At 40.0% G+C, this 72089-nt stretch overlaps 1 protein-coding gene across 3 annotated transcripts; it reads left to right on the forward strand.

Moving 5' to 3' along the window:
• The first annotated feature begins 211 nt into the window (after positions 1-211).
• On the forward strand, positions 212-39983 carry SS18 (SS18 subunit of BAF chromatin remodeling complex). 3 transcript variants are annotated; one of them, XM_065752619.1, is made up of 11 exons: positions 212-380; positions 3217-3293; positions 4447-4531; positions 16048-16201; positions 20075-20296; positions 28610-28777; positions 29475-29579; positions 31681-31773; positions 32491-32613; positions 35246-35379; positions 37517-39983. In XM_065752619.1, exons 1-11 carry the CDS (start codon positions 312-314, stop codon positions 37541-37543), a joined length of 1257 nt encoding a protein of 418 aa, XP_065608691.1. In that variant the 5' UTR covers positions 212-311; the 3' UTR covers positions 37544-39983. The 3 variants fall into 3 exon arrangements, with proteins under 3 accessions (XP_065608691.1, XP_065608692.1, XP_065608694.1); XM_065752620.1 differs by lacking the exon at positions 31681-31773; XM_065752622.1 differs by lacking the exons at positions 29475-29579; positions 31681-31773.
• The last annotated feature ends 32106 nt before the right edge of the window (positions 39984-72089 follow it).

Raw genomic sequence — 72089 nt, forward strand, 5'->3', positions numbered from 1 at the left:
TCAGCGTTGCGCAGAGCGGCTGCGTTCGAACGGTGCAGCCGACTCGGCCCCACTCTTTCGGCCACGCTCCACGAAGCGCCCGATCTCCCCTCGTGGCTCCCTTCTCGCTGCCGGAAAGCGGGGCGGAGTTCCCGGCCCACCGTCGCCCTTCCCCGGCGGGAGCGGAATGGGCCGTCCCACTGCACGGCCACCCCGCCCCCCCGCACAGCCCTGTTCCCGGATCGCGGCCGCCTCCCGCCGCCGCGGGGTGCGCGTGAGCGGGCGGGGGCGGGTTGGGCCGTGTTGGGCTGTGCTGGCGGCAGCCGCGCGACATGTCGGTGGCGTTCGCGGCACCCCGGCAGCGGGGGAAGGGCGAGATCACGCCGGCCGCCATCCAGAAGGTGAGGGAGGGCCCGAGACTTCGAGCCGTGAGGGGGCGGCGGGGCTGAGGCCTCGGGGCGGCGGGCCAGGCCGCGCTGTGAGGCCGGCAGGGGAAGGGAGCCCGGCACTGCGGGGCGAGCGTTGGGGCCGCCGCGAAGTAAGGCCCTGTCCCGCTCCGCCCCTCCCCTCCTCTGCGGCTTAAAGGGAAGCGCTTATGGCCGGCGGCCGTGACAGGGCTGCTGCGGGAGGCGGCAGCGAGAGGGAAATTGCCTGTGGTAACCCCCGGCATTCTGTGTTGGCGGAGGTGAGGAGGGGTAGTTGAGTTCAGTTTGGAACTTAAGCGTAGGCCCTCGTTGTCAGGCAAGCTCCTCGCGTGGGAGCTCGTCAGATAACGATCAGCTTCTGACTTAGTAAAGGACGTGGGTGTCGGCAGGGAGGGCGTCATGGAGGACCCGCGGCTGCACTGCGGCCTTACATAGTGCTACAGCACTCTGTGCTTCAGAAGTGAAGGTGGGAAATGCGGACCCACTGGTGGAAAGCTGCCTGAAGGCTGCAGGTCTCCAGTGTGCAGCTTGGACTCGGGAGCTTGGGCAGGCGCTTGGACTAGATGATTTCTAGAGATCCCTTTGGACGTTTACGTGATTCTCTAATGTGCATGTGGAGAATGTAGACAGTTAGGTTTTTCTTGTGCTGTAGTCAAGCCACTTATTTGTTGTTAGTGTACTGGCAGAACCCTGGTATAGCTAAAGTTGGAGAATCTTCGTAGTTGATGTAGGTAAGTTGTCAGAAGTCTTGGTGGGTTCATCCAGCTGGAAGCTAGGTTATCTTGTGAAGGCGGGCATCTGTAACTTTTTCAAGGAACTATCTTGATTTTCCATCAGGAACAGCTTGATAAAAATCGGATAAAGCAGCTCCTGTAGTCCTATCAAGCATACAGTTGTATTCTTTCTTGTTTGCTTTCCTCCTAGCCTTATTCTGTTTTTTTCTTTTTTTCTTTTTTTTTCCCCAAAGATGTCCAGCCTGTATAGCATCAGTGGAGGAAAAAAACATCTCGCTGGCAGTTCCAAAGTTTACCTATATTGTAGAATGGCTTAGGCTGGAAGAGACCTTAAAGCCCACCCCGTCCCACCCCATGCTGTAGGCAGGGCTGCCCCCCAGCAGCTCAGCTGCACAGGGCCCCATCCAACCTGGCCTTGAGCCCTCCAGTGATGGGGCAGCGTGGCTTCTCTGGGCAGCTGTGCCAGCACCTCACCACTCTGTATCCTAACATGCCTTTAGTATCTGTTGCCTTTCTCTAGAGGGTTGTAGACTTTTTGATGAGGGCCTTCATTCAAGGCTTCCCTGGCAAGTACTCTATATGCTATATAAATGGGACTAATTGCTTTTTCCCCAGCTCTTCTATTGAATTTGGCCACTGTGTTTCTTTAACACTTGATGTTAGTACATATGAAGTGTGCTGGTGTGCAGGTGTGTCCAGGATCCTCTTAAGAGTATGCAGATGTAGTTCTGCTCAGTGTCATTAGTTGAGAAACTTGGGATATTGCGGTTCTGTCTGTGGATCCTGCTTAAGGGCAGTGTTTCCAGGTCCAGCAATTTCGGGTGAGAATAATTTCTGATTGTTCTAGTGTGTTTTGGTGAATTACTGGTTTGAATTTAGGAAGACTCAGCTGTTCGTTTTATTCTTACCCGGATGCAATCCAGAGTGGACAGCCTAAGGTTATGAGGTTTATGTCTGTCTTTGTAATAGGAGGTGGCTTTGTCAAAAGGAATAAAAAAAGTTTTCTGTTTGTTTTCTTGTAGAATTTGCTAAAGTTGGATTTCTAGGGAAATGGAAATGATGTAATTACAGTGTTTGTGCTTCCCTTGTAGAATCATAAGCCTTCTTGCTAATCTCAACCATATTCTAACTTGGAATGTTTTGATTTGGTGTTTGGAAGAAGGGAAGAGCTTTGAGGATGATCAAGATCGTATTAGCTTTGTGAAATTCAGTAGCTGGGTGCCATGTCCCATGCATAATAGGAGAGAAGGGGTGACCAGGTTTGCAGATTTAGGGTGTGACACTGAATAGGCTGATAACGCTTAGTCCTGTCTGATCAGAGTGCAGATGACTGGATAAGACAAGAAACAAGCGTGAGGATGTGCAACTCTTAAGAAACCAGGCTACATTTTTTTCCTTGTTTGTTAGCATAGAACATCTTTACTTCATGAACTTCCTGCAGAAGACCATGAGACCTGCTGTTTCTCATGATTTTAGAACTTTATTTTCCCCAAAAAAGTAATTAGCCTGTGTTCATATTCCCAGACACTTCTGAAATACTGTCTGTTGTGCCAGTTAAGCTGCACTTTAAGAGCATGTAATTATACAGAACATATTGAAAAGTTGAGCCATATGTCCATTATATGTGTTTTCTTGAAACAGTCCTGTCTGTTAAGCTCAGTTTCTATCAGTTAACCGTTACAGTGCATTTTATTATTGAACTATGGGCTTTGGAGGGAGAAGAAAAATTTATGCCCCAAATTTTCAAGTTTGTTCTTTGGTTGAGATGACATGAAGAAACTGAAAACTCCGAAAACTTCCTATGAACTTCTTGTAGATCAAACATAGGTAGATAGGAAACTTGATTTGCGTAGCTATAATAGTGATTTATAGCCCTTACACTGAAAGCTACAAAAGTAAGGTGGAAGAGCAAAAGAATGTAAGTAATTGGTAAAAGTAGGGCTTTCTGGAATATTGATTTTTGTTTGTTAAAAAAAAAAACAACTCACAAACTTTGAAGAGTAAGACTCGTAGTTGACTTCAGTTATTTTTTCCCATAAAAAATGTTAAACTTATATCAGACTTCTTTATTGTTTCAGATGCTGGATGAAAATAACCATCTTATTCAGTGTATAATGGACTACCAGAACAAAGGGAAGACATCTGAATGCTCTCAGTAAGGCATTAATTCAAATCTGCTGTGGACTGGGTGAATTTCCATCTAGATCAGTTGCTGGTTTATTTAGCTTACCTTGAAGGAGAGCCACACTGAGAAGAATAGAAGAGTATTGCTGCAAATAATGTTAATTTTTTTCTTTGCTGTATGACTATCACTTCCATTGAACCATTGCAACTTGAATACTGCAAGTTAATAGCATGACACAAAAAGGGGGACTGTGTAATTGAGAGATCTATCTCTGTATTGTAATTACAGTTTAGGAAGGAGGTAGTTTTCTTCTCAGACCTTTCAAAATGATGTAGTATTTCTGCTAACTGTTTACCACTTGCCTGAGAACAAACTCTACCTTAAGTTTGGCTTGCCAGAATATATATCATATAAATCCGTTGTCTAGTGAGATTTCTGGAGGGCGAGGCAGCTGTGGACCTGGACAAATATTCCACCATGTGGTGACAGATGGGGTATCACAGTGTGGCTCTTGAGGCCTTTATTAAGACACTGGTAACCTGGGGAGAAAGCTGGGGTGACAAGTGGTAGGTATTTTTGTTTCAAGGGATTACTTCTATTGATATGAGCAGAGGGTAGCACGCAGTTACTATATTAAGCTGTATGCCAGCCAGTTACATACTTGTATTCCATTCCTGCTTGCAAGGTTGTTCTTTTGACTCTGGGCTGGATGTCGATACTCTGGAATCTGGCTCTGCAGCAGAAAAGCAATTTAACAGTGAACATCCAAAGCTCAGGGTCCTGATGACATTTACACTCTTCTTGGTCATGATTCATGTTAACATGATACCGTGCATGTAGGGACATAATAAAAAGGGCTCTCTTTCCCTAGTATTTCTGTTGGAAATTACATCAAACAGACAGACTTACACTTTAAAATGCCTCCTAGTGACTTCATTTACCTTGGGAAGTGAAACGGTTGAGAACAGTCACCATGCTATGGACTTTGTTAGCAAGACAGAAATTGTAGAGAACAGGTCAGATTTGACAGAGAAACTGGGAAAGGTTGATCTGTTGGGTAATGTGAAGAAAATATGTAGGATCCTAAATAAGTACTCTTGTAAGTCCTTCAAAGTTGTTCACATGTGTAGAGCTAAATTCCAAGATTGTAACTTCAGGCCTCTTCCTTTGTTCATTTTGGTAGGTACCAGCAGATGCTACACACAAACCTGGTTTATCTAGCTACTATAGCTGACTCCAACCAGAACATGCAGTCTCTGCTACCAGCAGTAAGTACAAAGCAGTGCAAAACTGAGGGAATAGATGTAATCTGAATTCATGGGAAGGGGGAGATGTTTGGACGAACTGTCCAAGTGGTTAGTCTGCTGTTTACTGTGCAGTGAGTACAAGGTGGAATGTGTCTCGCGCCATATTGATGTATCATTATCTCACTGCTTCTGTTATGCTCACAGTCTGACTTTTTAAGTGGAGGCTGATATTCTGGGATTAAACATGCTGTGCCTGCATGTTGTCTGGCTTGGCTTATAGATGACTTTGCTTTTTCTCAGCTAAGTTGCCTGGTATGGCTGTTGATCAGCTCCTGTGACAGGTACTCTCTTTTTTTCCCCCTACGTTAGGGGAAAGTGAGGAGTTCAGTTTTATTTTACTTCTTATTTTCTGATGGAATATCATCTGTTCTTTAGCCTTCATGGAATGGGTTTGGGTAGATATCAGCTTTGAGGTACTTTAGGTGAGTCTCTTAAATCCTCTACTTCTTTTAACCTCGATGGGTGATGGATAGCACTAATATATGAAAAATAATATGTGGGCTTATCTTGAAACACTGTATAGCTTTAGAAATGAAAGTGTTATCCAAATTTGTTGGATAACATTTGCTTCTTTTAAAAAATCTGTATTTTCTCTGAATCTGTATTGCTGAGCTTTTAATTTTGTAAGATACTGCCAGTTTTTCCCTTCTTTTCATTGTTTATGGAGCGGTGAGGAAAGATACAATAAGCATTAAAATAACTTGCTATCTGGTTGTGGGTTTGTGTTAATCGGAAAGCTCTGGGAGTTCATTGCGAGTAACTCAAGGAAGTTCTTTTGTTTTTTAGTAATAAGACTTTTCTTGAATTAATATAGTCTTGATTCATTTCTGTAATATGAAGCTAAAAAGAATGTCTATAAAACAGCCATTCCTAGATACTAGTTCTAACCAACTGAAATTGAATTACTTTTTCTTTGGTCTCTGGAGAAGTGTTCTCCAATCATTGCTACTAGCGAAGCATCTTTTCAAGTTGGTACCTAGAGGACTATAGAAACAGTGCTTCATTTTGTCCAACCTGTTGTGCTTGTAGATGCTTCTCTTTATAAATCCAAGCTTGTAGCTGTGGGGGAAGGGAAGGAAACCTTTAAGAGGGCTGTGTGTGTTACTCAACTAATATGTTCTTGGAGGCTTAATTCATATCCTGGTTCTGATGACAACTGGAAATGAATTTGACCTTATTCTAGTCCCTAGTGCATAGCCCTGTTCTTACGGTTGAATGTGGTGACATTCTCTTCTTAAGGAAAAAGTGAGGATAGGGCCATGAAAGGTTTCGCAGACCAGGGCTGAAGTGCATTTCTGCTCCACGGTGTAAGGGATATTTTTCAGCAATGACAAAATAGTATAGCGTTTTTTCTCCTTTGAATAACTGGACAGGGAATACAGAGGTAATACAAAATTAATTTTAGATGTTCGGTCTTAGTGGAGCGTAGACACTCTCACCTACCAAGAAAATCTTTGAAGATTTGCTTGAAATGGGGTAATGTAATCAGATAAGAGCAACTTTTTGTTCAGGTTTTCGGAAAAAATCATTCTTTAAACAGTCGCTATCTTCCCAGTGAATTTTAGCCAGGAGAATTTGGGAACACGTGAGTTACTGCTTGTTTAACGTAAGATACACTTAAAGCTTGCTCCATTTATTTTTTCACTCAAGACCTAAGGAAGCTTATGAAGTGTTACGTTTCAGTTCACCACATTTCTGTGGCAGCATTTGAACAATCTTACCAAATTCTTGTTTTGTGGCTGACACCAGAGAAATATTCCTTTTTTTTTTTTTTTCTTCCAGTAGTAGAATGTAAAAACTTCATGGTATTGCTGTTGCAGTAGCTTCCCATGTAATTGAAGAGGGCTAGCCTCTGGACAGCTTGTGAAGTTAGGTTATATCTGGTCTGTTCCTATCTGGAGGATTGTTCTCCTGGTAAACTACATTTATTTTGTTGTTTGAATTTTATCTTATTCTCATTTTAATCAAATAAGTGCTCAGAAAATTTCAGAACTTAATGTTTACTTTCTGTAACACATTTTGTGTGTCAGAATTGAATTGAAATTAGCTTGCTGCTTTTAAAATGAGTAAAAGATCTAAATGACCAGATTCATGAGAACTTAATACTGGGTCCAAGTGGTTTTGCCTTGTAACTTCATTTTATCTTCTCATAGTAGTCTGTAGGTCTAACACTTCAGTATTACTTGGGAAAAATGTTTTTGTACTGTATTCTTCTTCACCCTTTGCCTGGATTATTAAAGGTAGTTGCTGCCTTCTTCCTATCTTTTGTATTAGACAGGTTGGATTTTGTATAAAAATGAAAAAAAGAAAAGCTACTTTGCTCATTGACTGTATCTTTCAGAATGCGCTATTGCAATCAAGTGTTCATACATCTTTTCTGAATAGAGCTTGGTATTTCATGCAAGGAACAAGTCTTATGTTAAGCAGAATTACAACAAATCAGCCATGTTGCACAGAGAAATGCTTTGAGGGGCGTGGAAGTAAGGAGAAGTTGAAACAGATGAAGTAAGCATTGCAAGCTGTGAGTGAAGAGAGCTGGAAAGACTTTGAAGGCTCGATGTCATAATGAAGTTCTTGTTTTATGTGAAACTGTGACTCTGGAATAGGAAGCAAATCTGAGGTTAATCTCCTTGAGTTGACCAGCCACAGCAGTGGTAATAGCAGCATTGCTAAGGGAAGTTTTTCACTCAGGGGGTGGTAATGCACTGGAACAGGTTGCCCAGGGAGGTTGTGGATGCCCCATCCCTGGAAGCATTCAAGGCAAGGCTGATGTGGCTCTAGGCAGCCTGCTCTAGTGGTTGGCGACCCTGCCCATGGCAGGGGTGTTGAAACTTGATGATCTTTGAGGTCCTTTTTCAACCTAGGCCATTCTGTGATTCTATAATATCTAAAACTACATCTTGTCCTCTCCAACCTTTGTTTTAGTTCTTAGGATTTCTTGAGAGAATGGCATTAAAAGGTCATTGCTGACTGTTGAATGACAGTAGACTTACCTGCTTAGGCCTTTTTCCTCTCCTGTCCTGTTGCTTTTTATCAAGAATTTATGAGAGCACCCTGTAATGATAACTTTCCTGAAAGGAATAGAGGGGGAGTTTTGTTCTACATTTGCGTGTGCGTTGGTTTTTATAACAGGCAGATGTAGAGGTCTGCAGGAATTACTAGGGAACTTTTTTGGTCTTTTTAAACATAGAAGTTTCTCTGAGTTTCTCTTAAGCAATGCAACTTCCCTTCAGCCAGTACGTGGAGCTCTTGATTTCACGGTGTACTTCATGAATGTCATGAAAATGAAGGTTAATGATTATTACTAATTTTCCTATGGAAGTGAGTTTACACCCTTAGCAAACGAAATTCTTTGTGAAGTGACCTGCGAGATAGCTCAGTGCTTGAGTTACAGGAAAATGTATGCATCTCGTTAATTTTTTTTTCTTGACATCAGAATATCAAAACATTCATTAATAAAATTAATAATTATTTTCTTACTTGAGAAATTTGTCCAAAATCTTGTAGAACTTGTGATTCTTCATCTATGTTCTTCATGCTGTAGTTCCCATCTTGTCACAGTCCAGATCATTATTGTTACTAAATAGTTCTAATATAAAATGGTGATATTTTTTTATAAACACCCGCTGTCAATAAAAACTGAAGTGCTGCTTACTTCCAAAGGACATCATCAAGAGCTAAAGATCATTAGGGAACACTACCAGCACCTGAGTAAATCACTTCCTCAAGCTTCATGGAGTTGCAGAGTGACATAAGTGGGAAGGATCCCCAAACTTTCTTACTGGAATACAGGGTTTTTTTGCTATTTTTGGTAGGGAGGGCATTTTTTTTTTTTAATAATTAAAAGAGTTGAGCTGGCTGAATGGGAGTCTATGCTACGGTACTTTTCAAGTGGGTGCTATTCAATATGTGTATCTAATGTACTTTGAATGTTAGTAGCTTATAGAAACAGTTTGGAAACATAGGGACTACTAGGGCTCCAAAGTTGCACAGTATGCACTCTGTTGTTTCTTTTGTTTTGTTTTTAAGTAAATTTTGGACATAAAATTGATCTTAAATGTACGCTAATGGGGGGGGGAAAGGCACCATCCAGAACAGTTTTAATAACTTAAAATTTGCAAGTACGATTGAAGTTGTAAATGTGATTGGATTACTAAGTTAATGAGATTTGTATGCAGTTATATACTAAATGTTTGAGACAGTCTAGTCTTTACTGTATGATAGAGGAAAATCTGTTAGAGAGTGAAAGCAGTAGGGTGTGTTATTCTGGATGAGCCTTTCATAATGTAAGTCCACGCAGGACTCATGTTCAACTGTAAAGTGAATTAATGGGCAGTGGAGTGTAAAAGCAAGATTCAGTGTTTCCTGTTATGAGTCAAGTGAGCTATTAGGTGGAAGTGGAACATGAATTTTGAAGAAAAATCAGTCCAATTAAACATGTAAAAATCAGTTTTCAAAAAATATAATAATTTCTAGAATACTTTTGGAAAGACAGATATGAGATAGGAGGTGATGAAAGGAATGCTAAGCAAGTAAAATCTCTGAAAAAAGGAGGAATGGTATGGCATTCATGTTCTCCATATTGAGCAAACCCCTCCAAGGAGGGTTTCTTTCACTGTCAGTGTTTGTGCTCTTTAAAAGAGGAAATGTAGATGCTTCTGTTTTGTGTGAAGTTAAACAGGGGAACAATTTCCCAGCTGCTCTTTGAATGAGAGGCAGCCAGAGCTTGGCATAGGTAAATTAAGCTTTGTTCTGTATTGTTACTAGAAATTATCAAGCTAGTGCAAATCTTGAATTGGTAATAGCTAACTTATTTGTGCCTCCAGCTTCCTTAAAGAATGTTTCTTACGTTGTTTCTTCCTCTAATTCTTTTTGTAACTCTCAAAAAAAAAATTTGCTCTGTTTTGTGAGCCAAAGGTGCAAGTGGTAAAAGCACTCTAGTGATGTCTGTAGCTTGCTGTTTGCCCAAAGAGCCAAATTTCCTATAGCATAGGTTCAGCGAGTTGTTCCTCACCAGGTTGCTTTGTTGGCTCTCTGTAACATCAGCAGTCTGTAAGTTGTGCTGTATCTTTTGGGGCCAGTAGAGTCATCCTTCTTAAGCAAAAGCCAAAAATATGAACTCTGAAGTTGTGGATCCCCATTTTACCCACTTTTCCAGGTTGTTTTACTCCTGGAGAGGTTCCCCTGTTAAGCTGATGTAACCTGTGCTGTACTCTCACCTGATGTGGTTCTGCTGTATAACATTTCACTGTTTTTGTATGATGAACCTATCTAGAGAAATCAATGCAATAGTTAGGGACAAAGGGGGATATTCTCATTCTGAGTTAGTTCAGATTGACTGTGGGACTGTGTAAATGAGTATGTGAGCATATTGGGAAGTGGAGAACAGCTGCAAGAAGTACAACTGGCACTTAAGTGAAGAAACTCTTATTAGAACATGGGGTTTTAAGATGTTATCAAGTTATAGGTGGATTCATAGACTGCTTGAAATAAGAGGCTCACTAACTTTTGTAAATTACTCTGCATGTATTGCTAATCGAGTGTGTCCACATGGGGTGCTAGTGCACTGTGCACAGAAAAACTGCTGACACTGCCTACAACTTCTGTGTCTGATGTAGAAATCACTAAACCACAACAACCAGTTTAAGGTTACGCTCTAAAATGTAATTCTTGTGCTTCAAGATGTGATTTGTCTTTCTTAGTACAATATTTGTAGAATACGTTTCTGTCTTAGCCCTGGACAGTTTGCTGAGAGTAGTACAAGGCACTCAGGTAATATCCATGTTATTTGTACAATGCAAGTCCTTCTGCCTGTACAGCTTTGCAGTTTTCTTAATTAAACTTACATCGGGTTCAGCAGGATTCTTTGTGCTTCAATTGAGCTAAGAATTACACTTTCTGAGAAATAATATAGGTTCCTTTTATTTATTTATTTAAGATGTTCTCAGTACAAGAATACTCTGCACCATGTAGAAGAGTCATAATCCAATTAAATGAATCCCAGTGTTTTCAAATCTTGGAAATATATTCCGTTATGGTCTTATTTCCCACTCTAACCCCTCAGTAAGTTTTCTGCAGTGTCATCACCACCTATGAACAGGGTACTGTTCTGTGAGGCTGGGGCAGGTGCTGTGATGCTAGCAATGTGGTATTAGCAGGCCAGAGTACCTCCAGGAATAGAATATTTTGCTTTGCAGAAAATGCTATTTGAGAGCTGAAAACAAAGATGATTGATTAAATCACAAGTTACAGTTCCTCTTAGAAAGATTAGAGGATTTTTATGTTCGTGCTGCATGTACCTTGCAATTGTTATTCTGAGAGAATTCCAGGAAAATTGAATTAGTGGTAGTGTCCTTTAAATTTCTGTTGCTATATTGATTAGCGATACTTTGTTTTAGTATATGCTGAACGGTATTTCCTGACTTGTATATTTTTACTGCTTTAAGTTTTTTGACTGCTGAGTTAATGTTTCATCGTTATGATGCATAATCAAAACTTTCAGCCTACTATTCATGGTAAGAAAAATCTGGTATTTTGGCATGGGGCAGGAAAGAGATGATAGATAAAAGTTCCAGATGTAGAATTCCACCATTTTTGTTTGATGTCTTGAATTTGATTTATTTTATTGCTTAAGAAAATCGTCAGTAAAATGCAGTTTAACTGTTGTTACGAGTTTATGCCTTCAAATAACTTTTAAGATTTGTTTGCTGAAAACTCTCAGCTAGAATCTAATGTTTATTTTTTCTTGTCTCTTTTTAACTTACAAGTGAAGGCCAATTTCAGTCTTTTCTCTAGTTTAGCTTTCCAGAAATAGGCAACATAGTTTAAAGTTTTTTTTGTCATGCTCTGATAAATTATAAATGCTTATAGTGGCTATAAATTGCAACCGTGTTTGAGAATGTGACCCAAAAAATAGTGTATAGCAAATGAAGCTAAGTCTGACGCTTATCTTACTTAGTTTTCTAATTTAATTCTTACTGCTAGTAAAATGTTTTAACAGTTTCTACTTTGTAATGGGAATAAAATTAACATAGATTTTAATTTTCATTCCTTTCTATCACTTATTCAGCAAAGTGAAGGTAGCCTTTCCTCTGGTTCTTTCAACCTAACTACTTTTGGATGTAATCTCATCCAAATGACTGAATGTATAGGGTTCAAGTTGAGTCACTTTGCCTTCTCAATTTTTTTTTCTTATTTTCATATTTTATTCAAGTATTTGTCTTTTGAATATTGTGATTATTTTGTAGTTTGAAGGTCTTTGTCATGCTTACTGCATATTACCAGGGATAGTCAATTTCAAAACAAAGGCTAACTGGCCCAGGTTTACTTTCTTTTAATTAAAAATGATTTAAAAGAAGTTTTACTACTTCTCAAAGCATGGAATAACTTTGATAGAGATAGGAAAATTGCCATTTTAAAACAATTTTTTCTTCCTTTCTTTTTTCTGTCTGCAGTAAGTAGAAAGATGCTGTGGAGGAATTTCACAGGGGAATAATTATATCTGCTAGAGACACTTCTTTTTAATTGCTATCAGATCGTGATTGGTTTATGACCCTGACATGAAAGCTTACAACACCCTTTAAAATATTATATATAATGTAACTCTGTTTCTATTGCATATATGTATGTGTAATTATCTTCAAATCCTATTTAAACCTTGTTCTGGTGTCTTGTGTTGATGAATTCCTCAGGTTTATGTGATTTATATGGTGTCTCACATGTTTAATGTTATTCCTCAATTTATTGACTGTTCTCCTGGGGTTTTCTTTGTTGTTAAGGCATAAATTGGATGATCTACTTTTTCTGTAGATCATACATTAAATTGTATTTCTGACATATCCTCTTACGTTGATTTCCTTTCTCTGTAAAAATAAAGATCTGTCATTTTTGACTTGTTTCAGGTAAAAGAAATTCAGAGTCTTTCATCACTGGTTCCCTGTCTTTGGTATCCTCTTGCTTTTATAGTATCTTTTTGTTATACCTTTCCCCAAACCAAATGTGTATCATTATCACAAATGCCATGGCATTTTATTTCTTGTGTTTTATACCTGACTTCTGTTCAGTCAAACACTGAAAATGATCAGAAAGCAGATGTATGTATTTTGAGTGGTTTTAATGGAATTTTTCTAATTTTGTCCCACAGAGCTCTCTAGGTAGTAGTCAGGTTTTTGGTTGTTTTTTTTTTTTTTTTTTTGTTTGTTTGTTTGTTTTTCAGATCAGTTGCAGTGTTTGTTCTTTCAGAAGAAAGAATGGCTCAAAACTCAGTGTTATGGTCATACTTTTTTCCATTTGAATTTACCTGGCACAGTTCTACTTATTCTTTCCTTCATAATATTTAGCAATTAGTATTGCAACATCTTCAAGTATTGGCACTTACAGACATCTCTTGAAAATATTTAATATTATGTTGCTTTATTCTTTGGACTTTATGCACTTTCTTTTTTCTTCTCATTGGGTAGTTTCTGATCAATGAAAGCATATATCTACATACTGTACTTAGCCTAAAGGCTTTGCAAAAAAAAAAACTTGTATTAAGAGGTTTTTGTTATGTATACAATGTATGTATATGTGTTTTATTTATATTTTTGAATAAAGTAAAAAACCATAGCTTCCTTGTATTGACAGTTTACTAATTCATCTCTTTCATTCTTGGATTTTTATCATTCTCCATTTGGTTTCATCAATGTACTTGTGGCTTGGAGAGAAAGGTTCACAAATCTGAGGGATTTGTGGTTCCTAGAATCAGTCTTACTACTTATTATGAAAAGAGTATAATGTTCATTACTTTCTAGCTGTCCCGTGGTGTAATTTTATATTAATGAAAGATTACGTTGGACCTTCTTAAATTATTTTCAAGAATCTAAAATGGATTCCCACATGTCTTTGGGCTATTGGCATACACAGAAGCTCCTCCAGATAAATTATGAGGGCTGAGCTGAAAGTAACGCCTCCTATTATGTTGGCTCATGGCATCAGAGGCAGATGTTGGTGCTGTGGTAGGAGAAGCTGAACCTTCCCACCAGTATTCCATTACACTTCGTTACTGTGTCATAGATGGCAGCAAAGGAGTGATCTGACAGAATGTATGTGCGAACTGTATGTGGAGCTGAATATCAACTTCAGTTTGTTGGAAACAACAGTGGCAACATTGGAATATCAGGAAGTTTTTGCCAGGTGAGTCCCAGGAGTGCTCACACAGGAGCAGAAAGAACACCATATGCAAGTTTGTCAGGACCTACTCAACCAATACGAGGCTGAAGGTGACTTATCTCGATCACGTCATTGCTTACCAGTGATGAGATGTGTTGTCACCACTATGAGCTGGAGTCAAAACAATAGTCGATGGAGTGGCAAGATGAGAATTCCCCATTGAAGAAGAAATTTGAAGTCGCAGCCCTCAGTCTGTAAAGTGATGTTCTCTGCCTTCTGGGATAGTAGAGGAGCAATCATACTGGATTTCCAGGAACCTGAGCAAGCCATCAACTCTGACCACTCCATTGCAACACTGGCTAAGCTGTAGGCTCAAACCTTTGGGGTCAGGCCTGAGAAGGAGACAACCTTTCTTTTGCAACATGGTAACACCAGGCCACAGGGGCTACTTGTTCCTAGCAGTAACACCTTCATAGCAGCTATGAAACATTGAGTCACCTCCACTGGTACAGGTTTTTATGAGAGAGGCATGCATGGTCTGATTGATCACTGGCAAAAATGCAGAATAGTGGTGACTGTTGAAAATACTGTTTTGTAGCTGAGAATTTGCTCTTATCAAGTCCTGTTATTGTGCTCTATCTGTTGTAGTTCCCACAGAAGTAAATAGGAGGCATTACTTTCAGAGCAACCTACATGCTTATTTGCATTTTTTCTTCGTCTTCCTCCTCAGAAAAGCCTTTCTCTGATTTTTTGAGGTATTTTTAAAAATATTGTAGGGAAAATAATACTTGCTTGAGGTATTTGAAAAAATGTTGAGAGAATCAGTCAATACTATTCCATCCCTTCCTGTCTCCAGGAAGTGAATATGTGTCTATATTATCCATGAGCATTAGAGCCATACAGTATCCCATGCTGGAAGGGACCCATGTCATTGAGCCAATCCCTGGCTCTACAGGGCACCATCCAAAATTCAAATCATGTTTCTGAGAGCACTGCCCAAGTGCTCCTTGAACTCCAGCAGCTTATGGCCGTACCCACCACCCTCCTGAGGCAGAACCTTTTCCTAACTCCCAACCTGACCCTCCCCTGATGCAGCTCCATTCTATTCCCTCTGTCCTATTGCTGTCACCAGAGGTCTGACTCTTGCTTAATGCTCCTACTGCAAGTTTTCCCATTTCCAAGGCAAAAAAAGGGGTCCTGCTTTACACTCAGGTGTAAAGAGTTGCTTTTTTCCTGTTATGCTTTGTCATTATGAACATCCTTACGAGCAGGTCTAGTGATAAGGGGGGCTGTACTAGGTAAGGACTTATTTTTCTCTCTAGGTTCTTCTGTAAAGAGAACTGTGGAAAAATATACCCATCATTGTCTTCCAGGAAGGGGTTGTGCAGGAACTTTGTAGACAGGGTCCTCAAAAGCCAGAGGCCAGTGTTTTCACTGACTCATAATTTTTATTCCCCTGGAAGCATTTGGTTAAGGTGCACAGGGAGAATATTGTGGTCTCACAGGAGACTTTAACAGGAAAGCAAAGCTGTCTGCTAGCAGTTTCTGTGCCTTCTTACATTGCTGAGTGTAGAACCTAATAGTAAATTCCCCCTTGTATTTGTTGTTTTTCTTGCTCTCCCTCTTTGAACTCTCAAGGTTATTCAGTTATTTTCCTCACAATTTCATTAGGAAATTTGCCAAAAACATCCTTTCTAGGCAGCTGTCTCTGGACCTTTGGAGGCCAGCACTAATGTGCTTTCAGTCTGTAGGGGGTGTTTGGCACAAAATTATGAACTAGGCCTTCGGTGCTTCGGGGGAGAGAGGAAATCTCAAACATTTTACCACACCCAGGTGCAAATTTTTGCTTGTCTATGAGCATTTAGAGACTTTCATCTCTGGTTGTACCTGCTTTGTCCTGGTGCAAGGTCTGTTAACAGCAACAAAGCAGTTGATAGGAGAGAATTATAACGGGAGAGTTATTTTCCTGTTGAGCAAACGCTGCTTTGAGGGAAAGCTTTGTGTGGGAGGGAGTAATTCTAGCAGTCTTAGACTGTTGCGATATAATTTTTTAATGAGGCATTGATTTGGTTTTTATTTATTTTAAAGCAATGCTCGAAGGTACCGTGGTGCTGTCTGCTTGCAATACTTCATGTAAAATTGATGGAAATACTAAATGTTTTGCCCAAATTAATACTGAGTTAATCATACCAGAAAAAGCAAGAAACGCTTTTCAGTGCTTTCTCATACGCCGCTTAGCGATATAGGCAACTGCCGTACCATATGTACATATAATATATTTGTCAGCCTAACTGCTTCTCTTGTTTGACTAAACTGTCTCCTTCCAGCCACCCACACAGAATATGCCTATGGGTCCAGGAGGGATGAGTCAGAGCGGCCCCCCTCCGCCCCCACGCTCGCACAACATGTCTTCAGATGGACTGGTAGGTGGGGGCCCTCCTGCGCCACACATGCAGAACCAGATGAACGGCCAGATGCCTGGTAAGTTTTTCTCCTCTAAGACATTAACACCAGCGTTGCTTAGCAACTGGAACGACATGGGGGCTCAGGGGATACTAGATTGTTGATGACAAAACTGCTTTGAATGCCCCCGAGTACGAGCTCTCTTAGAGTTTGTTAGCTACAGAGCTACGTGACCTGTATTCAGTGTTTATCAGGCTGCCCTTGGGCTTTGATGTAGCTGACACACAGCATTCCTCTGATGAACAGAACTGGCTAAATTTAGTCTGTTTGAAACCATGCAGTACAGCTGGCTTTAGAAGGCTTATTGGGGAAAGGTATTGGCCTGTGGCTGAGTGAATGCAAATCCTTCCATAAAAAGATAATGTGAGATCATCACAACCAGATAATTAGATAAAATAGATACATTTTACCCACATTCAAAACTCACACTGTAAGTATAAGGGAAAAAAATAATTAGATCACTTCTGTACAGAAAGTCACCAGTTGCCACTAATCCTGTGTTCTTTATTATTGAAGACATGTTGAACGGTAAGGGATTTGTAAAGAAACAGCCTCCAGATTATTGTTCTAGGTATAAATTTTAAGTCTTTTTTTATGCCATCCTGTTTTGTAATAAAAAGAAAAGTGCTTGAGATGTCAAAAACAAAGCAGTGAAACAAGATGATAAAATTCTACATTATTCCTACCAGTACTGGCTTTGGGCTAACTATTCCCTTCAGCAGTCAGATCAGAAAGGAGGGAGCCCTGGAAAAAGCATGCTTCTTTATAGAGAGGCTGTTTTCCAGAATTTCCACTCGTAAAGTCATACTGCCTTTTCCGTGAGAGTTGGCTTTCAACTTAAAATGACATTCCCAGGATTGCCTTTGTTCAGGACCCCTTCATATTTTTGTATGAAGGAACTTTTCATACAAAAGCTCTTCAGGGTATTGATTCTTCCAGGAAAGGAAACTGCTATCAAAGGATCTTTGTGTATTCAGCTCTGTGGTCACAAGGATAAGCTCTATGGCATATAACTATGCAAAACTTTAGCTACAAATATAACAATAGCTATGGTGTGTGATTTGTGTTCAAATCTTGATAAAATTGACCTGGTAGTAGCAGCTTTTCTGAAAAGTGTCGCTTAATAGCACCCAGAAGTCTTGTGACAGCAGTAAACAATAGAAGATCTAGAGAGGAAGTGAGTTTCATTGTACACGTTGGTCATTGTTTGCGCTTGGAAACAAAAAGTACAATATATGCTAGCTCCTTAAGTAGGGCAGAGAGATTCTGGTTGAGGAGTCTTCTATCCATCTAAGATCCATCAGCTCCCATGGAGCATAACATTGCTTTTCACAAATCAGTCTCTTTGACCCTCTAGTGTAATCATATTATTGTTATTATAATGATCTTTTCCAAGGAGAAGGATTACTAAGTCACAATGTGAGCATAATGACTTCACTGCAGAGCCACAGGGGAGAAAAGTCACTCCTTAAACACACATATTTTGTAATTAGATAGAATAAGAAAAGAGTGCTTATGAAGATATGTGAAAGGTAAATAGATTTGTTTGGATATTCACCTAGACAAATGCTTAAAAACAGTTTCAAACTAAGCTTTAATTTAGCCTTTCTTCCCAATATATACCTTTTTTGAATGTCTGTTCCTTCCCCTTCTGTGTTTAAGGTTGTCTCTGAGGATGTGAAGATAAACAGCTTAGGATGAGGGCATCTCTAATATTGGGAAGGCATGCTAAAATTACTTCATAGTTACACTCTAGAGAAGGGAAAAGAGAATCATCTCATTAAGTGGATATCTGAATGTTGTTTTGCCTTTAGTGTTTGCTAGTTTGCCTTTCTGTATTTTGTAGACGCATATTTGCAATTATTTATTCAGTGTATGCATTTGCTTTCTCTTTATAGGGCACTTAGCATAAAATTACATAATATGCTTTATGATAGAGGTCAGATAACAAAACTTTACGTAACTGAAGAGGTGATCTGTCCTAAAGGAGTTCAGTGCAAGACATGAGAACCCAGGGTCAAAAAATCACAAGTTGACTGGAAGAAATAAAATTTAGGCTTTTAAAATTACCAGCTAAGGATTTCTGGTAGGCCTCATCCAAGTAGGGGCTTCCAGAGAACTAAGTATGGGTGGGAGGGCTGATGGGATGATTAAAAGAGCTCTCCAGTAACAGTCAGTGCATAAGCTGCTGAAAAGTTCTGCCACAGACCTCTCCCATTACCTAGAGGCCAAAGGGTGATTTTTCTCACATTTGTGTTCTGGCTAATAAACAGCCTGAAGTACTGCTGAGACCCTTAATTGCTTCCCCTGACAGATAAGTGTCTGTATCCTCTTACTGGTGAAGACAGTTAAGACAAGCCTTTTTCAGCCTGTAGTGGAATTTAATGCATCTGTACCTGTGACAGATGATAGATTTTACCTGAAAAAAAGAACCTTGTGTGAAGAATTGCCTTCATTGAATATATGATGCAGATTAAGGGTAGTGCATGGATTTGGAAGGAGATGATAAAAAGGTTTTTGATGATGTCAGATTATCTCCCTGATTTCTTCAGCTGTTTGATAAATAGAAAGTTGAAAGATAACACCAGCTGTAGGGTTGTGACCTTTACCTTGGCAGTAGAAGATGTCCTCCCTGAACAAAAGGTGCTCGTATGTCTCCAGCAAGTTATCCCAAATTCCTTCCTTCTTACAAATGTAGCCTCAAATGCACTTACAGCTTAGTCTCAGGACTAAGATGCTGTCTTTTAGCAGTTGAGTTAACTTCACTTTTATTTAGGTAAGATACTTATTCCACTAACTTTAGTTTAACACAGGATATAATAAGTAAAGTATTTAAAGTTGCTTTAATGGCAGATAGGTACTTCTTGTCCCACTCATTCATATTCCTCATTTCATGTTCTTCATATTTCATTCATGTAAGAATAACTGTTGTGTCCTTACATGCAAGAGAACCTCCTGGAGTATATGGGCAAACTGTATTAAAATGCTATTTCTCAAATGTGTTCTTATTTTTCATTTGCAAGGTTTTTTTCCATACTATTATCTTAGCTTTACCTCCGTCCTTTTCCTCTAGCTCTACACTAACAAACTTCTGTTTTTGATCCCAGAACATGCACATGTCTGATATTTCCTCTGCCCACTGTTTCTTGAGTGCTTTCTTCTGTTTTGATGCTACCCTAGACATTAAGTGTAAAATAATTTCCCTAAGGGGCTGGTTTATATGTTCAACAACTTCTCTCTTTCTGTCTTCCCTGTTCCACTTCTTATATTGCTGGTTTTCAGAAACGTATTCCACTGTGTACTTGGTGAGCTCTCTAGTATCTGTTATAGACAATTTTCTTCCTTAAAAACAAAACACTTCCATGCCCTTACTTTCTGGCACTAATCCTGCATCTTCCTTTTCTTAGGAAATTATAAGTATGGGAAGTAGCCTTCTCACAGTCCTGTAATAGTTGCTTGTTACCACAGGCTGGAGCTTTTTTTAACCTTAATTTTACTTCAACAAGATGATGACATGGGTAGTGATGATCTCCTGCCTCCCTGTTGTCTCTGTAACACAGTTAGACAGTATTGAATTGAATGGACAGTACTGCTGACTGTAGCTTTCTGTCATGGTAGTCATCCTATTTACTGACTTGCCTGCATTTGTGGTGGATCTGTCTTTGTACTGTTCAGCAATCTCTGCATATCTTGTTTTGCAGGAGCAGTGAACCTTTATTATTCCCTTTATTATTCCAGCAAGGTGTCTTGAAAAGGGCAGGAGGAGAAACGTTCCTAAATGTGTTGTATTTAAAAGCTTTTATTGAGTTTTGTAATTCGGTGTGAATGTACTTGCCTGTTGTATGGTGCTTAATACAGAAATCTTTTTCTCCCCCGCTTTTCTTTTTGAAGGACCTAACCATATGCCTATGCAAGGACCTGGACCTAACCAACTCAATATGACAAACAGTTCCATGAACATGCCTTCAAGTAGCCATGGGTCAATGGGCGGCTATAATCACTCAGTGCCATCCTCACAGAGTATGCCAGTGCAGAATCAGATGACCATGAGCCAGGGACAGCCAATGGGCAACTATGGTCCCAGACCAAACATGAACATGCAACCAAACCAAGGTAAACGAGGTGCTTGTTTGCTTCTGCAAAAAGGAAGCATCTCACTCAAGACTTTTCTTAAAGAACTTTTCTTGTAGATTTCCTTCCCTAAATGCACATATCCCGTGTTTTCAGGACTCTACATCTCTATTCTTCAATGTGCTGATGAATTTTTATATCTGCAGACAGCGTTGTCTGCTGTTTTGTGAGAAGGTGGGATTAAGTCTGCTTTTATAGCTTGTGAATATGAACTGCAGTTTAACTTTCCCAGACTTTACACTTCTGTTGTAACTGTTTGAGTTGATAAAAATGTATATGTACTCTTCAGTCTCTTGGGTGAGTTGAAAAACTGAAGTCCTAACATTTCTGTACGTAATTAATCTTTGTTCTTTCCTGCATGCTGTTTTAGCTCAATCTGTTAATTACAAGAAAGGAAATTCAGAACCAATCTTCAACTCTTTTCATAAATTGTCCTTGTGTATATGGTAAATTTCAAAACTAACTTTGTAACTAGGATATTTGGATAGCACAAACTGTTCAGTTTGGTTGTTGTTGAAGTGAAAGGACATAATTGAATTAAAATATTGTATTAGAGTCACAGAAGACCAAATTACTTTTTTTTTTTTTGTCTCTGGATGCCTTTTTCCTATTTTTAGGGTTCTTCTTCATGTGGAGGAAAAAAGAAATCTTCCAGTGATATTGGTTCTTATCACAATGTGGTCTAATTGGAGATTTAGGCTCCACTTTGTTACATAGATGCCATTTGTTTCTGAGGTACAGAAACAGAGCAATTTGTACTGATCTGTTTGATCACTACATCACTGAGAGGTTCAAAGCAGAGGAAAGATGAAGTTGAAATGAAACCAAAAAATGAGTCAAGATCAACCAGCTATTTCTGCAGCTTTCTTACCAGTAGTGAAAGTGGGAAGTCTGATAAAGTCTTCTGTTACCCACATTCTTACTGGCATTTTTCCTTAAATTTTAGTATCAAATTAAAAAAACAGTAGGTACATAGCAGAGGAAATCATTACAAGTGTGAATACTTTTGACTGTCAGAACTCTCAAGTTACCTGTGTATTCTGCGCAATACTCAGTGGAGTAATTTTGTAAGCATTATAGGATGCTTTATAAAAGCCCTGCATATTTGTTGAAATTTCTTAGTTGCAGAGAGTTAGCAATAAATATGCAGCTGTTTTAGTGAAGGGAATCATCAGCTAAGTTGCTCCACAGAAAAAAACTTTGTATGTATCTTACAGTTTAGGACTTGTGATTGGTCCATCTCGAAACAGTGTTTAAACTCTTCCTTGTAATATTCCCCTGTTGTATTTTTCAGTACTCTGTCAAACTTGTAAGTTGCTCATTAGAAGGAAAGCAGAAGAAAATACCTAAAAGGTTTTTGTTCTGAACAAATAATAATATTGAAGTTGCTTTGGGGAATAAAGCAGTGTCTAACCAAATTATAGGTTCAAGAAGAAGAGCAGAATAGTTTGTTGGAACATGAGCTGATAGTATTGCCTGCACATAATGTCATTGGAAATCCTTCTGTCTGGTTAGGCTCAGGTTTTTACATCTATTTTAAGACTGCAATTTTTGTGGAAGCTCCACAGAAATGGAGAGTCATTTAGACAGAGGGGTGAAAAGCTGCATTCTTTACAATGTTAGTGTTGCACGAAAACATCAGTAAGTAGAGCATTTCTTGTGTAAACTGTGACATGGTTTGTGTTGGAAGAGACCATTAACAATCAGCTAGTCCAGCATTGCTTTCGAGCAGGGCTTTGAAACTGGTTCAGTAGCAATGGAGCATAATGTCATTGAGTCCAAATTTGTGCATGCTCGCATTATACTGGTAGCTAAGTTTTTTGATGTAGGAATATTCCCAGACAAGTTTACTTAACACCTTTACTCTGTCTTCTACTCTTAGTTGTTGAATTTGTTTTGAGATTTTGTGACAAGTTAGCGGAAGCATTTTTGTATCTTCTCTCATGGCTCCTGGACAGAAGGCAAAGAGTAGCAGGCAAGTCTGCTGGATGTGGTGAGATGGTGATAGATAAAAGTAGGTGGCCAAGATCCAGTCTGACTAAGTACAGGGACTCAGCTGAATGCAGTTACCGCAGGATTCTGATTTAAGTGAACGAGCAGATAGAAAATGCATTGGGGGCAATAAAAGGAAAAAGTACATTCTGCTCACAAGGAAGCCAAATTGCTTCTAATAGGTTCTTAGTGATACCAGATACAGCATTTGCAGGTAGGCTCACAGTCATATATTGTCATATGGATATCATATGCATGCCAATATGGAGAAAGAAGAGTTGAACTCACCCAGGTGGTGTAGGGTCTCTCTAGCCATGCCACATCCTTCCTTGGGAAGTAGTCCAGATACAAGAGCTGCTCTGTCCTTAGTGGCTGGCTCTTAAATGAGCCCAGCGTAGTTCCACCCCTTCTGGTCATGTGGGGGCACAGGTGCAGGCAGTTTGCCTGTGTTCCCTGGGCCAGACACACTTCTTCACCTGGGTGCTCAGTCATCAACTCAAGGTGTGATCTAACAGTTCCCCTGCAAGGTAATAAATGGATTGTGACTTTTTGATTTCTTGATCAGGACTGCATGCAACCATCAAAAGCAGAAATAAAGCAAAATTTTCTGAAATTTGGTATTGCTTCTAGGAAACATTTGTGAACCCATGATCAAACTTTGCTTCTTTTCTGTTGAAAATAAGGGATCCTACTAGTTCTGTCAGTTAGTAACAGCCCTAACTCATTATAATGCTAAATATTGCAAAAGTCTTAACATCTCAAATTGGCTATGACAAATTAGTAGACATTTTTGACCTTAGTCTTGCACTGTATGGATTCCTGATCTGTAAAGGACTGAGTTTGATGGTGAGATTATAGTAGTACCTAATCTCACAGTAGCATTGTGAAAGTATTTTCATTATGAAGATTTAGGTATTTTAGTTATGAATGAATGCTGTAAGGAAGCCCATGAGTAAATTAATAATTCTGTCTTCACAGTTGCATTTGAATAGTCATGGCATCTCACACTCAACAATTAGGAGGAAACAAAATACTGAATGGCTTTTCAGTGAATAAAATCTACTGTTACTGAATTAGGCCAGGACTTGTAGAAAAGAAAAGCCTGCTATCATATAATAGAAGGTGACACTATAACATATAAAAAGGTTTGATCTAACTTCTGAGTGGCTTTAACATAATGTTTTATGTGCAGCTTGTTTTATAGCAAACCAACTTACTGTATCTACACATTTTGAGACGTGTGGTTGGTACAAAAAAAAAAGTGCTATAAGGAATCGAATACATAATACAGAATCCATTGTGGGATTTTCTTTTTGGTGTACTCTTCACTGGTTTACACTAGCTTTATGATTTATTAGCAGTAGGAACGTGTTAAATGAGAAACAGGTTTCACATAGGTAGTCAGTCTAGTTAATGAAAGAAAGCGGTTTAGTCATGTAGGACTTGAGAAGCAAAAAATTTTAAGGGAATATTCTGCAGGTGACTTGATTAAAAAGCTGCTGTAGCATCCTGGGACATCTGCATGGAATATTGACTACCTTTTCAGAACAGACAGGAGGCAACAGGATCTGATTGTCTGAGGAGGAAGCTTCTTTTTTGTAGATGCTTTTCTGATTCTGTATGGGAAGCTACTTATGTTGAATGTAGTTCTTTAACTCTTGCCAATTTTTGATGTTCCAGAAGGGAAGTGTAAGAGCAGTTTTCTGGAACCTGAAACTAATATGAAAATTCGTCCTATTTATATTGAAAAGATCTTTCATGGTCATAGTTTGATGGCTCAAATACTTTTAAGAGTAAAGACCAAGAAATTATTAGACAGTCTTAGAAAAATGTTGTTTCTCAGATCCTTGCTAGAGTTCATTCCCATGCAAGAAGTGCTTGAAGCAAGTGCTGAACTCCATCAGTTATTATTCAATGAGCATTATACATTGCTTGGGCTGAGGGAGCAGGACTGGCTTCCTTTCAACAGCTGAATGCTACATGAGAATGTTGTGTTGACTCAGTCACTTGCAGAAGACCAGCTGTGTAGTCTGATGCTGAGATTTTTTTAAGGGACAGTTTCATTTATATGAATTTATAAAAGTTCCATAAAGTTTTAGAGCTCTTTGAATTACAAGCAAACATGAACAGATCACAGGGACAGTTGACTAGGCTGGTGTGTAATGCCATATCTCCTTTCATTGTCCATAGAGTCAAAGGAACAGGAACATGGGAACATCCAGTGTTATCTGAAATAGAAACATGTTCAGGATATGACAGATCAGAATAAGATCTCTTCTGAGGTTGAGGATCTTTTATGAATTTCTTGCTGTCTGTTCATTCCCATGTAAGCAAAGTCTATTCCTTTCAATACCTGAATTGCTTTACAATAGTAGCTTTACAGGTGCCATGAAGTAAGCAGGACAGTCTCAATATTTTGGAAATACATCCTACTCAAGGAAAAGAAAGAATGCTGAAGTGCTGTCTTTGTAGCACGTCTAGCTGTGGATGTCTAGATGTGGACACTGCAGTTCACCTATCCTGAAAAATAAAAAGATGTAAATGGTTGTCACATTTGTTCCTTAACAGACATTAAAGTCAACAGTGATAACTAATGATTTTTTTTTAATGAGATGTTTTTATATTCTTAATTTTCCTTAAATGACACCTTAAATAATGGTTCACTTTAAGAAAAACTGTGTAGAAAAAGCAAGTGTGGAGAAATTTCTACAGCCTTTAATTACAGCCTAACATTAGGAGTAGCAAAAACTATATATCCTGAAAGTCTTTCGAGAAACTAGACTTGGTCAAGAAAAATGAAAATTAAATTTACCCTTTGCTAGAGTTCTTGAGCTAGATTTGCAAGAATTGTTAACATGTATGTTTCAAAGCAAGTATTTACTGTAATTTTTTTTTAATCCTAAAGGAAAAGAATGACAGCAGAAAAATTTCTGCTGAGGGCTGCTGCATTGCTAGGTTTACTTTTTGTTTGTCCAGCGGTGGATGCCATGGTGAGATTTAGCACCTGGCATGGTGTGTTTTGCTAATACTCTGAATGAGAGTATCCAATAGCTTTATTCATGTCTGTGCACACAGTGATATGCCATAAGAAGAAACTTTTTTTTTTTTTAGCAATAATAGGTGTATAGTTTTTAAGACTAGAGAAGCAGCAGCTTGTTTTACCTTTTTAGTATAGCCTTTCCCTTAGCTGTTTGATTGGAACAGCAGAGCCATTTATGAATGTGGTTGCTCATTGCTCTGCTTCTCCTCCAGAAGTTTCAACTGTGCTAGCAGTTATGCTAACAGTTATACTCCTCTTGTAGCATTTGCCACCAGTTGTCTGAACTTTAGCAGAAGATGAGGCTAAGGAGACACTTTAAACTGCTGAACTTTTGAGCAGCTCATTCATCTTCTGTGCATTATTCGGAATTTATTAGGTTTATGTAGGGCTCACTTCTGGTTTGCTTTTTTCTCTCCATTTGCTGTGTGTGTCTGACAGCTAGGTTGTTGGATTCCTTAGGTGGTTTCTTGTTAGGTAATTGCCCCAAGATTTGCTGGATTTTTAAAAAGATATGTAACCAACCTATTTATGTAAATGTTCATATGTTTTCTTTCTTGTGTATCAGCCCTCCTTATGAAATGCTGGCTGGAACAGGAAAAGGCTTTCTATTGGTAGGTGCAGAAAGCTACTTGAACTGAGCAGTTGAGCAGCATTATAATGTAGACTCTTTTAAATTAGATTTTACGGGGAATAGTTCACTTTCCACCCATTGTCTGACTTGTTTGTACATTCACTTACTCTGTAATCATGATATGGGTCTACATTTGGCATTTTTCAAATTAGCCATGTTCTTCACAGACCCTACAGTATTCTTATTTCCTTGTATGTTCTTATTCAGGCTTTTTTTCTCAAGGGACTTTCTGGCGTATGAGCATGTGAAGACTATTGCCTTAATGTACAGAAACATTTGTGGTGTATATCTGGATTTGTACTGGTGAAGTTAGTTTCTTGGAAAGCCCATAGTCAGCCTATGTACATGCATATTCACAGCAAAAGCTCTGCAGAGTGTTTTCTTGCACTCTCTTTGGGCTCTGTGCAGGTAAGATATTTTGGGCCCTCTGAAACTAACAGCCATGTGTAGATCATGAACTAATGATCTTAGGTTTTTGACTTAAGCTTTGCCAAGGGGTTCTCTTGGTTACACTTGTCATATAAACATCATATAATGAATAAATATAGCTTCATTTTAGGCTTTTTCAAAAGAAAAAGCAAATTCAAAGTTCCCCCACCCCTCAAAACTTCTGCATAAATTGGTTCTGGTGCGTGAGATTACGGAGAGCATGGTTGTTCTCCTAGATATCTTTGTAGTAAGAGGGAGTTGTGAACCGAACTGGAAGGAAGCCAGGCACTCAGTTATTAACACAATACACAGTCTGATGCAGGGCAGTGAATTCTCATTGTGGCTCTACAAAGTGTTAATGAAGTTCTAATTTAAAAAGCAAACAGAAAACCTCTACATTGCACCGTGGGGACCCAACACATTTTATCACATTGTATTGTGACTAATATTAATATTGTTAATTAACAAGCTTTCTGGAGATCTAGGAATATTATGGCAAGAAGTTTTTAATTTTTTAAAGGCTGCCTAATCTTTCTCAGTTCCTCTAAACAGAAAAGCAGTGAAACAGAATGATCTAAATTACTTCCTTGTTCAGAAGATCAAAATGAAGTGTATTTTTAAGTGAAAAATAATTACAGTATCAAAATATAAACTTTTTTTTATCCTTTAATGTCAGAACATGGAAACTGTCATGCTGAAGGGTAGAAACAGAACTAGATCATTTTAAGAGTGGCCAGTATTTATCTTCAGAGGAAAATTAAGGTTAACGGAACAAAGGCTACTTCACTTCTCACTAAGAGATTCCACACAGGAGTTTAATGGGCTTAACTTAACACACTTTGAATTCATACCTTTAATTAATTTGGCTTAACATTCTCTTGTAACCCCACACAGAGACAGGGCCTAAGTGCCTCTGTATTCCGTTCCGTCTGTAAATCCATTGTTGGTACTGACTGTACCTAGCTAGTTTTGTAGCACTGCTGTTCCTACGTAGGACTTACTGCTAGTGCTCTAACATCTTGTTATTAAAAAAAAAAAAAAAAAAGGGAAAGAAATGCAAAGGCAGAAACCAGCATACAGAACAAATAGATGCCAACTTTTTTCTCTTGGTGTGAAGACAAGGTGTGGCTGTTCCAGTCTGGTGTTTTGATTTTTTTTGTTGTTTTGTTTTTTAATGGGACTAATCACCTTCTCTGTTGTAAAATTACCTTTACAAAATGCGCAGTGTGCCTAATTTTTTTCAGTTGGCATATTGTGAAAAGAGATTGTTAGAAAATTTGAGCTCCTTGTCGCAACTCTTCTCATGTTTTAATACTGAAATAACTTTTCTGAGAAAGTGAAGAGGCTGTTCTTAAAGTCTAGGGAGCTGCTTTGGCAGGGGGTTTGGACTTGATGATCTCTAGAGGTCCCTTCCAACCCCTACAATTCTGTGACTCTGTGAAAAGTTTTTTCAGCATAACCTACATTCACATAAAATGACTCAGTCATCGTTGTCATTGCTGTATTGTGTCAGTGGATCATTCTTGAGCTGTCTGTTTTCATGGTTAACATGTTTCCAAGTTCAGCCTTAACCAGATTTTCTTGGTTGATAAAACATGGGCAGTCTCTTTCTGTGGTTCATAGAAATTCTCAGCAGCTCAGTATGGAAGATTTTTGTACTAGGTTGTGTGGAACTATTGTGTGGTGGGCAGAGCGTATATTCCTGTTGGTCTTCTGCATAATATCTGTTGCATGATTGTCTGACTCAGTTGTGTAAGTGGTTTGCCTTTACAGGCTAAATAAAATTGTTTATTTTGTGATAACAGCTGGATGGTTTGTTAGTGGACTATAACAGCATCTAAACTTGCATTAAAACTATGCCCCGAGGAGTTCAAAGTGTTAATTAATGTTTCTACCACTTCTTAAGGTTTCACCATCAGGTATTCATCTACCTTTTCTTTGCAGGTTTTTAAAACAAACATACCAAAATGAAGAAGATTTCAGTTATTTATGTATGAGTAATTCGTGTCTGTAGGTAAAAGAAAAACCCATCCAGAAAGCAGTCCTACTTAGTATGAGTTCTCTTTTGTGACTTGGTTACCGAATTCAGTGTATACAGTTGCACAGGAGCAGAGATAACCAATCTGCATGAAAGAACTAAAAATAGAGACTTTTATCTGCTTTTTGAGTTACAGAAGACGTATTTGTGACTTTTCTTTCATAGGTCCAATGATGCACCAGCAGCCTCCTTCCCAGCAATACAATATGCCACAAGCTGGTGGCCAGCATTACCAGGGACAGCAGCCACCTATGGGAATGATGGGCCAAGTTAACCAAGGCAATCACATGATGGGTCAGAGACAGATTCCTCCTTACAGACCGCCACAGCAAGGTAGGACTTCACTTCAGTGTTCTTCTATTGATTTTAAATACCCATCTTTAAAATTATTTTAAATCACTTTATTGCTGACACCAAATTTCAGTGAAATCATTGGATGTTCCAGTTACAGACTTTGTCTGCAGACTGTTTTTTCAGTTGTTGTAGCAACAGGTTGACTGGTATCGCAATTAAACTTGAATGCAAGTGTTCCTTTTGTTTTGTGTTCTTTCTAACAGAAAGTATCTAAAAGTATGCATCTCATGCTGATGCAGATTCTATTTCAATATTAAAATGATAGGTATAGAAAAGGAGTGAAGTACCTGCTTGGTTCTGAATTTGCTGTTACAAAAAAGGAACAGTGTTCTGCAGCCTCGCTTTTTTTCTTTTTTTCCCCTTAGTCCTATTAGAAAAAAAGTAACTTTATTTTTAATACTTGGTGCTGTTATACACGTGTTCCTAAAATGATCTCAGAAATGTAGTTTGATATATATGTGCTCAGTCTGATGCAGCCAAACTGTATGCTTGTGTGTATAAAATACGTAGAGATGTTTGGGTTTTTTTAAGTCAAAGAGATTACATATATTGTAAATGCAACAGTATGGGTGGGGAATACATATGAGAAATATTTCTCACAGTAAAATCAGAAAATAGCAGGCTTTATAATAGAGAAAACAAGTTATTTACGTATTGACTGGTTGTGGTTTTTCAGGCCCACCACAGCAGTACTCAGGCCAGGAAGACTATTATGGGGACCAATACAGTCATGGTGGACAAGGTCCTCCAGAAGGCATGAACCAGCAATATTACCCTGATGGTAATCTCTCATAAATGTTGACTTTCCCATTTTCTATACCTGCCCAATATTAATGCAGACGTATGCCCAAAATTAGGGAATGGGGCAAGAGTAGCAATGGAATATCATATTTCACATTTACAAAAGCTTCCAAATTCGGAATTGTTAATAAAGTTTAAGTTACTATGAGTAATTAATTTTAGAGTATGTAATTTGTAATACTCCCATTTGAAACTATTACAACAGTTTTAGTATTTCAAAGTGAAAAATCTGTAATTGGTGTATCTAAAAGGAGGGCTCTTTATTATGTCTTGTATAATTGAGATGAATTAAGTCGTAACTTCATTATAAATAAGATAAGGGGTGATAAAGATTCTACTGAAATGGAAGAACTTGCTTAAGAAATGTGTTTTTTCTGTAAATATTTTATTTTTTTAACTTAGTGCTTAGTTTTCTTGTCATACAAATGTGTTCTTGCTGCTATTGATATGGGCATTCAGCATAATTTTCACAAAAGAATAAAGCAGTCCCTGCCATGAGGAGCTTGTAATTATAAATTGTCTTCAAGAAGTTCCCCTGAGGCTTTGGAGACGAGACCGTAACTTTGAATTGCATAGACCTGTCCTCCTACCTTGTGGAATTTACAGTGCTAAAGGCTATTGCATTGTGTTATAAGTTAGAAAAGTTGCAATTGACCTGGTTTTAGTCTGTGCAGAGACTGGGAGAACAAAAATGTTGAGTCATGACTACTGTGAGAACCGTGTGTGCAACATAATGCTTTTTTAAAAAGTTCAAGGAATGTGGTAGATGTTATTGTTTTTAAAACAAACATACACAAAGCTAAGTGTGTAATTGTCAAAGCCATTACTCATTGCAAATAAAAGGGCACAGGTTAGTTATCCGAATTCTCATTTCTGTGAAATTAAGATTGATTTAAGATAAGATATAAGCCATGCTTATAAGTTTACGTGTATTATTTTTTAAGATGTGCGTGCAGACTTTTACAATGTGCATAGCTCAGAACTGTAAAGCTTTCATTTTTGAATTTTTATGTTATAAACATGAACTGGAAATGGTTACAATATATTTACTATAGTGAAGACAATTGAACGTTACCACTGACAGATCTGTGGCAGCACAGAGGAATTCATCAAGAATTATTCATTCTTTATCACTACCTCATTATCTCACTTCTGTAGAACTAGAAATTGTGTTATAAGACCTTGTGTTAATGATTGTGTATCTTTATTTATTCCATGAAGTATTGTATGATTCTGGAACTGATTGCCAGGACTACTTATTTTTAAACTGTTTTCTCCTATGCTAGCTACCAGATCTAATGTTATTGAAAATCTGAACAAAATTCAGCGTCATTTCTTGACCTTTATAGCAATGAGATATTATTTTTTTTTTCATCTGTAAGACGTACTTTTAAAGCAGCAAGCAGGTGGGATGCTTACTGTATGTATTGGTTTCATAATCAGAGATGCCTATAGTCTCTGAATAGAAAAGCTCATTTGTAATGATTCTACTCAGGACTGGAGGAAAAGTTCACTAAGCCTTGTAGGAATTCTGTTTGTAGGGAAAAATCGACCTTGAGAATGTTAAGTTTCTGTCACTTCAAAGCAGAATTTAATGTGGACTGTAATTCATAACTTCATTGAGCTTTATTTGTTCTATTTCACACTGCTTTTAGCATATGCTTTCGAATTGGAGATCAGCAGAACAGGTGTTAGACAAAGTATGATAATTGCTTTCTTTGTTCATTCTGATTTAATTCAGGTTATTTACATGTGAAAGGCCTAGATGCTTTCTTTTTTTTTTTGAGTGAAAGATAAAGTACTTTTTTTTTTCCCCCAACAAGGATTATCAGAAGGTTACGATCATCCTTTGCTGTGATGTTGCTGAAACTACTGCTTTAAGCTTTTTTTTTCCTGTCACATGTTAATTCAATATGAAAGGAAACCATAATAATAAATCTTTGGCTAATACAATTGAAAAATATTTTTCATGTATATCCAGTTGAAATTTTTTTTTCATTTTTCTGAGAAATGAAATATTCTTAGGGTTTTCACTCAGAGGCCATTAACGTTTCTTCCTGTCTCTTGTCGAATTGATGTAGGTCATAATGATTACGGTTATCAGCAACCGTCGTATCCTGAACAAGGCTACGATAGGCCTTATGAGGATTCCTCACAACATTACTACGAAGGAGGTATCTATATACCTTCACACACATACGCACATACATTCCCTTTCCTCCCCCACCCGCAACGGGAACAGAAGTTCTTGCACAACACAACTTATACCCATGCAAAGCTCTTGTAGAATACTAGTTGCTGGCTGTCTTGAAAATCGCAGGGAACTCGAAGCGTTCAGAATAATTTCTTGCAGACACCTAAAATATATAACCATAATTTGCCATTTCTAACAACAGTAAAATGACTAAAACACTTCAGAGATTTTTTTTTTTAATCTCAATGGAAATTTTTATTTAAACATAAATCTGTTGGTTCCGTTCTAAATCTTTTTGTGTGTGTATATATTTTGTATAATTATAGTGCCGTTAGGAAACAGCTTGCCGATATCGTGTAGCTAGTCTGTGCTCTTGTAGCTGTCCTTAATTTTGTCTTTTTTTTTTTTATTTTATTTAGTATAGTCATGATCTTATGACTGTGATGTTCCAGTAAATGCAATGCTCCTTTGGCAGAGATGCTGAAAATGCTGCAGTTCAACTTTGCAAAATTGGCTTTAACTGCAGTTTGTTTGGCCGAATTCCTTCTGTTTGGTTTGAGTTTTCTTTGTTTCGTTCAGTTTTTGAAATCAATATTGCATTTTCATTTTGTGTTGTTGGCTGTGCATCTTAAAAGGAAAAATGTTCAATAAAGTAAGTACCTTCAGTTGTTTTTTCTTTCTCGCAATCATCTTACAGGAAACTCACAGTATGGTCAGCAGCAAGATGCATATCAAGGACCACCCCAACAGCAGGGTTACCCACCACAACAGCAGCAATATCCAGGCCAACAAGGCTATCCTGGACAACAGCAGGGTTATGGTAAGAACCTGTTGGTGCAGGCAGTAATCAGAGAAAACACTAAGAGTTCTTCATGTGTTATTGCATCCTAGTTTTCGTGGGTTGAAAGGCAGGGCTTGTGCAAGATAGCTGTATGCTCAATTTCAGTGGACCAAAACAATCAAGTGTAGAGAACGGCATCTGTTTGGAAGTAGATCTGTTGTCAGGCTTGGACAGTATGGTTGCACAGAATGCTGAGCAATGTCTAGATAATATTTTCAGAAGTGACTGTAATTTAGAAAAGCTCTGCTCTATTCTATCCCCTTGGTGAACACAGTGTAGAGGGCACAAAGTTGGCAAAGAGCCACTTACACCACTTCATCTCCAGGCTTGGCATTTAGAACAACATCTTTAAAAACAACAAAAAAATAAAGCCTCTATTTAGAATGTCATCCAACATAAATGAATCATCCTATTAAAATTCTTGTACTGATAAGTAAAGAAATGAACAGCAGCATTACCTGTGATGTTTTCTAATGATTTGTCTTGGAAATGCTTGCACTGATGGCGCAAACCATGTAACATATGGCAAGAATGAGAAGTCTGCCACAAGTTAAATGATGTATTCTTTGGATTCAAGGAGAACTCCCAGACAGGAAACTTGCAGTACTAGTATGTAATTTTTGTGTGCTGTTTGTGAAAACTGTAAGTCAGCAGATCATACTAAAAATACTGCTTTGGTTTTGCTTATCATTCCATATTATAAAGCTGTACATATTTATCTTAAAAGATGCAACATCTAGGAAAGAATATCTGAAATCTAATTACATATATTTTAACTTCTAGCTTCGTCTAGGCTTATGTGCTAAGACTTCCAGCATTCTGGGAATGTGTGGAAATCCATAGGTGACTTCTTTGCTATGAAGGCAGATGCCACATTTGCCCCAAATCCAGTTATGTTGAGACAGTTTTACGGAGGATCTGCTGACATTTAGAAAATGTTCTCCTTTTTGATGTTATGGAAAAATTTATAGTTCTGAAAAATTTATAGTTCTATAGACCTCTGCTTTGTATACTTACATTCTGCAAAGCTTAACATGGGGTTAAAGTGAAGATCAGAATGAAGATTTGCCTAGTTTTCAGTTCTGATTATGAAAAGAAGTAAAATCTAGTGTTCTGAAAATTTAGGTTAAGAAATAAAGGGATGATGAAGTCTGTGGGAGCTGCTTTTTCTGTAAACACAGTGAGCATACTTTTAGTTTCTTTTTCTAAAGCAAAAATAGATACGGAAGCACCAAATTAACAGATTCCATTTCATTTTATAGATTTTACTACTGAATATTTAGAATTCAACAATAAAGTATTACAATGAATAAATAAAAGCCAGGCTTCATTTGTCAGGTGAACACAGCACTTCTTAGGATATAGTACCCTTGCTCAATTTAATATTTAATTGCTTTCTAATTTGCAAAAATAAATCAGCATCTCAGTCATTATTATCAATCTTTAAGGTTTTGTTCCACTGTTCGAAGCAAGAGCTGTATAGTTCAAGGAGATTTGAGGCCTGAGGAGAATGGTAATATGCAAAGGAGCTTGTCTTTGCTAGGTCATCTTTCTGACTGTCTCATAGATGCAGAATTACCAAGAGTTACACGCTGATGTGGTTTTAATGTCCAGTGCCTGTAGAAGTAGCCCTCTCTATTACTGAGTCATCTTATTGATAAAATGCAACTTGTTTTTTGTGATTTAAAAAAATCCTGTTTTTTTTCTAAAATACTTCTCCAGAGTTACAGCTCTTCCTGAGTCTGCCAGTTTTTAGCAGGTGGTGTTGAAATAGCTAGTGTCTCTGAAATACACGGGACATCATATCTCCCAAGGTAGGAGGGGATGAGTTTAATTTTCTTTGAAAGATGTCTTCAGTGCCTGATGGTAGTAACATGCAGCTTCCGTAGACTGACAGACTTAGTCCCTGTGAAGAGTGACTGAAAGTTTGTCTTGACAAAAGAGCTGCTTCCTTTTACAGCCAAAAGAGGCTGCAGCCAAAGTTCTTTTCTATCCTGTTTCTGTAAAGTTAAGATGACAAGGGGAGAGGATGTAGGAGGTGCCTTTTTTCTTCCTACATTATCATTTACCAGTTGTCATATCACACACTTCATGTAATTTGCTTTCTTGACATCCTGTTTATGATTGCCCACTGAGATGTGAGCACTGACTTTTTGGCAGTGCAGCATTACTGGTCTCTTCAGAAAGCCCGAAAGTGCAGTTGATCATCTGGCTGCTCCTTGCATTATGAAGTTGTGAACTGGAGTAGCATGCAACAGGAGAAGAGTGTGCCTCCCTAAATTGTGATCTTGTTTATGCTTTGTCACATCTTGCTTTTTTTCTGCTCTGTGACCTGTTGTGTGGAACTGCATCCGTTGGTAATTAGGGGAAAAAAAAGTTGTTAATTTTCTGTGGTTGGAGCGCAGCAGGCATTGTCTGCTAAGGTGCTTCCTAGGATGAGAGAAGTGTTGTTCCTGATACTGCTTTTAGATAGATCTGATTTCGTGGTAGTGACACTTCTTAGCCCCGCTCAGTTGTAAAACCCAGTATTTGAACCAGTTTCTTCCTGACTCCTTAAGCACTCTTATTTTTTTTCCCTTTTCTTTCTTTTTTCCCTTTTAACATTCTCTAGGCCCTTCCCAGGGTGGCCCTGGACCTCAGTATCCCAATTACCCACAAGGACAAGGCCAGCAGTATGGGGGATACAGACCCACACAGCCTGGGCCACCACAGCCACCACAGCAGAGGCCTTACGGATATGACCAGGTATTCTTTCAGTCAGAAAGTTGTGATTCTTACACGTGGATTGGATAGTTCTGGTTTCTTGTGATGTGTTAACTGATGAATTTGAGGATGTAGGCTCTCTGACATCTGTGGCACAGTTCTCAAGAGTTTTAACAGTTGAGTTATTCAGAAACGATTGTCTAGAAGTGTGTTTAGTTATTCTTTTTTGAGCTTGCAAAGTTTAATGCAGTTTGACTGTGAGAACTTGCAGACAGTATTTGCAGACCTTAAAAATTAATGATCTGTTTCATAGCTGAATATGAAATGACAAATACGAAAGTTGAGGCTCCTAAATCTCTTAAGTTTGTGCTTAATTGTTTAGTTGAGTTTCCCACAAACATAGATCTGGTAATCTGTGCAGCTGTAGAAACACCTCTGGTGTTCGACTAAAGTCGTTTTTAAAGTAGAGCAGTGTAGGGAGATAGGAAACCATTTTTGCACAGGTTTCCTCCAAAGAGTAAAAAGGAATACATGAGAAAGAAGTAACCTGAAAATTAGCTGCTTCTTTCCCATCTCTGCTAAGTTTAAAACAAACAATAATACCCCATCATTTATTCCTGTAGAACATACTCAACTGTAAAAATATAATTTATGCAGTATCAAAAGTTTAGAAATGTCATTGAAAGAAACATACAGCATTATTTTCCTTGGCATAAATAAAATTGAGACAACTAAAGATCCAGTTGAAATTTTAGTTTTTGAAAAAAAAACCTGATACGTCAATTGAGTAAGAGTTGGATTCTTAAGAACTTTCCTTTGGAAGTGAGATTCATCCCAATTACCTGCATTTCTAATGGAGAACAGCTGGCTCCCTCCCTACAGAAACTGGAAAAGACAAGGAAGAAAGGACAGGCAAACTCTTTCCGTGTGGTACCTTAGAGATGCAGTTACTTTTCCTAATTATTTAAAGGATAAACTAAGTACTCACTGCACAGTTAACTCCCTCATGTAAAGTGTTAGCTACATGAAAATGCTTTGGTTGTGGCATATGTAGGGTCAAGAGAGCTGAGTTTCAGTTTGCTGAGTTTCCTCCAACTTTCTTTACAGTGCAAGTGGATAAACCTCTCTGTAGTATGCTGTAGTCCTCTATTTTTTGCAGTCTGAGTTGGACAGGGAAACTCAATTATAGAAGACCTCTTCACAGTTCTATGCTAGCCATTCCCAGAGGAATTGTGCTACTTAAATTCACCTCTGGCAGCTGTTCTCAAATTTTTCTTCCTGACTGATTGGTATATTACAGTGGAAAAAAACTGACATTACAACATAAAAATGAAATTTAAAGTATTGCCATATTGTGATGGTATTTGACATTAAATAGTGTTGAGACTGCATGTGTGGAGGACATCCACTTCAGTAGCACAGTTTCTGCAGACCTTGAAACCTATAGTGAAGGATCACAGTAAGCTTGGAGCAATGGTGCTTTCACTTTGGCCTTCTCTGTATTATGTGATGTTCTGTCAAAAGGAATAGAGAATATCAGCTAATTTTGTATATTGAATGTATATAATAATTGATTCTTGTGAGACGGGCTTACTAGTTGTGTTCACAGAGACGTTCCTTGGTTTCTGAGCTACATATATCACCCTCTTTATGTGATTTTTGATAGATGAGTACTTTTATGTGTCTCTGAAAACAGGTTGTTTTCCTGAATTACTTGAATTTAGGCAATCCTATACTTCTAAAATAAGTTTTGAAGTTTAGGTAGTCAGTAATTCCCATCATTCATTTTTTGTGATGTTCTACAAATTTCACAGCAGTGTATTAAATTTGAAGTCATACTGTTCTGATCAGATTAGATTCCTGGCTTTAAATCCATATCACGTTACATTAAAACACAGATGATTTGTACTGAGATGCAGCTCTGAACTCACTCTACTTGGTTTACCATTGCTAAAGGACTTAATTTAGTAGTTGGGTAGAGATAGTGATAGGAGGATAGTTGGACTAGATGATCTTATAGGTCCTTTCCAACCTTATGAACTTATGAACTTATGAACTTATTTCGTTCATATTCACCTTTTAACATCATAATTTAGTTTGGAAGATGTTCTGATTTGAGCTTTTAATACAGGAATATATACCTTGATGTCTAATTATGTATTTTGAATTTCCTTTTTAGGGTCAGTATGGAAATTACCAACAGTGAAAAGTATTCACATTCCGGTAGGCAATATCTATTAGCAGCCATATTGTCTTCTCAGCACTGTGGACATCTTCCTGAGATGAAAACTTCCCATTCCATCTAGTTTTTGGAAAAAAATCTTGTGGCTCTTTTACAATATACAGTCTTTGTGGGTAAATTGTTAAAGACTGTAGATTCTCAGAAGCTGATTTCACATCTCTACTCTAGATGGCAATATTGGACAGAAAATGCGCGACATAGCAATTTGCAGTGAGTTGAGAACTGTATATCAAATAGACTGTTACAGACTGAAAGGTGCAAACAGCTTTGTATGTTTATGAAGGTTATGGGAATTTAATATTTTTTCCACAGATTTTTTTTTGTAGGGGGAAGGGGATATGCACACTTTTTACAGCAGCAATATTTTGTATATTATGTTTTTCATGTGGTGAATATGCAAGACAGTGCACTACTCGCTGGACAGGATAAGAAATCTGCTAAAAAGGGGTAGGATCATAAGTGCTTGGTCATGGAAGTCTCAAAATGGTGTACAATAAAGATAACAGTGCAAAAAAGATGAAGAGCATCGTACATCACTGATAGGTTCATGTACAAAGAATGAGAATCCCAGTTACCTAAATGGGAACATAATTAAGGGCAGTATGATATAGCCTTGTGCAAAGATTAATTTTTTAAGCTTTCCAATTTTTCTCAGTGGAGCATTTTTGTAAAAACCGTTTCTAACATAGTTTGACAATTTTCTGCAACATTTTTTGGGTAACGAGGTGAACGTTTGGGTTGTATTTCTCAAGTGTTTTGTCACAGCTTTGCATAAGCAAGCTGTAATCCCTCTCAATAATTGCAATAACAAAGAAAACGACTAGTGTGAATTTTACCTGGCTTAAATATGCAAAGAATTTGAAAAACAGTACGGAGGACAGGACTGTATTGTATAAGTGTATTTTAACCTTTAGATTATAATTTGTATGTATCAAAATAGCCTAGAAGACTTTGTAAAACCTATCTAAACTTTCCTAACCGGGAGTGAATATCTTTAGAAAGGGGGCATTTTTTGTGCGTGTCCAGTTTTCTTATTGGTTAACGTGAGACCAAGGGATGTTTTATAACGTAACATATAAAAACCTGTTGGTGAGGTCAATGCCAAATTTTGTTTTGAACTGCATTAACGCTTATAGTGTTGCATGTGAGATAGAGGCAGCACCTTGATCAATAGCATAGTACACACAAAAAAATTGGTTTTGAGACTGTCTTGCGAATGTATATGAGATAAATAAATGAATATTCTTTTGTGCGGGAATATACGTGTTCAGGAATTCCTGGGGGCTTTTTATAGAAGACAAAACTTCAGATTCAGCCCAGGAATAAAACCTTATTTTTTCAATTGGTGATTATGTTGAGGAAAAAAAAGAAATGACGTCCCTAATATCTCTGACCATTGAGATGGAAAACAAGGTTTTCGGTTTGTTCATAGTTTTCTAAGGGAAAACCATTTTCTTAAAGTGGGTTGATAGAAAATACACATCAAGGTTTGAACAGTTACAGCACGAGGAGCATTATTATGAATGAAATGCTTGTAGGTTCTGTGCCAATTTTCCACCACTGTGTACTTGGTTGCTATTTAAAACTGTACTCCATCAGTTCTAACGGAAGAATAAATTATTTGTGATTTTAATTTTCTCATTTGTTTCTTTAAATTAGATCCCTATCACTCTGATGTCTCATCTGGAGACTCTGCTGTGAGTTTTTATTTTGTAGAAATTTGGCCAGGATAACCAAGCTGTATTTGCATTCTAGGACTTTATCAAAATTCTCTTGCCATAGCCAAGTTAATTAGAATTAACTGTTCAGTAATCAGCGTGTTGTGTAGGTTGTTTGTTACGAAATTCTTCCTCTGAAATGAAGGTCCATGAGGCTATAATCAAGATGACTGAATTAGATAAATGAGTTGAGGAGGCAACAATGTGTTGAACCCAACCTGGTGTAGATATGTTATCTCATTTGAAATAAGCTCATCTGACATTAAGAAATAATTTGTCTTGCCAGCCCATCTTCTGTTGTCTTATTCTCCTTTTTAATGGAAACTAAAATTGCAGTTTTAATAAGCAGAATTTCCTCCAGGGTTTCCCTCCTAGAGACTACTGCATTTGCAAGGTTTAATTGTTTTATAACAGTCCTGTTTCGTGAAACTTTTTAATTGGTGGTGACAAAAATTGCCCTATTCCTCTGATATTATGCCGGCAGAACAACTCAAGAGGAGATCGCTCCATTCGAAAGTGAGTGTTTCTACTGAAGTTATATATTAAAAAAGCAACAGTTTTTCCTAAGCAACAAAAAGCAGGAATGCACAGCAGGAGCATGGTGATGAAAAACTGCAAGATATGAGGTTTGTTTTAATCGTTATTATTTATTAAATAAAATCCAACCAAGAGCAAACTAATAAAAAGGATGTTACAGTGGACATTTTGCATACACGGTGTAGAAAAGAAGAACTAAGTCAGAGTCTGACAGAGCATGTCTGTCAGTCAGCATCTGTGTACAGTAACAATACAAGTGTCCAAAGAGTAAAGAGGAGTAGTTAATGAATTAAAAATTTTCATTTTTTATCTAAAAATATTTATTTATTATTTATATTATTGTAGTGCTGTGATTATTTTGCCACTGTATTTCCTTTCAGGTGATTGTATTTCCCTTTCTGCTGAGTGAATGGCTCCGAATAGGGAGAAGCTGGCTCACCATTCAAGAAAAAATTGACTTCACAGTGTTCTAACATAAGGAAGCAAATGTGCTCTTTTATAAAGCAAGGCAAATAATCTCTCTGCCAACAGTCCCACTTTAGTATTCCTAAAATTAGTTGGAAATGCTTAATTAATTTTTGAGAAAATACTCCTGATAAAAAGAGAGTAGGGACTGAGTGCACAAATATGGTCGTATTTCTGCAGTTCTCTCACCGCAGAGGGTGCTTCAACATAACTTTCATTCGGTTAAATAAATGACTAAATGGCCAAACAAGGATTCTAAATAAGGAGTCAGTGCTTGAATTTACAAAATGAGGATAAATTGTTACATCAGGTGGAATTCAAACTATGCCAGGGCTCTGTTGGGACCACCAAGTAACGCTTACCAAATGAAGTGGTGAAAAGAACACATCTTCAGGTGTCACAGTGAGGTGGAAATATAGTGCAGCTTAGATTGCTCAGCACTTAAAACTTGGAGGAAGTGCAATGGGCTGTAGCAGAACTTGTAACTATGTTGAGAAACACAACAAACACCAGTTGGCTTGGGGTGGAATAATGATGTCTTCATCGTACGTCTCTGGAGATATTCAAGACCCGCCTGGACGCCTGTCTGTGCGACCTGGTGAAGGGAACCTGCTTTGGCAGGGGGGTTGGACTCAATGATCTCTTGAGGTCCCTTCCAACCCCTATGATTCTGTGATATGCAGTTATTCAACTGTCAGGAGAGATTTTGTGGATAGTACCAGCCTTTATCAGTTCAGTAAACTGCAGTGAGTGTTGGTGCTCTTTATTTCAGAAATCAGTGTGTGTAAACCAGAGCTGTAATAAACAGTCTTGGTTTTTGCAAGGGTGCGGGCAACAGGAAAATGGAAGGCAACACCCTTAAAATCAGTAACAGGAAACACTTCTTACAGCACACGCAAGTGCAAACTCAGTCCACTGTGTTGAGGCTAGGAGCTCAGTAGGATTACAAGCGTTCACACCAAGGGACTTCTCAGCAGAGGAGCTGGGAGGGGACACAGCCAGGACAGCTGACTCAGGCAAAGGATGTCCCATACCACCTAGTGTCCTGGTCAGCAATAAAACTGCAGAGAGCTGCTGGAGGAGAGTGCTGCTCGTCAGGAATTCACTGGGTATCTATCAGTCAGCCGTTGGTGAGAGAATGCTCAGTGCATCCTTTGTTTTGTATATTCTTCTCCTTGTTCCTTTTTTAAAGTTTTCTGGGAAGGTAGTTCAGGATGTAGGTGGCTTTCCACTTTAGGTTTCAGGTGGGAAAGATCTGGGAATGAGAAGGCAGCTGCTGGAACGGCAGAGTCGTTATGTCTGAATTCTTCAGAGCACTGCCTTATATTCGCTGGACCTGACACTTTTTAAACAAATGGTATAGGTGGATTGCCATGTAAATGCTTTCCCATTTTGGTTCTTGATTTTCATTTCATTTAAAAGTTAATTTTACACAGCATAAATTCTAATCACCTGCTGCATTTGGCCTTGCCAGAGACACGCTGGCACCTCGACACATCTCCTTTGCAGGCAGGCTTTTAGAAAAACACCATGTGCTAGGGCATTGTTCCTGTGAAATTAAGTTACATCAGTTTGATATCCAAACTGCTTTTTGTTAAACTTCAAGTCAAGTGAGGAATTTTTGTCCGATCCTCTTTTACACTTCTCCAGCAGTAGCACTTCTCACCCCAGAGCCTTCCCACTACTTTTCCACAGGGCTACAATGCAAACAAGTGCTGTTGTTCTCAGAGTTTCTATCTAAATACTTGTTAATGGCCTCACTTGTTAAGATGGCTTCTTGAGAAGTTGATAAGGTATCAGCCTCAAAGTTTAATGATCCGTGTATCTTCTTTTTTAACCTTTTTTCCCCTTATTTGCAGTGATATTGTTTCAGACAGGTCTAGCACCTATAGATAACTCCATCTTATCCGTTTCCTCCGAAGGCTGTTTCCAACTGGATCAGATGTTTGCCTTCTGCATTGAAATACCTTATTTTAAAATGTACTTATAGCAGAGTGCATAATTTCTTGAGCCTAGTGAAAGTACCCACATGAATGTAACCAAGTTTTTACTGGTTTGATGCTGGTCTCATTTATCCCATGCTTTGGTATTCCTGTAGGCAGAGAAGGGGAGAACATAGCAAAAGCCAGGCAGCTGTGTGAGTACCTCCCAAACTTTTGCAGATGGCAAGTGGTTGCTTGTAGGACTGTAAATGAATGGATGCCTGGTGGCCACTAGGAAATCTGTAACCACTGCAAATAATCTGGTGTGCAGGCTGACATGCCTAATGGAGTCTGATGTTCATTGGTGCTTGTTAGGACTGTTGGTATAACAGAACCACTGATGCTTTATTACAGCAGGAACTTGATTCTGCCCGTATTACTTGATGTTCGATTTTGCGTGGCATTGTGTTTTCCTGCTCTGGGCAGCAAGCAAGGAAAGTAGAAAACCAGAGGTCTTCTGTGAGCTGCACTCATCTGAGGAAGGAGGGTAACGTGGAGGTGAATGAGTGCAACTGCTTCATCAGTTAAAAACATGGCAGACGTGAGGACCATGGGCCATGCCTTGGTAGTAGTGACCTGCTAACTGAGTTTTCTTAGTATTTGTTTAGAGGACACTGAGAACTGGTCACCATTTCAGTGAACACTGGGCTATACCTGCACTACCAATTTGCAGCAGCTTTTGAAGTGAGCTGGTGGGCTGAAGTGTCTGTTATTGGGCTTGTTTCCACCAAGAGCTGTTGCTGGATGCAGCTGCAGGGTGTCATACTGGCTTCTGTGTCTGCAACATGTGGGTCCAGTAACTCATTAACTTGTAGATTGCCCCCAGATTATGCCAGTGGTTGCAGACAATTTGTGTATTTATGTGAAAAATGACTAGTTTTCTTTGTTTCTCACTATGAGACTGTGTCAGTCACCCTTCCCATGTTTGGTAAGCCACAATAGCTCACTATTTGTCCATACTTGTCTTCTAGAAGAGCAGCAGACAAGACCAACCTCAAAACTTGATATAGTCACAAAGGTGCGATTGCTGATGGAGGTGCTACAAGATTTCTACAATAGCAGAAATTCTTTATGGAACTGCCTGAGTTCATTAGCTCATCTATAGTTCCTCCTTTGGTATAATATAATTATATTATATATAATATGATTTTCACACACATACTGACTGGCTTCACTGTCCCAGGCTATAACAGCCCTGTCCTCCACCATGTTCTGCAGGTGTAACTCTTAACAGTGACTGGTAGTCACTTTCCTCCTCACACATGGATGTAAAAGGAAGGTAGATCCCTTAGTACAGTAGCCTTTGGAATAGGGTCATGAGCTTGTGCGGACAAGCATGCATTATGTAAAGGGTCAGTTTATCCATGTCATTGTACACTGATGCAACTGAGAGCAACCTTCCTGGATCTGCTGGCAGTGCTTTGCCTGATGCAGCCAAGAGTACTGTTAGTCTTCCTAGTGACAAAGCATATTGCTGACTCAGGTGTCAGTGCCCAGAGACAGAAAGCATTAGGAACTACAGATTACGTATATAAAAGATGCTGAGAAGGAGATAGAGGAGAAACAAGAATGAGGATAGCGAATCAATATGCTTAAAATTCCAAATACTTGTCTATAAATAAATGCAGTAAATGGAAGAGGAAAGGGAAAGATTTTTCTTGTGTGATCAAAATTACAACTGCATTAGCATAGTGGAAACATGTTTCTGTTTCTTTGTCCAGGTGTAGGCCAATCATGAGTGGTGTCCCTGGGGGTCAGTCTTGGGACTGGTGCTCTTCAACAACTTTATCAGTAACACAGACAGTGGGATACACCCCCAGCAAGTCTGCTGATGTCACTGAGCTGAGTGGTGCAGTTGACACATAGAAGGGAGGGACACCATTCAGAGGTAGCTGGGCAGGCTTGAAAAGTGGACCCATGGGAACCTCATGAAGTTCAGTAGGGCCAAGTACAAGGTGCTTCACTTGGGTCAGTGAAATCACAGGTGTGCATATAGACAGAGAGTGGAATTCATTGAAAGCAGACCCTCTGGGGAAGGTCTTTGGGGTCCTGGTGAATGAAAAACTGGACATGAGACAGCCCAGAAGGCCAGCAGCATCCTGGGCTGTATCAAAAGAGAGAAGGCTCCATTGAGGACAGGTTTTGTGGCATTTCATACTTGAAGAGACCTTATAAACAGAAGGGAGATTAACATTTTACAGAACTAATAGCAATAGAGCAACAGGGAAGGCTTTAAACAAAGAAAGTAGGGGAAATTTAGGTTACATGATAACTCTGAGGGCAGTGAGACTGGCACAGCTGCCCAGAGAAGCTGTGGTGCCACATCCCTGGAGGCACTCAAGGCCAAGGTTGGATGGGGCCCTGGGCAGCTGAGCTCCTAGGGGCAGCCCTGCCCATGGCACGGGGTAGGACTGGGTGGGCTTCCTATTCTCTTCCAACCTAAGCCATTCAATGATTCCGTGATTTATTTATAAAGCTTGAATATTAATATATACAGAACTTTTCTCCAGGAAAGTAGTAAGACTGGTTGTTGTTTTTTTTTTTTTTTTTTGCCAGTGAATTAGACAGTATATCTTCTTTGAGGTATGTAGATGATAGATTAATTGTGAATTTGTGTCAGTAATAAATGGGAAGAGAGCAAATGCTGCCATTGTGGTGAGAGTTTGCTGCAGACTTCAGATTAGACCTTCTTGAGGTGCACGGGTTTATTCGTTGACCAACCAAGCTGAATCATCTGTGTTGATGGTAATGGGGAATTGTAGCTATGCAAGCATCTCCTAGGAAGTGAATTCAGCAAAATACAGGCAGGTTCTTAGCAGAGCTGTGATAGGGAAGGTTTGGAGGAGGCATCCAAATGGAAAAGATCTTCTGTGTTCATTCTCACCAGTGAAGAGTAATCGTCTCTCAGTGTGTGGCCTGAGTAAGGGATCATGAGGTGACATCAGTTCACTCATAAAAACTGAAGAGGAGAGAGGAGAAATTACTGAATAGAGCCAGTATTGCTTATTTTTACATAGTAGTGTGAAGAATTAAGTTTATGGTTGAGTTCTTTGATACCTACTGAGCTGTAACAACAGGCTTTGCAGAGTTGAAGTGTATATCAGATCTTTTTTTTCTCTCCTAGGCTGGTAGGTTTGTGACCTTTACAGGAACATAATGACGAAACAACCCTGTCAGCATTTGGTGAATTTTGTCAAATTTGGTCAACATTTATCACGGAGTACACTTTCCCTTAATAAGCCTAACAAGTAGAAACTTCCACAAAGAAGAACTCTGTAATGAAAAGGAAATGATAAGAAGGTGATGAAGAGGAAACATGATATGGGGAAAGAAGTCTGAAGGAAAATGAGTTCAGGAGACCTGGCAAGTTGTTAAAGAAATTATACTACAGGTAGAAGTGCATATTACCCAATGTGGAGGATCAACTGCTTATCAGTGTTTTCAAACAAAAGAGGAAGTGTATCAAAAGGATTAGGATTAAGTTTAAGAAGATATTAGAACAGAATGAAATGTAGGTACCCAGAGAGATTGGTAGATAAAGAAAAGGATAGAAAACAAATGCTATAGGCAATGTTGCTGCGGAGTATTCAGATTCAGGACATTAATCTCAGACTTTGATAAAATCAGTTGCACAAGTACCTGATGAGGAACAATTCATTAGATACATACACGTTTGCTATACTTGCAAAACATGATCAGATTGCCACCCTTGTTTTAGGATCAAGGAACTGGTAATATAATAATGATACAGTCTAGATTTGTTATTTTAGTGCCTGTACCAGATCAATTCATGGAGGGAGGAAAGACAGTGGGCACATTAGAGGTAGGTTGTTAGTGGGGATGATTATCCCCAGATGACTACCAGCAAGAGGTGAGCATGGAGAAATGATGGTGGGTGAATGTCAGAGGGGAGTAACATGCACTGATTGTATTTATGAAACACGGTGAGCTGACCACAAGATCCATAATAGTATATTGGCTCATTATTGTACCAAACATATATTAGCTCTAACATAGATTACATCTTTACTTTTAATTCCCACTGCCGCTGGGGGAACCATGAACTTCCAGCAAAGGATCTGATGGGAAGGGAGTAAACACATGGTCTTGCAGAGAAGCTGCCAGCTGCCACATCCCACTGAAATGGATGTTTTAGAGCCTGGAAACCAGTAAGTGAAGTGTATTATATTCAGATAGACTATTATAAGTTCTTAATCTCAAAACATGTATTGAGGTCATTATGATTCAATGGGATCCATACTCCTGAATGATTTCTAAATATCAGTGCAAATTTCCCAATTGGTGTTGAGAAATTGGCCCTCAGAATGTGAGAATCCAAGTTCTCTACTTAACAGTGTTCTTTAAGCACCACTATCTTCTATATTTTTTTTCTGTTTTTGTTGCTGAGATCCTAATGGATGGTCACTGGATATACTTCCTCTGTCTTCAGCTGAGCAGGAGACATCTAGGGTAGTTAGTTACCACACCTACTGCCTTGATCATGCTAACTAGGGCGTATGCCAAAGCAAGTATGTCTTCTCAAGAATGCCAAGAAAATATTTTTGGCCATAGGTGAATATTACCTAGCTAATAAACACAGGCACTTGAAAATGATGTGGGGGCAACATGCCTGGCACAACCATGTTATGCATATTTTGGAACTCCTTTGGACGGCCAAGACCAGGATCAAAACAACCGTTTCCACATGTTACACAACTCCGTAACATTCCTAAGAAAACCACTTCAGCCACTCCTTATAGAATTCTCTCCATAAGTTAAAAACTGAACTCCCTTCAGCAGCAGCAGCTCCACAGAGCCGCCAAGATCTCATACTTTAATTTCGACATCCCTCTCTCTAGCAAGCAGTTGAAGTTCCATAGCAAAGTTGAGTACTTCAAATCCTGACAGTTAGAGCTCAGTCCTCATTCCCACATAAACACAACCATTTTGCAAACATGATCTGATATTAATTACCCCCCTGGCACCAAAAGTCAGGATTTCCTGATGCAGCCCGCTAATGTAAAATGCATTAGTGAAAATGCTGGCTCCAAGGGGTTAGGTTCTCTAAATAAACATAGCAAAGTTCTTTATTCACAACTCCCAGGCTATTCTGAAAGACTGATTTCTCCAACACAGTTTTAAAAAAATAAAATAAAAAAAAAGCTAAAATCTTCCTTGGGTTTTTAATAGGTTATAAATGCCTTTTTTTCTGTTCAGTGGCAGGAACTGAATGTCAAGCTGCAGATCAATGAAACCCAACTCTTTCTTGCCTTAGAATAAAGTTTGCCCAAGCTCCTCTCTGCTATCATGTACATTTCCTCTTTCTAATGGCAAACAACTGAGGATCAACAGGACAGTTTAGCACCTCATGCTTGTGGGCAAAGATGGCAACACTAAAATTTGTAGATAAAATGTTCGTAAGAGGGAAAGTAAAAAGAAAAGAACAACAAAACTTAACTTTTGAAGCACCGTCTGTAGAATAATTTTTCTTCCACTGAAAATAAGAAGGAGGACTCAAACAAAGCCAGCTTGCAATGAATGAGAAACGTTCAGCTCTGTTAACAAAATATGGCTGTAAGGCCAATGATTTCCATCTGAGAAATTGTCCGTGTCCTCATTGGCAATACCAGCAGAAGGCATTACCACTCACTGCCAGTACCACAGTGCATTGCTGCTGCCTTGTTTGCTCCAAGGCTTGAACGCGACCAGCAAATTAATGTCTCTAGCAGAAAATAAAGGTACTTGTGTTGCTTATCTGTTGTTTGTTACTGAACAAGGTAAATGCCCACACCCATTCACAGTACAGTCCCAGGTGGTGTCCTGGGACTTCTGACAGTCCTGATGAGTAGCAGTATCAGGAGATGGCAGTGGGAAGATCTCCCTTGGGTGCGATTGCTCTCTGAGCTGCTCGCTGTTGGGCTGCTGGGCCTAAGTGCCAGGAGCAGACAGTTTGGGCTGTGCTGGACAGGAGAGCATTGAGAAGGAGAGAAGTCAGTTTCCAGATGTTCTCTCCTATTCCACTGGATTTGCAAGTTCCAAAGTCCCATGCTGTAAAATTTCTACATCATCTACTACATGGCAGCCTTAAAATACCTGTGTAAGATGCCAGAGCACCAGGCTGTAAGCCGGCTTGGACTTACTGGGTGCTCCTGTCCTGGGTGTCCCTGGAATTTTAGAGGTGTCTTCAGAAATGAGCCCCAGGATACACATCTGTTTTCCATCTCTCCTGTTGTTTGCGTTTCTGAGCCTTTCCATCTTAAGGAATCAAGAGAAAGGACAACTGCTGGAGCCTTAGTCTAGCCTTTTTTTTGGTATGGCATGATGATGCTGGAGTAGTAGTGAGGATTGCAATCCATAAATGGCAAGCAAAATATAACTAGATTGTCTATATGATGTGTGCTCAGCTCTCTTCCTATTTCTGAACAACTAAAAATATACACACTCATAAAATCAGATACCAACATAAGCTTCTCATCCCCACCTGATTTGAAACACAAATGCCTGTTTGTTTACTTGCAGGAGAGTAATATTAAATTTGTATCTGAAATGCTGTCCAGCATGTACAATAAAACCTATTCAGCTAATAGTCCTGTCACATTTATAAGAAACCTGCATGAGATTAAAAGAAAATTCAATTACAATTTCAACAGAATACTTGCCCAGATCAAATATTGTTTGAATCATCTGACAAGGCATACTTAATCACTGGAAAACTGCATTTTTTAGAACAGTTTCCAAAAGCCAACTCCGAGCACAATGCATCTTTTTGTTTAAACAGCACGTGTCATGGCCTACATTCCTTCCAACCCAAGCCATATGATGATCCGATGTTGGTTACAAGTTTAACTGTGTTAATTCTGAGTAAAATGAAGGGCCTTTCTGTCTTGGTATTCTGGTATTCAGTGTTCTAACTTTTGGTTGAATGGTGTCCTGAAATTTCCTTTTGTCTTGACCACTTGTGGAGGGAAGAGTGAGATGGCAACTTCTTAACCAAACAAAAAAAGTTCTCAGACAAGTTTTCTGCTGGGGTCAAGATCGAGGCAAGGAGGGGTGAGGATAATAAAAGTTTGAGGCTGATTACCTCTTTTCTACCTGCAGTTTTCAGAATTTCCTTTTTGTCGTGTAGGTCCAGAAGGTTAAAAATAACAGTACCTCCTGAGCCTCATCCCTGGGCAGTGCCCTTCCCTGGAATCCAGCAAGCTTTTTCCACCAAACTGGGTCAACATCAGTGCCTAATTTTAAAAATCTCTGGGATCCGATGCTTTATAAAAAAAAAAAAAAGGAGAACTTTCCCATTATATAATCCCAGCAGTCACATATGGTACGCTCTGGCCTGATTCTGATGTTCAATTTTAGATATCAAAATAGTGATTATTGGTTTTAAAGAGCCATGAGCTCCTTGTAGAAAACTATGGGGAAGATTCTCCATTTGTGGAGCCTTTCCCTGCCTCTGCATGCAGACTCTTCCCTTTTTGGGCAGTAAGTGCATTGATATTACAGCTGTAAATGTTTCCCATCTGAAATGACAAAGCTGTCTTTTAAAGTAAAGGTTGAAAAAATACATTTTCTCATATTTGCTCTGATTGTGCTTGTGATCTCTTTCACTCACTGAAAATGTAATTAGAAAAAGTGGTAGTGGAGATCATAAACATCTGTACCATCTGTTTTTCTGGATGTTTTGATACCAGAGTTGTTCATGCAGCCAGCCTGAGAGGTCTGGGAAGAACTCAAGCAGTGCTAAATAATAAAAGGGACTTTTATTATCAGATAAATGGGTAAAACAAAATGATTTAGGTACTTATGTAAAATACCTCATTGTTTTTCTAGTCTTTGCTTACAACTCTTCTTTGCTGTGATGCCTACAGAATATCTGACAGCGTTTTGACTGCTCAACTTGTGTCTGTCATACTCACCTGTACAGCCTCTTCCTGTGATGAGGCTTTCTGGTGACACCCATAAGTTCCCAAACTCACTCTCTGCATTGGGATAAGATTTTTCTGAGCTGTGTTTATGCAGCACCTAGTACAGTGACATCCTGATGCATGGCAGAGAACAGAAGATTCTTCTGCAAAGAAAATTAACAGTGTCTTAGGGATTTGGAAGTGACATGAATTATTCGAGATTCAGCTCCAGAAGGTAAATCACAGAGTCAAAATTCTTAATGATGGCTGTGACAGGCTGCTTGGTAACGGTGTATGGGATATTATTGTAAACAATTTGACAAATACTTTAGATAATTAACAAAGTAATAAAAAAAAAAATCAATGTCTGTTCCTATATAATTTGTGAAAAGGAAAAAGAAGTATATTTATCAAATATATTGTTTCTGCAAACAGTTTTCAGAGGGGAAGTAGGTAAGAAAAAAGAAATGAACTCCACCAAGCATTGGTTTATGTCAGTATCCCTGTAAACAGGGATGACAGAAGGGAAGTACAGCTAATACAAAATGGGAACAAACCCTTTTCTAAACAGAACATTTTCGGTGACTCTTTGGAGTCTCACCATCTCCCAAGTGTGACAAAGGGCCCAAGCTGTGCTGCTGCGTTCTTGGGCTCCCTCAGCCACTGCCAAAATATAGTAGTGAAATGCCTGTGGTGTGAAGTTGTGGATCAGATTCACTTTCTGTTAATTTCAGAAATGTTCCTTGCCTTGGAGAATAAGGAAAACAAAGAGTCAGGAAAGCCACTGCTGGAGGGATTGATTTCAGTTTGTTAGGGTTGCACAAGTCTCACCCTGACTGCTCTTGTTCTCCAGGAGGCCAAAGTGTTTGTCCTCAGTGTGAGGGAATCTCACACTGGAGGTGCAGCAGCCAACTACAGTGGAGACCTAGTTAGGATCCTGAAACACACGCAAACAAAACCCAAGGAAACCCAGTTCTGATCCACACAAATTCTTTTTTCCATTTTTTAACTACCTGACCTGATATACAGAAACATTATTTATAGTATTAGCATTTTTCCCTTCAGAGAAGAGGGGATTTCCTTCTATAGACTTCAGTGTGCCATCCGTGTTCTGTGCAGATGAAATTTACTCTTCCTGAGGACCAATGAACATCCTATTCAAACAAAGACCAGATAGCACAGCGCAGGGAGGCATTGCCAAAAGGCAACATTTAACACAACTAGAAATGAACATCTCATCTTGTCTGTACAAGCAGGGATTCTGCCCATGCCAAAGATGAGGGAAATCCATGTCATGTGTGATGGTCTGAACTTTCTTCTGTTCTGTGGTCTCATTTCTTCCCAATTCTTGTTCCTGTATAAGTGCTTTAAAATTAAGATGGAGGTATATTCTTCATGTACCTACTGTGAAGTTATTTTTCAGTACATATTTATGCGAACTGCAAACATCTTTAAATGTAAAGTCGTTGTTACAGTGTCAACCATCTTGCTAACTGATGGAAAACCCCTAACCTAAGCTGTGCTTTTTATAACTCAACACATTAAGTATATTTAGAATCCTTAATTATCTTTTTTCCATAGTCAACTCTAATAAATTCCAAACATTTAAAAGTAATTTTAAATAATGCTGCTTTCCTTGCATACTTTCAATCGGCTGCACAAATATCTATATTAGCTGGTGATTATATGACATTTGGTTTGCTTTCAATCTGGTGCTTAATTGTCCAGCACAACACTGTCTCAGTTTCAAGCACCTTCCCACCTCGTTGCCGCGGACCTGCTCACTGATGCTGGGATGGTATCCTAACACCCTCAGCCCCAGCAGCTATCACTCTGGGGTCACACTCTGAGAAGGCCAGCACACACATCTCTCTTCAGCATGGCTCTGCTTAGGGCAGTACAACTTCTCATTTAGGAATGAGTATGACTGGCAGAAGGTGCAGCCTTTTGGCAGGGATAGGCTCTGGGTCTTGGTTTGCAAGCAACTCAGATCAAGCAACTTACCTGGTGTAGGGAACCTGCTTTGGCAGTGGGGTTGGACTCAACGATCTCGAGGTCCCTTCCAACCCCTATGATTCTATGATCAGGCATCATCTCCTCAAGAAGATCTTGGCTCCATTAAATCTAACATGCTCAAAACAACAGTAGATGAAAGAGGAACATACAAATGGTGAGCAGTAATATGACTAAGACTTAATTTTACACATATACCAACCCTCTCACTTGTACACACTATCATCAGTCATAATAATTAATCACACCTTTTAAGCAAGATTGTAAGCATTGTTTATTGCTTTTCTTCTTAACTTAGCAAAATTCTGCTTTAAAGTTGTCTTTAAACAATTTTTTTCTTAACACAGATTCCAATTAGAAAGTGAATATTAAAAAGAATACCTTAACCTCTTACTTAACTTCAAAACGTATTACCCCCCCAAGAAATCTACTTATGTTTTATGAATGATACTTGTGATGCCCTGTAGGGTGAATAACCTAAAAGAATAGTATTCACAGAAAACAATGAGGAGGATGGTACATTCTGCTTAGCTTATCTGGATGGTAAACAGTCAACCAGTAAATAGAGACTCACTCTTTTGCAGATGGTCAAGGCTCACCAATAAGTCCACAGGGGAGAGATCTTTCCCCAGTCATGGTCAGCCCTTAAATGGGGTCTGGGAGAGGTGCAGCCAGACTCCACCCCTTCTGGTCACACAGTGCATTACCTTCACCTGTGCTCCCATGGCTGACTCAGTGCTCACCTCAGGTGATGAATCAGTGGTTCAGACCGTGATTCAACAGTTCCCATACATGCCCCCAAAATATCTGTGCAATAAAATTCCAACAAGTGGAAGACTTAAAGGGAAGAAGAATCTCATCCCATCTTCATTGAAGAAATGAATATTTTTCTATGCATTTTTTTTCTAGGAATATGATTTATTTGCTTTTTAACTGGTTTCCATTGGTTTATTTTGGTAGGAAGGAGACAGGCTTGAGAGAGGTGGGTGAAAAGAAGAGTGGGAGCATTCAGGGGAATTGTTCAAAGAGAAGGGGAAAGAACACCCGAAGCAAATGATAACACTTGACATTTTCACTAAAAGCTTCATTTCTCCTTTAGCCTGGCTGGTGCCCGTAGCATCAGCATCCTGCTTTACATCCTCTGACTCCCCAGAGGATTCTGAGCATGGTGCCTGTTTAAACAAAGCTGTGTAAGGTTCTCACAATAAAAGTCACTCCATATGGAAAACTGTTGATGTCTTCAGAGAAACAGGACAATGGCATGAAGGGAAAAAATACTAATATAATAATGGAATCGCCGAGGTTGGAAGACCTCCAAGATCATCTAGTCCAACTGTTCACCTACCAGCAATATTTCCCACTAACAGTGTCCCTTAGTACAACATCTAAATGTTTCTTGAACATCTCCAGGGACAGTGACTCCAGCATCACCCTGGGCAGCCCATTCCAGCTCCTGACCTCTCTGTTGGATAATAATTTTTTCCTAATATCCAACCTGAATGTCCCCATGCTCAACGTGAGGCCATATAACCTCTTTCTTGAAATCAGAACGAGCAGCTCATTCTGGACATATCTTTTATAGGGAATTCCTTCCTGAACAGCTATTGGATATTTTCACAACACTTACTGAAGTCATCCGTCCGAGGAAGACCACCTTCCCACCTGGCTGTCCTGTTTGTGCCAGCTTAGTGTACAGATCCCAAGTGGCAGGCGAGGGGGCACAGGGTGAGCTCTGCTGCACCATTGCGTGGCCTTGGGCATGTCACTTAACTTCACTGTGTGGTGGGACCGTTGCCTGTTTTCCTTCCTACAGCACTCCTTTGGCAACTTTGGATGAAACAACAGTGCTTTTATTTGGAGAGTGCTCTATGCTGCCTCTGTGGCAAAAAAAAAAAGAAAATCATAAAGAAAAGGCGATAATAAAACAGGGACTGAGCTTGCCCTTGGGGTAGTCAAGAAGAAGATGAACATTTGAAGGTAGTTGGAGAAATATTTTCTGGCAGATCATCTCATGTGAAAGAAGGAAAGTGGAAGCAAAAGGGAAATATGCCTAACAGAGATTTGTGTCTTGGGGCTTCCTGTTCTGTGCGAGGACTTCTGAGTTGCAGGTCTCCACCCTCTTACCATCCTTTAAATTGCTCCGTACTGGGGATTTCTCACTGCTATTAGAGTGAAGTGAAGACTCTCCCAAGGATATATCTGAGCAAACTCTCTCAAAAACTGACAGGCCAGAAAGCCTCACTGGCTCCTGTGTGTGGTGAGCCTGGAGCAATGCTGAGGAGAGCCAAGAGCTGAGAAGGAAGGAAATCGAGCCATGCATGCAGGCAGATGAGGAGAAAACAGAACTGCTCACAGACTGTCTCGGCGTCTGCCTCCTGCTGCACTGAAAAGGCAGCATACAGCCAGGAAGAATCAGGACACCCTGCAAAAATCAGGGCAGGTACTCTGATGGAAGAGAATTAGAAAAGCTGGTGGTCAGAAATAATGCTCTGATCCCAACATTATGATAACCCCAGGATTTTTTTTTTCAGAAATGACTGAGAATAAAGGACAAAGTTCTTACTCTAGAAACAAAATCTTATTAGCAGGAAGGAAAAGTACAATGTGTCAAGAGCTCCTCAGGCTTCTTCAGTGCTGACTATGAGAAAAATAAAATCACACTTTTACAGGTGGGCAAACTAAATATTAAGGGATTGAAGCTTTTGGCTGTCATCACACTGTATAACAATCATAACTAAGCATGGATACATCAGGTCACTCCCCTGTCAATTTGCATGTCGGCTATTAAGAACAGACTTTGATTATAAAGAATAATTATGCCATTCATTCAGCAGAAGATGATTACAAGCAGCCATGCCATCCCTTCTCTGGTCAGTCCATTGCACCATTGGTCTACCCACGTGAGGAATTCCAAAGGCTGCTATAGAATAGCTTCATTCCCAGCCTGCAAAAGAGATTTTTTAAATTCTGATTATATCCCAGAGTTATCTCGTTATGTAGCCCCCTCGTGAACAAAACAGTGGGTACACCCTTTGTTTCCACTTTTCACATAGTGTAGCCACTGAAGTTTGCACAAAGTGGCCAATGGTGTGAATGTTCCTTTCTGGATCTTTCATGGTTTTCTGTGTGTTCTGTGCTCATTCTCACTGTGTTAGTAGCAAGATACAAGGCAGCAGAGACTTAGACCAGCTGAGTATCTGTTCATGTACAGGCATCTCTGCATGTTGCTTTTTCTGCCTCTGATTCCTATAAAGCGCATTTCCCAGTAGGATTATTTTTTTAGTTGTTTTGTGTTATAAAGCTGATGCACGTTTCCCCTATCCCAGGGTTATTTGCACTGGATTGCAGCTGTAGAGAAAGCTCAAAGGATAGATGTGCAACTAAACAACTCGGACGAGATACAGACCGCTACGAAATACATTATTAAGTAAAATGACATTTGATTTGTAGCTGTGAGACCAACCCCTTTTGACATTCAAGGGAGCACAGCTATGGGCTGCCTTGAAAGCCTGCACACATCGATAGTTTTTCTGTTGCTAGGAGGAAGGGTTTTGAAGTGGGAAGAGAAACAGAGACCCTCTAGTCAACAGAAGGATCCTCATGTAAGGGTCAAGAGGGAGCAGAACTCAGAGCGAGAAAGAAATACAGCTGACCATACTGTGCTATTCTCTATTCACTTTAATACCTACACCTAATGATATGACTTAAAGCTAAACCTCGAGAATGTCAGGAATTTTTTCTCGTGGTGACATCCCAAGTAGGAGGCGTCTCCTGAGTTCTCTCTTGAAAAGCAGAAAGATGAAAAACTTGCCTTGGAGAAATTTCCTCTGGATTTGAGCTTGCTGGTGTATTGTTTACTCAAATGATTTATGGACTGGAGATTAGCGAAGTCATAGCAACACAGAAATTGCCGAGTGAAAATAAAACCAGCCCTGTGTACTCTTATTGAACATAATCAAGGAAGCAGCTGACAAACTGGGGTTGTTGGTTTTTTTTCCCCGTTAGACTTTGTATGAGACAAAGCAGGTTCTTGCCTTTCAAAACTCTTTGAGCAGTGCTTGGCATTCCAATCACCAGTGTGATTAATCTGACTTCAACAAATAATGGAATATTTTGCGTCCTGCTGTACACTACACAAAGACTTGTTTCCTTCTGGATAAATGCATGCATCCTTCTAGGAGGAGAGGGCCTGAAGACCCACAACACTGCTTGTCATGGAGAGGTCTGGGTCCTCACCTTCCCCCTCATTCCTTGCTTTACTTTTCTAACTAATCACTTGGCACCATCACCTGACTGTGCTGATATGTCAGTGCAACACATCAGAATGACAGTGCCACTCCCCACTAGGGGAAGACAGAGCAGGCAAGTATTAACTGGTTAATCTGAGTGTGGACTTAAATCTGAATAAGGCTTCTTTGCTGTATCTCTTCATCTATTAATTTCTTTTTTATCTATATAGACCTGCATAAGAGGATGCTCTTGTGTTATATTTTATGTTTTTGCACAGCAGTGTACACAATGGGACGATGTTCGTGGTGGCTGGAAGCTGGCATTCAAATGCAGTTAGTTTGCTCTGTAAAGTCCCGTCTTGAGATACAGCCTCAGGAGTGCTGTGACAGGGAGGTGGCACCTTTTCCATTTCTTTTGGCTCATTCATGAGTGGTTTTGTGACCACGCGCAAAGTTTTGAGATCACTTAGATTAAGGTAAAATTATTTATTTGCTCGCATACTCTGACAAATGGGTAGATTTCTCTTTTCATAAATCCAATCCAGTCAAGGTAGGGAAGTGGAGAGGAAACAGCAGTGCCTGTAGACCTGGAAACCAGCAGAATAGATAGCTGCATCTACAAAACCTGCCAAACCGTAGCCAAGTGCAAGATCAGGGGAGGCATATGTCAACAGCAGTGAGAAGAGCAATTTGTTGGAGTGGCAATTTAGGTGCAGAAAGATCAGTCCAAGAACTAAATTGAAATCGTACATCAATACCTTCCTGGTGTTCCAATATGTAAATATGTATGTGAGTAAAAGCACATCACCTGGAAAGGAGAGACAAAGGACAGCAACATTTTGACAAGTTGGGATCTACAAAGATCTTCTGAGATAAGAAAAGCATTTTGCTGCTTTGGGTGATGGACACAGTTTTGAGGTCAAGGGTCCCATCGAAAAGTTGTCTGGAGGCAGTGAAAGACCAAGCTGAAGTCTGTGTGAGGATGCAGGGAGGGGATAATAGAGATGATGGTCGTCTACCACAGATGTAGTAGGAAACAAAAGAGAATGTCCAAACAGAACTCTGTAAAGAAGGGCCACTGTGTGTCTTAAAATCAGCACTGAAGATAGCGGTCAGAAAAGCTTTCTTCTGCTTTGTAAGCCTCCGTATGGGCTAGCAGGTCTTCTGATGGGAGGCTTCTGTGACAGCGGATTATCCGAGGTCTAATCACTCAGTGTTGTCTGGGAGATAGCCGTTTCCTCTGCCAGTGTGCACGAGCTGTGTCAGTGTGGCTGCCCCAAACAGGTTACTGGGAGTGCACTCCTATTACGTGTCATTTCCACGTCTCGCACTGTGGCTGTGTTGGTCAAACTGGCTCTCTGCAGATGGAGCTCTGCCAGGATGACTCAGAGAAGTGACACTACCTTTACTCAGTTCTTACTGTAACGAGAAGGAATAACATCTTTTTTACTCAGTGCTGACACAGTGGAATACTGCCAAACCCCTGGAAAGCCTCCAAATCAGCACATTTCTTCTGCCCATTAAAAACTAATATGGTAATACCAAAACAGAGAGCGCTGTTGACAAAAACATATTTTTCCCACCATCTAAGATCCCACTTTACATGTAAAATAAACATTGAATACAGATTTAATTCACTTTTTACCTCTTCTGATGGTGTGTAATAGGAATAACACCTCTTTGAAAGCAAGATAGAAAGAGGCAGACTTTCAGGCACTGAATAAAGATCTCAGCTCACAATTTTGGCTTCCTCGGCACTCAGCGCTAGTTTAGTTCCTAATTTCCTCTCGAGTGACTTAATGGTACAGCATTGCTTAATTATAGCAGTTGCAAGCTCCATCCTCTACGAAGTATCACTGGGACCCAAACATCTGCAAGGTTTTGAGGGAGGAAGATACCACATAAAATACTCATTTTTGTATTATTTTGTGTTTTATTAGTCCGTCGTACATCGCATAGCTACTAAGCAGTTGGAACAATGCAGCATTTAAATTATAACCAATGGTAATGAAATATAAGGCGTTACACAAACTCTCTGCATCCCAGTCCCAGGCTGCAGCATTGTCAGGTGAGTTCTTTAAAAGCAAAACACAGGTGAACCAGAGATCCTGAAGGTGGAATGCATCTCCTGGATCATCCCTGCCTATTGCTCCCTTAGCTGCAGAGCATTGTTCTCGGCTGCATAATTATTGCTGTTTCATCACGCCTTCTTCTGAATGTCCCAAGTGTTATGGCTTTTACCCTTTCCCTCTGGGAGACCTTCATGGCCTATTAGATCTCACTATTGGGAAGCTGTTCCCCTGATTTTCAGTGCTACTTTCCCTCTCTGTACTTTTATTCCATTTCCAGCAGGTTATATCCTTTTTATTACCTTTAATATTTCTTCTTCTCCCCCCCCCACTTCTTCAGCATCGCAACGGAACATTTGTGTGTGACAAAAATAGTTGTTCCCCTTCCTGACCTACACAAGAATTTGGGTTCTCAGAGAAGGGGAGAGAAGGTCGAGCAGGTATCAACACGGAGAGCACTCTCACACCTGTTCCAGCATTTTTGGCAGCACTATTTGTAGTACAGCAGTGACATGGTGACCACTGAAGGCATCACTGCAGAGAAGCAAGGTGCGAGCAGTAGCCTACACACAGCCAGGTGTGGAGCCAGCTGTTCTGTGATGGTGATGCTGTTCATGGGAAGCATCTGCAGGTAAATTCAACACCTCCAGCAGTGCAAAAAAAAATAATAATAATAAAAAGCAGTCTTCTCAACACAGCTGGTTTTGATGTGAGCAGCACAGAGATCTCTACAAAGGAACAAACATTTGCCCATTAGGAGTCTGTGTGATATGTGAAATCTTAAAGCATGATGAGTAGGAAGAAAGTTCAAAATGTTTTTATGTGGTGACTGTTGCTATAGAAACTAGTTCCTGGGCATCTTTGGACCCAGTGCTTGTGTCTCACTTTGTCCCTGACTACCCAGGAGGGAGTCTGGGGGTGTACTAACTGAGAAGGTGGGAGGACAGGCCAAAGGTATGGCAAAACTGCCGTTGTTCATGTTGCCTTCTCTGGAAAAGATCTCTAAAAACAGGCAGCTAGGGAATGCCAATCAATTGCTAAGGGAAGAGAGCAAAAGCAGCATCAAGAACTAGAGGATTAAACTCATCCTGATAGAGTAGCTGTGAAGAAAGGTGCTCCAAAGGACTTTAACTTTTACTGTCTGGAGAGCTTGGTCCATGTGCCTCACCTGCCCAGAGTTTTGCAATGCTACATGGTTTTTCAAAGTTCAATATGAAATACGTTAAATATTAATCTGGAAAGTTCCCCCTGTACTTTCTTATGATGATAAAATGGGCAATAGTTGAAGAATCATAGAATTGTTTGAGTTGGAGGGGACCCTTAAAGTTCATCTAGTCCAATTTCCCTGCAACAAGCAGGTACACCTACAGCTGCATCAGGTTGCTCAGAGCCCCATCCAGCCTGACCTTGAGTGTCTCCAGGGATGGGGCATCCACCACTTCTCTGAGCAACCTAACCCAGTGCCTCACCACCCATAAGGAAGAAAACTTCCTTATATCCCATCTAAGTCTCCCTTCTTTGAGTTGGAAACCACTACTCCACCAAACAGCCTGTCCTCTTCTTTCTTACTGCCCCTATTTCCATGGTTTTGACCTCAAAATGGGAAATTTGTGAAAGGACAATAGAAAGGATGTTGGCAGAGGAGAGAAAACTTAGCCTACATTCCTAGAACTTTGTCTCTCCTATTCATTTGGACAAGTTGCTGAAATGTTAAAACCTGAGAGACAGCACTTCCTTTCCCCATCCCCTTTCCCTCACCTGGTGCTTAAGCAGTCCTATTTCAGAAGATGGCTTTGTTTTTCCAGGCAGTGGGTAAGCGATGGCAGAGAGGTCAGTGAGAGGCCAGGCAGTGCCCATCAGCCAGGAGGTCAGAATATTTCTTTTGTGTTACCTGGAAAGAAATTGCTAACATAGGGCTTACCTCTCAGCAATCCTATTTCTCGAGGGAAGGGATCAGAATCTGAATGAGAAACAAAGAAAAGAATTTATGCATACTGATCCTATTAATTGTCTGCAGAGGCTGTGGGGGCAATCCAAATTTGCCTAGGCTTTTTAAAAAGATGTGGTTCCTACAGTCAGCAGTGAAAGAGTGTAGTTCACCCCCTTCAAAGAGGAAAAAATAAATAAATAAATTAGCAAAACCCCATAAATAGCTGAAGACATTCTAACCCCAGTGGGGCTCCTGCTTCACCAGAACTGTCAGCCAGGCAGAGGGAGCGGAGCCTGTTGCTGCTGGTACCACTGCTGCTGGCCTTTTTTGCCTCCTCTCCTCCCTCCGAAGGCTTCCTCTAGAACAGCAAACTGTTAGCAAGAGATGTATTGAATAACTGTCTTCTGAAAAACAGTTTCAATTCCTTTCCACTTCTTAATAAAATCCACTACGGTGAGGCACCTTCGCTCTGCCCTTTGCATTTTTTGAAGGAAGTCACCTAAACGTTCCCTTCGTTCTTCAGATTTGTGCTCCTCCTGCAAGGAATTTAAGATTAATCTGCCTCCATGAGAAAATATTCTGATGTATCAATTATTAATGAACTCTTTAATAGAATTTCCCTAGCTCCCTCTTGCATGCCTGCTTTGGATGTCCCAGCTGTTTTTTCTGCTGGCTCTGAAAAGATTAGGGTAAAATGTTGTTTTATAGACTTCCACATGAAATATCGAGTACCATAAGAAGAGTTTAGATTTTTGGTTGAATCCACTTTATTCACTGAAAAATGCTAGTGCATTTGTCCAGAGCTGAGATCCATTAAATGAGTACATCTGAACAGGACTGGAATTAAAAAGACAAGTTTGGCCTAGGTGTTTCTGGAGGCAGGCAGGCTGGCCTCCATGCCATGTGACAGGACAAGAGGAAGTGGTTTTCAACTCAAAGAAGGAAGAACTAGACTGGATAGAAGGAAGAAGTGTTTTACAGTAAGGGTAGTGGGACACTGGAACTGGTTGCACAGAGAGGTGGTGGATGCTCTGCCTCTGCAGACACTCAAGGCCAGGTTGGGTGGGGCTTTGAGCATCTGGTGTAGCTGCAGTTGTTCCTGTTCATTGCAGGGGAGTTGGGCCAGATGGTCTTTATGGTCCTGTCCAACTCAAATGATTTTATGATTTTATGCTTCCTCTCCTTCACCCCCAGAGAGGATGAGTAAACCCCGCCATTGCAGGAAGTGTAATGTCCACGAGCAGCTACACTGAGGAAGGAAATAAAGAGCTCCATGGCCAGCACACTCTCTGAAGCCTATTTTTGCACCTACTTCTGCCCTCATCACTGTCAACTGGCAGAAAACAGCACTGGGGGAGCTGGAACCCCTGAGTTTGAGGATCAGGCTAGCCCAGGAGACCATGGCCACTGCAATTCTCACCACAGAGGCAACAGGCAGTGTTATTCTCCTTCATCCAACTGTTCATTTTTATGAAATTTGTAGGAACTTAATACCTTTGAGACTTCTACGGCTCTTTGCATGTTTGTCTGAAACTCACTAATGGGTTGGAAAATTATTAGACGAGGACTGACTGATAGACAATGTGACTGTGGAAAGGTCACTTCCCCCTAAAAGCAATGAGGTGGTGGGAAAGCTTCTGCTGCCTTCTCTGATATGGACCGCTTGTGTGTCATTGGGATCCCTGCCCCACTTAATATATACCTCTGGAGTACAGGCATTTATTACATGGTTAGATCAGCTGTACGTAGATCTGCAGCCTGTTCAGCCTGTCCTACAGCTGTTCAGAAAACATTATCAGTGACAAAAAGTGTTTTTTTTTTTTTTGGAGACTTGTAAGTCAAATTTGCACCAATTTTCAGCAGAAGTCTTTCACAGATTTTTTAAGTGGTTGTGGCTTCCTGTTTCCTACACTGGACATTTCAGCTACAGAGTTGTTCTGAATCATTATTGGTATTAATTATTATAATTATTACTACTGTTGAAACGAGGCATTCTTTCCCTCCAGTCTTCTTCCAAAAAAAGTGATCTGATTGATTTCCATGTGCCCTTCTTTTAAAGTGTTGCAAATGGCATTTCAGGGCGTGCCGTGCAACTGGGGAAAAGAGGGACTGCATGGACTTTTGTCACAATAAAACTGTAGGCGTGAATTTCCAGTTTTTCTCAATATTTGCTGCCTTTCATTTCACTTGATTCCTGTGGACAAGAATAAATAACCTCCTCATTTTTGCTGGAGATCACCCCATCTGCGTAAAGGAGTGTGGTTTGGGGCAATCAAATTTATCGGTTTCTAATTTAGATGCTGAACAACAAAGAGGTTGTTTTTCTCCCTCCCTATTTTGGGCACTCCAGTTACAGTGAGGAGACAGTAACAAACAGTTTTGAACCCCCTAACTACAAGGACATGCCTCTCATTTTTTAGAGGTTTAGATTTTGTCTTGCTTTTGACAAACACTGGCTCTTCTGTCAGCTACAAATGCTCCTGGAAATACTGTCTAGTTATGGTTTAACCTTCAGAACAAAAAGTAAGAATTTGTTGCAAGAATCACCTTTCCTCTGTACTTGGCACTGGTGAGGCCGCACCTCCAGTATTGTGCTCAGCTTTGGCCCTTCTCTGTAAGAAAGATGTCGAGGTCCTGCAGTGGGTCCAGAGAACAGCAACGATGCTGTGAGGGGTCTGGAGCACAGGTCTAATGGGGAATGGCAGAGGGAATTGGGATTGTTCAGTCTGGAGGAGAGGAGGCTCAGGGGAGCCCTTACTGCTCTCTACAACTGCTTGAAAAGAGGTTGTGGGGAGGTGGGGGTCGGCCTTTTCTCCCAAATAACAGGGATAGGACAAGAGGGTATGGCCTCAAGTTGTGCCAGGGCAGGCTCAGGTTGGATATTAGGAAATAAATATTCTCTGAAAGAGCCGTGACGCAGTGGCACAGGCTGCCCAGGAAGATGCTGGAGTCACCATCCCTAGAGGTGTTCAAGAACTGTGTGGATGTGGCACTGAGGGACATGGTTGGGACAGTGGGGATGGGCTGATGGTTGGACCAGGTGATCCTAGTGGTCTTGTCCAATCTTAATGATTCTATGATAATGGTTAATGGAGATAACAGATCTTGTACAATTAATATCATATATATTATACATTTTAATATATATATATGTGTGTGTGTATGTATGCATTGATTAAAATACATTGTTTTAATGTGCATTTTTGCTCTTCCTATTGCTGTCACCCCAGCTATAATCACCCGCAAACTGCTCATTGTGCATAGCCTGTGCTTTTTTGTTCTCTCCCATTCAGTCTCTTGTGGCTGACTTTGTTTGGCTTCCAGCAAAGGCTTTTGGCTCTGCGGAGGTGAGGAGAAGTCTCAGCACAGAGTGGAGCTTAGCAAGGGAGGGCTGTGAATAGAGTCAGCCAGAAGCACTGTCAGCGAGTCAGGGGTGGGCAGCAAGGGAGAGAAAAAGCAATGGGCTACTGGTGAAATCCAGGATAATACATATCACCGAAAAAAAAAAAAAGAGCTGAATATGAGATTCTTTGATATGCTCTACGACTTAAAATCAGAACCCCAATAAAAACTGAAATAAGAAAAGTTCTTACTTTCTCTGCTTTATATAAAACTCCCTCTTTGCCTTTCAGACACGGATCAGGTACTGGGTGTTTCCTTTCCTTCTGTTCTTTAAAAGCCAAGCTTAATCCATGGTTGTTTTATAGAGAAAATTGTAAGCTAGGGAGGTTTATAAAAAGATCTATGGAATGAAAGGTTTAGTCTTCTGATGGGGAGCTAAGAGGGGTGCTGCACACACTCAGCCATCGCAGCCTTTCTCCCGCAATAATTTTTCCTGACCTCGGCTCCAATTTTATGCTCATTACTCAGGCAATTGGCTCATTGTTTTCACTGGCAGCTTTGCTCGAGTATGAAATTCAAGAGGAAGCTTAGAAACTGCAAAGACGTAGAAATCCATAACTGTTGACTTGATTCAAAGTGAAAGCCCGAGCAGCGACACCACATCGTGTCTGAAAGCCCAAGAAAGCAAACAACTCTGTAGTCAGAGGAGTGTGTGGCTGAGCATCCTCAGGCCTGATCTGGGAGTCCTACCTAAAATGCTAGGGGTTGCCTGTGACATTAAGAGCTACGTGTTAAATGAATTTGCAGCATTAACACAGGCAGTGCACAGGTGAAATCTGCAATAAATGAGTGCCTTTGCATTTTTGAATGTAAAACAATGTGTTGGGGCATAAGTGATTTGCATCAGCGGGGATGTGTCTGGCATAGAAAATTAATGTAGTGAAGGATTTTTCACTGGAGTTCAAGAAATTATCAGAGTGAAAAAGGACTGGGGCTTCTCCAGGGCTGCTACCCTTGGGTCAATAACCTACACCAACCTTTGCAGACTGACTGGTTGTGAAGGTTTTTAAGGAGCAGCTGTTAACAGAGATATGTCTCACTACCCCTGCTGATGCTTCTGTTAGCTCTTTTGGAGAAAAAACTACCAAAAGAAGAAGAAGCTGAAGGGAGAGAGATGGAGCAGAAGCAGGAAGCCCAGAAGAGCCCACGGAACATTCTCCAGATGGCACAGGCCGGGGGAAAAGTGCCACGTCAGGGGAAGAGCTGGAGGGAGGGAAGGGAAATCTGAAGAATGTGTAGAGGACACTGAAGTAGGGGAAGGAGAAGAGGAACCAAGAGCAACCAAAGACCTCATCTCTGAGGTGGTTACTCATGAAACTGAGAAGCGCGCCCCTGCTGTATGAGGAATTTGGTTTTTTCTGGATACCATCTCCATGCACTGAACCAGGTCTAATGGGAAGCATGGGTATATGTAGCATGAGAGTATGAGCTCTTCGCATTTGGCGTCCTTCAGGCTGAGGACAGCCACAAACACAGGTGTCCCTGTTCCAAGGTAGGGTTCCATCTCTGATGACACACAGCAGGGTCACTTGGGCTGTGTTGGCCTGAGTTCTCCAGAAGCAAGAGGAACACTGGAGCTCCTTCTCCTTGTTTAATACCTGCTTGTCCCAAACACCAACATGTTCTTCAAGAAGATGAAGAACCAACTGCTGGGCATTTGAAATCGTAGACCCTGAGACCTAGCACTCTTCCACTTCAACACTTCTGCATATTCTTATCAGCAAGGAATGAATACCATCTCCTTGTGCGTCCTGGCCCAGCTTCTCCACTGAGGAAGCTTCCCCTTTATCTCCAGTTGCCTTCCATGCAAGTCAACAGCAGCAGCACCAGTTGATCCCAGGGCAATATATGCTTTTGATTTTACCATGTTTTTATTGTCTCTGGCAAGGCAACCTCTCTGAACAACCTTCTTCTTTCAGGTCCCTCCTACCCAGGATGGGAAGCGATCTTTCAGAGGCAGCAGAATCCGGTGGAAAGCTGCCATGTGGAACCAGTCACCACACAGTACCATGCGTTTTACCCACACAGGATGAGGGATTATTCAAGGACTGGCACCTGCAGATGCTGATTTAAGAAACAGCATTGTAAAAACCTTTAAAAGGGAGATCCTTCTCTCTGTGCCAGGCAGGATGTATGTCTGTATGATACACACTTTCAATTGTCCGGGGTTGTGAGAGGGACCTATTGGGTCCACACGCTGTCCAGGCCTTCTGACTTCCTTGGCTCTCTATGTTGTTTATGAACTGGACATGGGAAAAGCTCACACACACAGAAAATAGGAATGTGTCAGCTACATGCAGAGATACCAGCTGCAGGTAGGTACCTGCTTCTGCAGCCGTCATGAATACACGCATCCTGTATTTTTAACTGTTTTAAAGGATAAAAAAAACAAAAAGACAGGAGTTACAAGAGAAGACCACAAATACTGACTAAGACTTGCTTTTATTCCCTTCTGTGTGTGCTGAGCTTACCATCAAGTCTCCAAGTGCTGCCGGTTGCAGTAGCAGGTTAAGTGATTTGGGGTATATCATCTCACAAAATCCATCAGTTACCAGATAAGACAGTGATTTCTGCTTTCGTCCTGGGGCTACTGTTTTTGTTACTGTTCACCGCTTTAAGGTATTCCATACCATTTTTTTTATAAACTGCTGGGCAACCAAGAAGCACATAAAAGCCTGGAAATGGTGTGTTTAAGATGGCCAACAACACTGCATTGTACAAAACTCCTACTTAGAAGTTTGTGATGTTTGTTTGTTCTTTCTGTCCTTCCTAGACATCAATTTTCTCCCACAAGCTCTTGATTTTATTTTCTGTAAGCTTTGATGTACTTTTGCAAGCTCCTATCACTGCTTCTTAGACCTTCGCTTCTTAACTAAAGCCGTTTATTGATATACTATGTCTCTCAGCGAAGTAATGCATCAATAAATTAAAGATTAGTTCAGTGTGTCAGCTCTCCCTAAGCATGCTGGGAACCACTTGCCATTTTGAATGGCTGCAGAGGCCACACAACAGCCTCGCACAGGGAAGACAGTAACTCTGAAATATTTAAGATCTTTCTCCACGGCATCTCCTCCTGCTAAACATTATTTGAAAGTCACCTTTTAAACTAATTCATAGATTTTACTTACTCTAAGCAAACAGGTGGCAGTAAGCTTACTACAAAGAAAGACATCTAAACCAATTTTTAGCTCTCTCCTATTGCATTTTGCTTTTCTTTCTTTCTGACCTGATTGTATGCAGGTTATTCAAAGCTATAAACAGTTTTGTCCTGTGTTTAAGCACATAATGTTCTCTGTGTGACTTAAACTCCTGTTACACTTCTGACAGTGTTTCACTGCACCTCATTTTTTGCAATGACCTGGACTGAGGTGCAGTACTACTGAACAGGATGCACATAGTCTTAAGCATCCAGAAAGATCATTTTGTTCTTTATTACACTTTTTACCCTGGCACTCGTAGAATCATAGCGTCCTTAAAGTTGGAAGAGACCTTTAAAATTAACCTAGTCCAGCTCCCCTGCAATGAACAGGGACACCACAGCTAGATCAGGCTGTCCAGGGCCTGGTCCAGCCTTGCCTCGAAATTCTCCAGGGAAGGGGCATCCACCACATCTCTGAGCAATGTGTTCCAGTGCCCACCACCCTCACTGCAAAAAACTTGTTCCATATATTCAACCTAAATCTATTTTGTTTACTTATTAGATTTTATGCAATTTCTAGGGTAGTCTTCAAACAAGAAATGGGAACCAAAAATTAGTCTTGAAAGCCAATATTTGCATTCCTAAACAGGTGCTTTATGTACAAATGTTCTGATGGCAGAGCAGACCCCACGAATTGGACCGAGGAGATGCAGAATACTCTGCACTTTGTAGACAAAATCTCCAATCTCAGCGCCCCGTTGCAGACTAGGCTCCAGTCCTCTCATTTTGAAAACAACATCTGAACGCCTTGAACTCAAAGCGTGTCCTTCACCATCAGCGTGCATTTTCCCAGAGATGTATCCACTTCCTTGGGCTTGCCTTGATGAAGGAGATAGGCATGGATTGGCAAACCAGAAGCCCCGCTTAGAAGCAAAACAATGCCAGTTGGTTCTCTCTCATATTTTGAATCAGTTCCTTTTAGAATATCATTGTTTTTCCTGTTTTCTGCATACACAGGAGACAATACAGATTTTTACTGTGGCCACACTAGGATTGTATTTGGAAATGGCTGCAAAGTCCCAGGATTTAGTTGTGTTAAATGTTATCATAAAAGAGTGCTGTGATGGCAGGGGGTCTTTGCAAGTTGCTCCTTCTGATCACTCACTATTTGTGCTGAGTGAGCGGTCACTGAGGTCTCTTGCCGGAATGGAGAAACATCTGAGATGGAAGAATAATGAATGATACATAGCAGACAGGCCTTGTAATGAATATTTTGTTGTGCACAGACGCCCACGTTAACATATGAATGTGGCCATTTATATGAAGAGCAGTCGTTCTCCAAACATTCAAGGGGAACAAAATCCTGTTTGCACAAAGGTTCGTGAATAATGAATATAAACAGGGACATGAAGAGGGCACTTAGATACCATGGTGATGGGTATAGAATAATGGTACATACATAGCCAGATGGCTGTACACAGTCAATTGGAATTGAAATGAATGAACGATTGTGGACAAACCTTCCTCGAGTGCTTACCCCAGGCTGTACAAGACATACCTGTAAGGTTACCTTAGGAAGAAAATCAAACTATTTAAATATTTTTGTGACAAAATCCTTAGCAGACATATCTCATGCTGGTTTTGGAGCATTTGGGAGCTGTACGGTTTGGCGAAACTTTGCATCATAGTGGTTATTGTGAACTTTACTGTCTCTAAAATGCAGGCTGACAGTAGCTGGAGTTCCTGCAGGATGGATGTCCAAGCTCAGCTGACACACAGTTTTCTTGAGATTCAGTCGTGGTGACTGAGGTTGTGGTACCAACCCTCATCCTGTGTGCAGAACTGGAGCCTTCGGTTTCCCCAGGGCTGAGAAGCAGCAAAGAAGAAGAAATGACCAGATTAACTGCCTACATGGACCTCAGCAATTGGAAGGTTTCCTCCTATTGCTAGCAGGTGAAATAATAGGTGACTTTAAAGGTACAACACTCCTGCAAATGATGTTTCTGTCATCGCTGCACAAAGAAATACCTGATGCTGTTCAACCTGTTCCAGGATGTCGTTATTGTGTACTGAACTCTGGTGGTGGGACTAGATAAATTCATCTCGGCACCAGCAGAGAGCTTGCCTTGTGAAATTACCTCTGTTCGTAGGTAATCTTCACCTGGTTGAAAATTCCACTTGGATCCAAATTTCTCAGCTAGAATGAGTGTACTCACGTTAAGAGTGTATGGGATACTTTGGACTAAGTCACCAGGGACACATTCTTGGTGTGCTCTACCATTATTCCAAGGAATAAGTGAAACCCTTATAGATGACCCCATCGCAATGTGATGTATATGCCCTGTGTCTGCAAGAAATCTAGCTGGGAACTGATAATATATTTTCTCCCTAAGCACAGCACACGTTAGCCATGTGTTAGCACACATTAGTTTAACTGTGATGCTTCCCAATAAATATGGCAAAGGCAGTCCTTTGGCCCATGTCACAGCAAAGATGAAGTGCAGGAAAAATAAATGGTTATAGCCACAAGCAATACTGACTCCTTCACCACTGACTGCTAATCCTTGGTTAGAAAATTGGAATGTAGACATTTGGACATTTATCCAAAGGAGTGCTTCTGCTATCTAGTTACATGTGTGGTAGTTACCTGTTATGGTAACCAGTTACGTTACCAGTTACCAATATACAGGTCATTGGTGAGCTTCTGTTAAAGCGAAGAGTGAAATGTAAAACGTCAAGCAACCATCTCTGGCTGACACTTGGGAAACTGTGCTGCTGCTGATTAGTATCCCATTTACAATTAAAATCTGGACTCCTTTTCTAATTTTTGTTGACGTGCTGTTGGTCTGTGGACTCCTAATAGACATCCTGGATTTTTAAACAGACTTTGCTTTGACTTACAATTACCATAAAATTAACAATTCTAAAAATGCTGCCTTTTAATTTTGCTGCTCATATTCATTTTTATGTTCACACTAAATCTGCTACCCTGGCATGCCTCTGGTAGTTTAGTATATCAGATGCATTTCTATTTAGATACAGAAGCAGCCAGTCAATACATCTGTGTAGGATCTACTCTTGCTTCTGAACAAACAAAAGCTCTACATTTCTTCACATGCTATATCTCTCCTTAATACTCCATAATTCACTCAGCAATGCCATGCTGCAATGTAATCATGGTGGTATTGAGGCAGACAGACTTGGCTGTGGGCATATGTGCTGAAGGGCTGCTGTGCCCAGTTGGGTGGGACACATAGCACTGTGCCATGTTCAGGACATGCTCAGGTATTTCAGGATGTGGTATGCAGCTCTTGGCTGTCCCCTTCAGCATCTCTGGGGGCAAAAAGGTTTAAAATTGCTCACAAACCCAGTTGTCTCTTCTTCCAGCAAGTGCTATGATAAGAAAAATGCTGCACTGAATCAGAAGCCATGAGTTGCTACATTTTTGAGGACCAGCCCTTATATGATGCTGCTTCCAGGCAGCTGGCATCCAACAAATGCAAGATTCTGAAACCGTCTGGGATCTGAGGGAGAATGTGGGGACAAAGTACTCAGTGTCTGCAAGGGAGACGATAGCTTCTCAAAGGACATGCATGGAGCAAACCAGTAGCAGCAGGATCTGGGGACAGATGGTTTGTAAATAAAACACATATATAGGGCAGGACCTTGGAAAGTTCAGCATCTAAGAAGAGAATGACAGGAAGTTATTGCTTGCCATCACCTGGGTTTGCACTAAATAGCCCCAGGGGTCCCTGCAGCCCCTGGTTTCTATGGACTACAGAACAGTCAGAAAACACTCTTCCACACACCACATGTTGGGATTTGTTTGTCACTGTGTTTTCTCAAGTTGCTGTTGTGTTACTTTTCCTCCTAACACTGTTCTTGTTTCACACAAATAGCCAGTTTTCAAGAGGAGAAGTATTAGCCATTAGTGTGCCCAAGAAAGGTATTCAGTAGTACTAGGTGCTTAAAGTGGTAATTTAACTGGTGTTTAATGGGGTGGATGCTTAAGTTGGAAACGTTTGTTTATTTTCAAGACTTCCCCAGTAAACCTATCCTTCTTGCTGCTGCTAATCCCTGGCAGAAGGGATACGGAAAGATTACAGAAGCTGACAGTAATTTTGAGGACCAGTTCAGTCTCCTGGTACCTTCCTGATCTCTTCATTGCTTTGTTGCAGCAAAAGGCCCTTGGTAGCCAGAAGGACATCGGTTCCTGAAAGGAATTTCAAAAAGTGCATAAAGTTGGTATCTGCTTAGAAGTAACACGAAACAGGAGCATCTGCCAGAGACAGGAGCATGTTGCTGGCTTAGTAAAACAGCAGGGGAACCTGCTGTTGACCAGATTTGTCCATATCGGTGCAGGTGTCTCTGCAGTTAATAAGAATTACTATTTACACTTGTTTTCAGAGACCGGGAGACATGGGGATAATATAGATAGCCCGTAAGTCATAAAGAGCAAGTAGATATGACACATGTTCCCATTAATGTATAGTGTTACTCCTTGGAGTTTGTGATATTGAGACATTATGGAGCATGGTATGAAATGCAGATGGCTCTGACTCTTGTCTGTTTTTGTTTAATTAAAGATGAACATATTTCAAGACAGATTTTTATCCTGAATTGAAGGTGGGGAAAAAGGATGAGAAAAGTTATGTGTAAACTGAACTCTGTCAGAACTACCAGAATATGGCAGTATGGTGTAAGATTTACTATTTATCCTCAGAAGAAACCCAAAACAAACAAACAAACAAACAAAAACCATTGCAAATGTTTAAGCATATGCTGTCATAGAGTCATTAAGGCTGGAAAAGACCACAAAGATCATCTAGTACAATGGTAATCCCATCACCACGCCCACTAACCCATGTCTCCCAGTGCCTCTCAGTGGCATCTCACTTTGACAGTGTTCTAATGAGTCAATAGATGAGCTAAGCCCATTTTTCAGTTGGTATCAATGAGTTAGTTAATTTCACATCCCATGAGATGCACAACGACAGAGCAGATAGCCCAGAATGGGAAAGCAGAGGGATTCCAGCTCTTTCCACACAATCCTTTCTTGCACGTATTTGCTTCTTTTTGTGCTATGGGGGAAAAAACCAACAAAACATTATCAAGTGTGGCCAGT

The sequence above is a fragment of the Cyrtonyx montezumae genome, unplaced genomic scaffold (genome assembly GCF_038088225.1).
Source record: "Cyrtonyx montezumae isolate F1298 unplaced genomic scaffold, pur_monq_1.0 scaffold_8, whole genome shotgun sequence".
NCBI lineage: Eukaryota > Metazoa > Chordata > Aves > Galliformes > Odontophoridae > Cyrtonyx > Cyrtonyx montezumae.

Coding starts and splice junctions, on each gene's coding strand:
- SS18 (XM_065752619.1), top strand. CDS start 312: ATGTCGGTGGCGTTCGCGGCACCCCGGCAGCGGGGGAAGGGCGAGATC. Junction 4,532..16,047: donor TGCAGTCTCTGCTACCAGCA/GTAAGTACAAAG, acceptor GTCTCCTTCCAG/CCACCCACACAGAATATGCC. Junction 16,202..20,074: donor GATGAACGGCCAGATGCCTG/GTAAGTTTTTCT, acceptor TTCTTTTTGAAG/GACCTAACCATATGCCTATG.